Genomic DNA, 72,089 nt, shown 5'->3' on the forward strand with positions numbered 1-72,089 from the left:
GATGAGGCAGGATCTTTTCTTTCTGGTGGGCAGGTCCACGTCTGGTGGTGTGTTTTGAGGTGTCTGTAGACTTATTATGATTTTGGGCAGCCTCTCTGCTAATGGGTGGGGTTGTGTTCCTGTCTTGCTAGTTGATTGGCATAGGATGTCCAGCACTGTAGCTTGCTGGTCGTTGAGTGAAGCTGGGTGCTGGCATTGAGATGGAGTTCTCTGGGAGATTTTCGCCGTTTGATATTATGTGCAGCTGGGAGGCCTCTTGTGTACCAGTGTCCTGAAGTTGGCTGTCCCACCTCAGAGGCACAGCACTAACTCCTGGCTGCAGCACCAAGAGCCTTTCATCCACAGGGCTCCTTAATTTGGGATGATTCGTTGTCTATTCATGTATTCCACAGATGCAGGTACATCAAGTTGATTGTGGAGCTTTAATCCGCTGCTTCTGTGGCTGCTGGTAAAGATTTCCCTTTCTCTTCTTTGTTCTCACAGCTCCCAGGGGCTCAGCTTTGGATTCGGACCCGCCTCTGCGTGTAGGTCGCCGGAGGGCGTCTGTTCTTTGCTCAGACAGGACGGGGTTAAAGGAGCCGCTGATGCGGGGGCTCTGGCTCACTCAGGCCGAGGGGAGGGAGGGGCACGGAGGTGGGGCCTGCGGCGGCAGAGGCCGGCGTGACGTTGCGCCAGCCTGAGGCGCGCCGCGTGACGTTGCACCAGCCTGAGGTGCGCCGTGCGTTCTCCCGGGGAAGTTGTCCCTGGATCACGGGACCCTGGCAGTGGCGGACTGCACAGGCTCCCCGGAAGGGGGTGTGGAGAGTGACCTGTGCTCGCACACAGGCTTCTTGGTGGCGGCAGCAGCGGCCTTAGCGTCTCATGCCCGTCTCTGGGGTCTGCGCTTTTAGCCGCGGCTCGCGCCCGTCTCTGGAGCTCCTTCAAGCAGCACTCTTAATCCCCTCTCCTCGCGCACCAGGAAATAAAGAGGGAAGAAAAAGTCTCTTGCCTCTTCGGCAGGTCCAGACTTTTCCCCGGACTCCCTCCCGGCCAGCCGCGGCGCACTAACGGCCTGCAGGCTGTGTTCACGCCGCCAACGCCAGTCCTCTCCCAGCGCTCCGACCGAAGCCCAAGCCTCAGCTCCCAGCCCCGCCCGCCCCGGCGGGTGAGCAGACAAGCCTCTCGGCTGGTGAGTGCCGGTCGGCCCTGATTCTCTGCGCGGGAATCTCTCCGCTTTGCCCTCCGCACCCCTGTTGCTGTGCTCTCCTCCGCGGCGCCAAAGCTCCCCCGCTCCGCCACCCGCAGTCTCCGCCCGCGAAGGGGCTTCCTAGTGTGTGGACACTTTTCCTCCTTCACAGCTCCCTCCCGCTGGTGCAGGTACTGTCCCTATTCTTTTGTCTCTGTTTATTCTTTTGCCCTACCCAGGTACGTGGGGGGTTTCTTGCCTTTTGGGAGGTCTGAGGTCTTCTGCCAGCGTTCAGTAGGTGTTCTGTAGGAGTTGTTCCACGCGTAGATGTATTTCTGGTGTATCTGTGGGGAGGAAGGTGATCTCCGCGTCTCACTCTTCCGCCATCTTCCCGGAAGTCCAATTTTTTTTTTTTGAAAGACCAGTGCATAAACTAGGGAAGGACCAAGATTTGAAATCTGCATACAAAAGCATCTGCAAAACAATGATATCGAATACATTACTGCGGGTTGTGTGGGAAAGTTTTAAAAAGTATATACATTTTTAATGCCCTTCCTGCTAGTAGAGTGTATATTATTTCAAATACAATCTTGTGGGGCTGATACTCTACTTTGCCTGATTTCATTAGACACATGAAATGGATCATGAAATAGAACCATTTAATATTATGACCTGATGATCTCTAAATCCTCATTACTGGAATTAGAGGATGACTTTAGCCTAAATATCAACCTTGGATACTGAAAAGGTGAATGGGAACAAGCTGCTAATTCAGGAGAGTGTTGGGATGTCAAGGAAAATGTGTCAAAGTGGCCTGATGAAGTGGCTCATGGAACCAGACGGGACTGGGCTTAAATAACAATTCATAAGTTACTCACTGTGACCTTGAACAAGCTTAATTTAATTCCCACGAGACAGTTTTCTCATCTGAAAAAAGGAAGTGACAGCATTTTAAGAGTTATGATGATTAAATGAAGTAAGAAGATCACATCAATTTCTTACTTAAAATTCTCCATTGCCTTTTACCACCAAATTCCTCACCAGGGCCCACAGAGCTCTGCACGATTTTGTTCCTGCCCACCCCCCCTTGCCTTGTCCAATACCATTCTCTGCTGGGTCACTGTGCTTCAGCAGTCCTAGTCTTCTGTTTTTTCCTTGAGTACTCAATTATTCCCATTTCAAGGCCTCTGTCCTTTTTTCCCCTCAGCCTGGAATGTTCTTTATATGACTGTTTCCTTTTAATTTGGATTCCAGTTCTGTTACCTTCTCAAAAAGGCCTTCCCTGACTAACTTGTCTGCTCTTCTTTCCTCCTGACCTTAGTCACTATCATTTATTTCCTAGAAATTATCACTACCTGAAATGATTTTATTGGCTTCCTTGTGTATTGTCTCTCCTACTCGGGCAGGGGCCCTATCTGTCTTGTTCACTGAATCTGTCTTCAATCACTATGCCTAGAATGGATCTTGCCACATAGTGTATTTAAATACATATGAGTCAAATAAATCAATGACCGTGGGAGTGCTGGGACACATGGTTGTTAAATGAGTGCCCACTCTCTTGGCGCTCTTTATTTCCATTCCTAGACATATTCAAGTTGATAGTCTAGTCATTGGAGATGCTGAAGATGAATAAAGGAAATTTCTAATGATGATGGTTAGAAAGCCAGCTTGTAAAGGTCTATAACATATTTCCTGTAATGTGCTAGGAAATCATTGGAAGTTGGACCTACCAACATCTAGGTTTTATAATCTTGGGCAAAGGGATCTCTTGGGCCTTAGCTTTCTTTCTTTTTGATACTCGGGTGAAATAATCCCTAAGATTCTCTCCAGCATCCTATGATAGTAAAATAAGAATCCACCCTTTGCTGGTTATCCTGTAATCACTTCCTGTCTACCTCGCCCTTGATTTTTCACTCTTTTGTGCCTTGCGATCGGCCACTATGGACTGCATCACCTGCACTCCCTTCCTCGCTGACTTCTCTTTGAGCTCGGCCGGTGGAGGCATCAGCATGATATCAGAGGGAAGGAAGAAGGAGGTTGGGGTACCCCTTCCTTCCTCTCTGGCATCATGTCTCTGGCAGCGGTGTGGCACCTGCTTGCTGGAAGGCCCCTTCTCCAAAGCACATCCTACTCTGAGCTGCAGTAGCAGCTATTTCCTCCCGTTGCCCCATCAGGCATAGGGAGGTAAGGCTTCCTATTGTTTCTAGTTCCCGGGTGCCTCAATAGCTCTTATTCTTGCTCAGATCATTACTGAATAGTCTCTTGGTTAAAGTCTTCTTATTGAAATCATCTGAGTGAGATTTGCTTCCCTCCAAGACTGTGATTGATATACAATCCATTTGGAAATATATACAGAGAAGCAGATTCTAAGGACACCCATGGAAAACCATTTGTGGATTTAATAGACATCACTGTGAAGATTTCTTCTTTGGTTTGATCTGAATCCCTTATACTGCGGTTTAGGTCTCATTCCTTCTTGTTTTATCTCCAGTGGAGAGAAATATCATGTTACCGCCATTCACTAGGTAACAAAGTTCCGCAGACATGGTAACTCCTCAAGCAGAGTTGGTGAGACGGCATCTCTCTTCCCCGTAGCCCTGTTTTGCTCCTTTTTAATCAGAAAAGTTTTCTTTTTCTTTTTCTGGCATGACAGTGACACATTCTTTCAATAAACCCAGGAAATCCACTGTGTCTATTCATCCCATAGACACAAACCTCTCATCCCCCTTGTTGTGTCTGGCAAGTACTCAGACTAATTGCACACCCTCGCAGAGGCTGAGCCATCACATTTAGCCAATAAATGTAATAAAAGGATTATTATTTAACAGTTCAACTTCCATCAACTCACTTTTATCCTGCTTCCCTGAGTTGGTGAACAAAATTCATGAGAACAGTGTGGTCATGCTTACCAGCTTCTGTTTGCAACCTTCTTATCAAAATCTTTGCTTTTCTGTACTTCCCTCTCAACTTACAAGTTACTTTCATGCTCCAAGTTGATGCAAAGATAGATTATGGCAATAGTTTGTGGGTGGCTGTCAGAATTGACAGTGGTTTGTCTGGGAAATGCATAGCTAGTTTGAGAGCTGTGGTTAGAATTCCTGATAGAGTCAATTAAAAACAAAAATTACACCTCACAGGGAAAGGTCAAATCAAGTGTTTTAATTATGATGCTGTTATACTATATCTTACGCTTGGATGACCTGGGTTTGAAGAGTTGGAAAACTATGTAATATAACCAACTCTAAAAAGGGCACAAAAATAATGTGAACTTTTGGAGGGATGAATCAGAATCTTGCAGAGACGCAATGAGGTAGAGTGGAAAGGATGAAGTGTTAGGTGACTTGGGTTCTACTCTGGACAAAATCATTTAAGCCTTTGGGCCTAGCATCCTCACCTGTAAGAGGATGTACAATTGGAGGCTCTTTTTAGCTCTACTATTAATAATCACCACCCCATGAAGTACGTACTGGAATTACTATTAGCCCGATTTTATGGAGAGGAAATTGAGACTCAGAAAGATTGAAAACATTGCCCAAGGCCACACAGCTAGAAAGTGGCAGAGCCTGCAAAGTTATAGCTGACAATAACTCACTCCAAACTTTGGTGTCCTGACCTTGAAAGTATCTACTTACCTCTCAGGCACCTGGGAAAATTTGACTTTTACACCACTTTCTACATGAGGACAATCTTTCAGAGATCTTCAAGGACTTGTTCAAGGTCAAACATCTAGTACATTGTGGAACTAGGACATGAATTTGTGATTGTCTGACTTCAAAGCCCAAGCTCTCAGCCATTATGCTAGATCTCCACTTATGATAACAGCCACCACAGTCTCGAAGATGCATAGACGATGTAGTCAGAAAAGAATTCAGATTTATAACCAGTAAGCTACCTAATTTAGGATTATAGGAAGCAGAGCTCAGTGGCAGGGGCAGGTGGGACTCAGGTCTCATTCTAGCACCAGCACAAAGCATAAGGGAGATGCTTATTTAAAAATTTTAATCAGAGTTCTGCCATTGCTTGAGCATATATGCATCTACCAAACACCAAGTGTGCACCATATTAGAATTTATTATAATACAAACAAGTCCAAACACAATATATCTAATTAAGAAAATATGAACATCTACTATTTTTCTATGGTAACATTTTATTCCATTCTTTCAACTGGAATAGCCAACACTAGAGTCTCTTATTCACTTCAGATAGGCCCCCAGTTTGGACCAGTAGGCACCAACTGTGCAAAGTAACCTTTTCTAATTGCAGAGTGTTTGCAAAATGAAACTTCATGCCTTCTCGTGGTCTGTTTTTTATGGTTTGTCTCTCATCCTCCGTATTTCCTTCCTATTAGACAGTTCAGTCCTTGAGTTGTTCAATAAAAAAGATACAGTGTGTACATGTGTAGCATCACTGCATGCCCAACCAAGGACACAAATCATACAAGAGGAATGCTAGTTAACAGTCTTTGAAGGAGGCATCACAAAATCCTGATATAAGGCAATTGCTTGAGTGCAATCAACAGCAGCTGTTTACGTGACAGGCTTCAAAATTCAAGGCTTTATTTCTAAAACTGGCCTGAAAGAAAAGGCTTAACAGTTTGTTTTTTTCTTTAAAAAAACTTTTCATTTTTGTCCACAATTATTACTATAAATAAGAATAAATTAAAAGTCCTTAGATTATCTGAAATAAACTTTAGGAGATATGTATCAACCTAAGCCAACAGGCGTTTGTATGCATTTTAACCAGAAGACAACACCTCTGGGCTGCCTTCAAAAATCAGACCTCTTTTAAACATTACTGTATCAAAATATAAAATACAGTCAGAAGGAAGAATGATCACAATACTAGTTGGTACAGCCTCAGTTGTTAAGAGAAATAATAAACGAGTGTATGAGGAAAACATTCCAAATGCACACCCGTTTTTTACTTTTTAAACATCAATAAATAATTGTTACATACAACTAAAAACGTGGAGCAGAGAGCATTGAGATCCACATACATATTTTTCATCTTACATACATTCTCAAAAAGGAATTGCTTAACCTTTATAGATATTGCACTGTGACTCATTCATGTATAGTTCAAACTAGCATTTTTCAGAGCTATGTGTTTAAAAATAAATAATTAAATAAATACGTATATATATTAGGTGTAGGTAGCCTTTGGTCAATGTTCATTCACAAGGGGGTGTGGTGGAGTCGCATCATACACACATTTAATGAACAGGTGCCTGACTACACATGCTTGGCAAAAAAGAAACAGAGGGAAATGCAACTTAAGGGGAAATCTGTGGGGAAATCAGGCCACTCTTCCACTAGATGTGCACATGCCCTGGGGAGAGTGTGACCTGGGAGATAACGAATCTGCTTGTCCCTCAGTCAAGCAACTGCCATGAACCTCTTCTAGTGGGAGCATCTTGCTGCACCAGTGTGATCCTAATGTTCTTGGGTACATGAGAGTCATACCATATGGTCCCTAAATGCAAGCCAACTCCGTCTTGTCTTCAACAGAAGAAACAGCAAACTGTTCCAATGCTGGAAGAAAACTTAGCTAAGTTTTTAAGGGGTAGAATATGGTCTCCAACATGGCTCCTTCCTGAGAACTTTGCAGAAATAACTTTGGCTCTGCCAGATTTTTGATGAGACTCTACTGCAATTATTTAAAAGGAGTAGGGGGCTTCCCTGGTGGCGCAGTGGTTGAGAGTCCGCCTGCCGACGCGGAGGACACGGGTTTGTGACCCGGTCCGGGAAGATCTCACATGCCGCGGAGCGGCTGAGCCCGTGAGCCATGGCCGCTGAGCCTGCACATCCGGAGCCTGTGCTCCGCAACGGGAGAGGCCCGCGCACTGCAAAAAAAAAAAAAAAAAAAAGGAGTAGGAATTCGGATCATCAGGATGAATGTGACCTAAAGTTGATTGAATTAGTGTTGAGGACATTGGTTGAAGTTTAGGGATTGCGTGGCATCGGAGCCTTCTCTACCCTGCTCATTTATTGCAAGTTCCCTTTAAGAGGGTAGACATGTCTTCCAATTTAGGGACAAAAGTGCAGTAAAAATTCAGCCTGAGGAACCTAGTGTTCCAGGTGGACTGTCTGCTTTTTGTTGGGTCACCAAAAATATCATACAATTCCAAAATCATTTTGGAAGACTTCTTCTAGAACAGGGATAAGTTCAAATACTGGGAATCTGGGAGAGAAGTTTTTAAGAAAATGTAACTGAGAAAAACTCCAGCATGGATTTTTCTTTCAAAACACATCATGGGGTACATAGGAACCTAATGTAATCAAGTCTGTGTGTGTGCACACATGAGTTGTAGTTCCCAGGGAAGCCTCTATTAATTACACCGTAGAACTGTTCTTGCCTTGGACAGACAAAAGCAGAATAAATAAATTCATATTTTATTATTTTTGCAAAGGATCTGGGTTAAATAGCATCACCAAAAACGGGCACCACCCTTTTGAGCCATGTGCATCAAAGCGCAGACATGCAGACAACACGCATACCTTTCCACTGCCATTTGCGGCCGAATGGCAATGCCAGCTGGACAGTGGGGCAGAGCTGAGAATGTCTCCCTTCACACCTGGAGAGCTACAGTTCCTGACCCTCAAAAACTAAACCCAGTTCCAAATCACTTCAAATAAAAGTTTGGTGACGGCTTCAGCAAGCAAGGAGGCAGGGTTGGCAACTCTACACATAAAGGCTTCTCCAGGAAGCGTGAGCGGCACCGCAACAAGAAGCTATTTGAGTAAGGAGACCGTACACAGCTGACACAAGGATGGATTGAAACAATGGCAATAGTGGGCTTATTTTTTTGTTTTTCTGGGCTCAAGAACTCCTCCTATATCCCCACACACCAGGCAGGGTCTTTGTTTTGGAGGAACTAGTTAAAATCTATACATAATGGCAAATAGAAAGGCTGCATCTTAGACCCCAGGTCTGAGTGTCGTGGTTATGTGGGTCAGGAGCCTTTGCACAGAAGCTCTGACCAGAGTTTGAGTAAGATCCAATCCTCGCCTGCCCCCAGAATCTCATTCTACAGATTGGGGTGCCAGGGCCACTTCAAGACCAAAACCCTCACTAGGACAAAGGGCACCTTGGAAAATTCTCGAATTGGTCAGCATCGTTAGCTGCTGGTAACAACACAGGGAAATGATGGATGACCTCAGCTCTTGGAAGAAGAGTGTGGGCTCAGCTATGTGCTACTGTGGCTTGATGTGTCACATAAATGAGCGGTTTCCAGTGACTGTGGATGGTGCCAAGGCTAAGTCATAGACTATTTCTCTACTGTGTGTCCTTACAGGCCACAGGATAATGACACAACCTCCAATGACATCTTCAAACTGGTAGGGACTTCTGCTGTCAGCATGACTTGTAGAAATGAATGCATAAATGAAAACAAGATTCATGCTTTTCTTTCTTCTCCTCCATCTTTCCTCATCTACCAGTCTGAGAGTTGCTCAATCTGTGGAGACAGGAAATCAGGTTAGCACTCTTAAGGAGAGCTGTTCAGCCATAGGATGGGCCACATTCCCATCTGGAAATGGATTATGCAGAGACACGAGGTGCCAAACCTATGAGGTCATGGGGATACCTTTATAGGTTTTCCATTTTTGTCATACTGGTACACCAGCATCTTTATACAGTGTGAGTTGGCCGGCGAGATCCAAGGGCTACTTGTTATGGAAAAGTTATGGTTGGTGTAGAACTGTATTGGTTGCTTCTGGCACTTGAAGAAGGCCTTGAGGGTAGCGGCCGCCATTTTGCGGAACCGCTTGCTGATGAAGCAATAGAGGAAGAAGTTGATCGCCGTGTTCAGAAGGGCCAGCATGTTGGCAATGTCGGACATAACGTGCATCAGCCAGCGGTTCTGGATGGGTGCCCCATACAGGTGGTAGAGGATCATGATGATACGTGGGGCCCAGAGTGTGGCAAAGATGGAGGTAATGGTAAACAAGATGGCAGTGGTTTTCCCTGTGGAGTAGCCACGGAGGCGAAAATTGCTCTTCCGCCTGAGCTTGTATACAATGATTGAGTTCAATATGAAGAAGATGGAACAGGGCACCAAGTACACAGTGAAGCAGTGAATCCAGATAAGGACATGGTGCACGGAGGTGCTGATGTAGTCTTCAGTCCAGATGTTGGGCCACCAGTAGTAGGGGATGCTGGTCAGGAAGCAGGTGACATAAACACTTACAATGACTTTCCGGGTGCGGGCTGGGTAGGAGACCATGTGGTACTTGAGCGGGTGGCAGACCGCAATATACCGGTCAATGGTTAATGGCACAGTAATCCAAATTGAGGTGTGGATGGATGAGAATTCCAGCACTTCTATGATCTTGTCGGGAACCTGAGGCATCTGCATGTTCAAGATGAAATCTTCCAACAGGAAGTCCACGAACACAATGAAAAAGAGGACCAAGATGTCAGCAGCAGCAAGTGCCAAGAGATAGTTGTAGGAGGACTTCTGTCTCCTGGCCACCAGCTGAGAGAGGATGATCACGGTTAGGATATTTGCTGTGGAGAGAAGAGAATCTGGCTTACATCTGAAGCAAGATGACTTTATTGCCTACTAGGGGCCCCTAGGCATAGTGTATCAGGCACTCCCACGGAAATCAAAGGGACTGAACCCATGCTCTTGAGGGACAATCTCTGCACTGCAATTGCACCTCATACAAACATCTGGATACGATTCTGACAAAGTTTCCTGTTCACATGGTACTTAATTTGTCCCTCACACAGTCATGACAGTGGTGCTGCCGTTGTCCTCACTTCAGAAATGAGACTGGGTCTCAGAGAACTTAAGGAACTCACTTAGAGCCACAGAGTTAGTCATTCATGGTGACAGGGACCAAACCCAGATCCTCTAATCCCCAATCCTCTGCTCTTTCTTTTGTCTGACTGCATGGAGAATATGGGGCTGGGATGGCATTTCCTGTTTCCCGTGCTCAAGTAGGACATTGGACTATACAACCTCTTAAGAACCTTTAGAACTTGGATTTTAAGACCTTTCTTTTTTAAGTGGGTTCAGAATTGAAGGAATGGAGAAGATCATGACCTTTAGATTAATTCAAAAATAAATTATATTTATTTTTAGAGTCAGTACACATGGTACATAATTAAAGTTAATAGAAAAGTAAAATTTCCTTCCACTCTTATTCTGCAACCACCCAAATACCCCTCCCTCAGGGCAATCATAGTTAATAAATAATCTGTGCTTATGCATGTCTGTATAATATGTGTGTATATAGGTTTTGCAAATATAGTAGCAATAGATTATTTTTCTGGGGGTCAGAATTGTTTTGGAATGCATCCACATAATTCTGGTCAGTTTTAAAAAAACAAATGTCTCTCTGAATAAGATACATCTGGAAAGTCATTAGGAACTCACTCTAAAATGATATCCCAATGGATAACATCTGGAAGTCATTCTACACATTTATTCTCATTAAGTCACAACCAAACCTGAAATTTGAACATTATTAATCTTAGTTTGCAAACAAGGGTCTGAGAGAATTTATGTCCCCTGTCTGAAGTGCAGTGGCAGAGCTGGAATCCAGGGCTCTCTTTCTTACATGTGCCTTTAAAATTATTTCACAATAGTTCACATGTGAAAATGTCTTTAATATGCACACTCTGGTGTATTCATCACTCGGGTTAAACAAATTTTAACACTTTGCCACATATGCTTTAGTTCTTTTTAAATAAAGAAACGACACTATAGATGCAGTTGAAGTCTTCTTTGAAATTGTTCCAGCCCATCATTTCCCTTCCGCCTTTCCCCGCCAGAGGCAACCACAGTGCTGCGGTCTTCAGGGCCACGTTTGCATACTCTTAACATTCTTTTATACAGAACCTGCCACTCTACATGCTGCTTTTTTTCACAAAACAAGTTGCTTTTGAGACCTCTTTTTTTTGATACATGTAGATCTATTTCACTCATCTTAACAACTATAGAGCAATTCTATTAATAACCTTATTGCAATTTATTCATATATACACAGACATATTTATACATATACACACGTGTCTATATATGTATATATACACATATTAATGTAGACATATACATCTAGCTGTCTATATGTGTATATATATACACATATACTATATATAGACATCTATGTGTCTTTGTATATGTATATATGTGTGTATGTATATATATATATATATATATATATACACACATTTAACTTGGTTTCAGGATTTTGCTGTTATAAACTGCTATAGTTAATACCTTGATATGACTCTCCATGAGAAGTAGCTATGTGTCAGAGTTTCTCTCAGGTAGTATATACATATGTAGAAGGGTGTTTATTATGCTTTAGAATATGTGCATCTTCATCTTTACCAGATATTGCTGAATTGCTCTGTAAAGTGGTTTTACTAATCTGCACTCCCAACAGTAGAGTATGAGAGTTCCAGTTGCTCCATAACCTCTCATTACTTGGCACTGTCAGTTTTTTTGTTTGTTTGTTTAAGTCTGTGCTGTCCTTGTTCTTGCTCAAAGCACTTTGAAATAACATTTTGAAGTGGTGGAGAGTTAAGGTACCAATTATATTAATTATCCAGTATTCATTCCCAGTGGTTTAGAGCATTCAATACCCATGCTTTAAACCACTCGGCAATATCAGTACTTCTAAGCGGGAGTGAGGGCACCATGTGAGTATGTTACACCCTGGACAATAACGAAAAATTATGAGTAAATTTTACTTTAAGTCAATATCTAAGAAAAGAGGTCCATTAAAGCAAAATTCTTTATATTCTTAATCCTGGAATTTCAAAAGTTTACTTATGCATCCAACAGTGTTTTTCCATAATTACTATGAGCTATGCCCTGGAAGGAGATGTTGAACAAAATAGACATGGTCCGTCTTAACTTCATGGAGCTTAGAGTTTACTATGCAAGAAAAGCTTCAACCGAAGAATCACAGAAGAAAATGTGTAACTGGAAGCTCTAGTAAGTGCTATTAGTGATCAGAAGAATTTTTACTGAGGAAGTGATATCCAAGCTGAAATTTGGAGACCCAGTAGGAGGTAAATAGGCAAAAAAGGTGGTTGGAGAAAGTGTTTCAGGCAAAGGAAACAGCATGTGCAAAGGCCCTGAGGTGGGGAAAGCATGAAGAGTTGAGTTTATTAAGGCAAGGAATACTCATATGGATTTCTACTTGCTTTGTATACATTTTTGCACTTCATAGCTCTCTTTTATTAAACAGCCTGTTGAAAAGTGTTCGAAAATGTCTTATTCCTGTAGACATCCTTTCAGAAAACATCTAGCATCTTCCTTCTGTGTACATGGGCCCAAGATGGATACAAATTAGTATTGTAGACATTCAGAGTCTCCACTCAGAGAGTGTAGAAACAGCATGCAAGGGGCTGAATATTAAAGAGACAAACAAGAATACACACAGTGATACATGAGCCACAGGTGCATAGATACAGAATGAAGGGCAAAGGCTTTGGAGGAGGTTATGGGTCAAAAGTTAGGGTACTCCGACCTGACAGTCAGAGTTTCATGGAACTCAAGCTGTAAAACCAGCCGCATAGCACAGGGAGATCAGCTTGGTGATTTGTGACCACCTGTGGGGGGCGGTATAGGGAGGGTGGGAGGGAGAGAGATGCAAGAGGGAAGAGATATGGGAACATATGTATATGTATAACTGATTCACTTTGTTGTAAAGCTGAAACTAACACACCATTGTAAAGCAATTATACTCCAATAAAGATGTTAAAAAAAAAAAACCCAAAAAACCAGGTCTGATGCTTTCCCATCAAGCCAAGAGCATCAGAGCAGTGATTTAGAATGTGGAGTTTGGGGCCAGGCTGCCTGGGGTTCAGTCCTGGCTCTATTATTTATTGACTCTTTGGCTTTGGGCAAATTTATTCAATCCCGCTGTGCCTTAGTTTCCTTTTTCATAAAATAGGTTTAATAGGGTTATTCTGAGGACTAAGTGAGATAATTTTTATAAAGTGGTTAGAACAGTATCTGGCATGTGGTAAGTTCTCAATGAATGTTAGTTCTTGACTGAGAATCCACTCATTCAACAATTATTAACGGAGCATTTACTGTGTGTCAGGCACTGTATGAGGTGCTGGAGATGCAGGAATTAACAAAATGGACAAGTTCCCTTTTATCATGGGGCTTATAGTAGAGTGGGTGAGAGAGACAACACATAAATACAAAAATGTACAACAGCATTTCAGATAGTGATGCTATACAGAATAAAACCAAGGGATGAGACAAGTCGTGGGGGGTGTTGTTTTTTAGATTGGACATTTGAGTTCAATTAAGGATGAGGAGAGGGGATCTGCCATAAAAAGATCCGTGAGAAAAGAACTCTAAGCAGGGGGAATGGCAAGTGCAAAGGCTCTGAGGTAGGAAAGAACTTGGTATTCATGGAACTGAAAGAAGGACTCTCATCTGTCCTATTATCATCCCTATTTTACAGGGGAGGAAACTGAGGCTTTGATATTTAGGTTATCTCTCCATAGCCACAAACTGAGTAAGTGGGAGAGCCTGAAGTTGACTCCAGCTCTCTCTGACTTTATGGCATATCAAGTTCCGCTTCGTTTCCAGCCGGAGGAAAGTGATTCCTGTTCTCTCAGTTGCCCTGGACTTAGAAAAGTGCCGTCATTTCTCAGAACCTCTTTTTTCCATTCATTAAACAATGTCCACACACTCTCTCACGTCCCTGCTCTGCTCCCCAGCTTATAAGGGGTGTAGGGATGAATAAATGCTGGGGCGTCCCCAGAAAAAAATGTTATACAGTCATCCTTTAGTATCTGCAGGGTATTGGTTCCAAGACCCTCCTGTGATACCAAAATCTGCAGATGCCCAAGTCCCTTAAATAAAATTGTAGAGTACAGATGGCTCTCTGTCTCCGTGGGTTCCGCATCCACGGATACAGAGGGCTGACTGTATATATTCTGCGGAGAGTCACTTTCCAACACCATCTCTTACTTCCTCATCGAACCCTGTTTGTAATGTGGTGCTAAAAATGTTCCATATCCAAACTCTTCAAAAATATTCCATCTCCATCTAATTAATGCTTTAAGTCAGGCAAGTCATCAACTCCAAATTAAATTTCCAGCTATTCATATTTGACATTTCCTTAAGTTTCTAGTAATTGCGTCTCTCGAGAAACTAACCCGCAGACATTGAGTTTCCCATTGCTTTCGTGCAGGTCGATTTGCTCCCAAGGCAATATCAAGAACACTTAGAACATCCTTGGGATGAGAGAGATGTGTGAGCCACAGAGACCCAGAGGGGAATGGAACAATGCCTGTGTATTGATTTTCTGAAAAAGAAATGAGAAGGTAGAATTTTCAACTCCCAAGGTCGGCATTTGCTATAATTCCCCACATTGAAAAATCCTTTCATTTCCACTGTGACAGTTTTTTCCCCAAAGAAAAGGAGTGGTGTTGACAGGGTCTGTGTGTATTTATAAAGGGTGAATAAGCGAAGAAACCCAAGTCATCACCACCTGAAATTCCATTTCATTGCATTTTTACTTTAAAAAATATTGCATTAGGGCTTCCCTGGTGGCGCAGTGGTTGAGAGTCCGCCTGCCGGTACAGGGGACATGGGTTCGTGCCCCGGTCCGGGAGGATCCCACATGCCGTGGAGCAGCTGGGCCCGTGAGCCATGGCCGCTGAGCCTGCGCGTCCGGAGCCTGTGCTCCGCAGCGGGAGAGACCGCAACAGTGAGAGGCCCGCGTACCGCAAAAAAAAAAAAAAAAAAAAAAAAAAGTCAGTGCTGCTAAAAAGCAAATCTTTTCTGTCAATGGTGTCGTTGGACAGGTGGGTAATATAAAGCCCATGTTTTGTGATTGCAAAGCTTCTTGGTTATATTCTTGGGGGAATTCATTTCCTATGCTTTGCAGCTTACCATGCTCAAACTTGAGAGGATTTAGGGGGCGCTAAAAGATCAACACAGGTTGGGCTGTCAGACCCCACCACTGGACGGTTGACTGGTGCAGAGGGAAAGGGTCAAGGTCTTCCAGAGGTATTTTCTGTGTCTATGAGGACTAAGAAGTTCCTGGAGATTCCTTGGAAGAGCCCTGACTGGGAGTTCTGAGTTTATATCTCTTAATTCTGCTACATTTCTTGGTTTTTGGTTGTTTTTTTTTGGTCTTTGAAAATTATTTTTTTTAATTACAAAAGTAAAATATACCTTTAAAAATTAAACATATCAGTGTATAATAATATTATTAGCTCACTTTTATTGAGCATTTACTTCTAAGCATCTTACACACATTTAATTTCATTTAATTTTTACAACCACCCTATGAGGTTGGAACAATTATCTGAGAGCATCGAGCCTTAGAGAGGTTATAAGTAACTTGTTTGTGGTCACAGAGCAAGCGAGTGGTGAGCCCAGACATTAAGCCAGGCTTTTTGTCTCCTGAGTTTGTACATGTAACTGTTACATTAGACACTGGAAAGTGAAAGTCTGTCCGAATCGCATTTTCTAGAGATATTATGGTATCTAGTCTCTTAGATGGTCCTCAGTGAACCATACCTCCTGGTGTTCATGCCTTTGTGTAGTCTCCTCCCCTTGAATTGGAGCTTGTCCTGTGATTCACTTTTTTTTAAAAATAAATTTATTTATTTACTTTTGGCTGCGTTGGGTCTCTGTTGCTGCGCATGGGCTTTCTCTAGTTACAGCAAGTGGGGGCTACTCTTCGTTGCGGTGCCCGGGCTTCTCATTGTGGTGACTTCTCTGGTGGCTTCTCTTGTTGCAGAGCACGGGCTCTAGGCATGCGGGCTTCAGTAGCTGTGGTATGCGGGCTTGGTAGTTGTGGTACACGGGCTTAGTTGCTCTGCGGCATGTGGGATCTTCCCCCATCCAAGGCTGGACCAGGGCTCAAACCCGTGTCCCCTACATTAGCAGGCAGGTTCTTAACCACTGCGTCACCAGGGAAGTCCCTGTGATTCACTTTCGACCAATAGACTACTGTGGGAGTGACACTGCATGAGCAGGTTGTACGTGGGCCTTTTGAATACCTGCTTTGGGACGCTCCATCTTGGAGCCCAGCTGTGAGAAGGCCAAGCCACATGGAGATGTCGTGTGTAGGGACTCTGGTTGAAAGCCCCAGGTGAGCTCGTAGCCGACAACCAACATCAACTGTCTGTCATGTGTCTGTCATGTGAGTGAGCGCTCTTGGATGTCCAGCTCCATGGAACCCCCAAATAACTGCAGTCCCAGTGCCCTGCGGCTGCCACTGTGAGAGACCCTGAGAAAGAGCCATCCGGCTGAGCCCAGTCAGCCTAAGAACCAGGACAAATAATCCTAAATGGCTGTATTAAGCCTCTAAGTGTTCGGGTGGTTTGCAATGCTGCAACCAGAACAGAGGTTTATTAACCATTTGGTGTTTTTATCTCTAGGATATTTATATGCCTATAATTATAAATATAATTAGTAATAAGATTATCACCACAAAATGAGATCATACACTAATACTGTTGTGCAAGTTGGTTTTTTATTATCTTTCTTCTCTCTCTTTTTTAAAAACTTTAAATAATTAATTTAGTTTTGGCTTCATTGGGTCTTCGTTGCGGTGTGCAGGCTTCTCATTGCGGTGGCTTCTCTTGTTGCAGAGCACGGGCTCTAGGCGTGTGGGCTTCCGTAGTTGTGGCTCGTGGGCTCTAGAGCGCAGGCTCAGTAGTTATGGCACACGGGCTTAGTTGCTCCGTGGCATGTGGGAAGCCCCAAGTTGGTTTTTTAATCAATTAGAAATAAATCGTGAATTTTTTCCTATGTCAATTATATTCATGAAATATTCACTTATGGCTGGACATTACTTATTTTATTTTTTATTTTATTATTTTGGCCACCACAGAGCTTCATTAAACATCTTTGCATATTTCTGTAGAATAAATTCTCAAAAGTAGAAATGCTGGCTTAAAGGGTAACACACATTTTTTCCCTTCCTCCCTCTCTCCTCCCTCTCTCCCTCCCTCCCTCTCTCCCTCCTTTCTTCTTAAAGGCAGCTAATAGAATTTGTAAGAAGGGAAAGAGCTCAAGGTGAAGCTACAAAAAGATTTAGTTTAGACACCAAGAAGCACTTTCTGACTACAGTGGTAGTTATGTGAACGAGAGCAGGCCACTGACACCACAGCTGTTTGGTCCACACAGGTCTTCTGAAAAGAACAAAGAGTTGTGTATCTGGGCTGATTAAATTCCTGGCGTTACCTTCTGCAAATCCTCTTTCTCTGCATCCTAAATTATATTTTCGTGAATTTCCAAAAAGAGAGCAATTCACCCCTTTCAGCCCCCATCCCCTGTGACTTAAATGCATCCCTCCCTCCTTCAAGGTGCCTATCTTTTGTACTAGAAGAGTCAGCCCTCATGTCCTACAGACACATGACGACCCCTGACACTGTGAGCCATTCCAGTGGTGCTATTTATATGGTTGCTGGAAGGTGCCTCAAGGACAGGTTTTTAGGAAAAGCCATTTCTAAGCCTCGCAGGCAAGAAGTCAGCACTGCCCTTGTTTAGATCATCTGGGGAGTGGGCACTGAATTGGGTGATGGGGCATTGCTCTTGAGGGCTGTCATCTCCCTTACTGTTACCTGCTCCACTACAGGTCTCGGAGGGATCTTGGACCAAGGGGAGATAAAGGGGAAAGGGGAAATAAGATGCTGGTGCTGGCTCTGGAACCCTGAACCAAGCCGCTGCTGCTGCCCCAGCTCCCCCGTGGTGGGCAGGGCACCAGGTCGCTGCGTCCAGAGGGGCCAGAAGGGGAGGGAGGCGTGGCCTCGACGCGGCAGCTGCACCCATCATGCACAGCATCAAGCGAGTGGTGGTAGGTGATGGGGCTCCTCTGCTACACAGCTGATGCCTTCCCCAAGGAGTCCACCCTGCGGCGTTCGACGATTACAGTGCCCGAAGTGCACCTGACTGGCGCACGGTGAGCCCGAACCTGTGGGACGCGGGTCCAGGAGCATGACCGTCTCGCACACTCTCCCACCCTCAGCCCAACGTCTTTGTCATCTATGTCTCCACTGCCAGAGAACGTGCGGCACAAGTGGCATCCAGAAGTGTGTCACCACTGCCCTGAGGTGTACATCCTCCTGCTGGGCACCAGGAAGGACCTGAAAGCTCAGCCTGACACCTGCGGCGCCTCAAGGGCAGGGCCAGGTGCTGGCCGAGCAGATCAACGTTGTGCGCTCCCTGGAGGGCTTGACCTGGCAGCAGGACGGCGCTCAGCTTGGAGGCTGCCCCTGCCCCACCCCGGACAACTGGCGCCTTGGTGCCCTGTCTGCCCCCAGCTGAGCCTGAAGGACAATTCTAGCACCCCTTGGGGGGGGGGTGCTCCCTGAATGCCTTTTTCTCTTTAAGGAGGCCCACAGCGAGGGGACCTTGGGTCCTGCCCCACTCTGCTTGGGAACACCAGGTATTCTCGAGAGCTCACCCAGGCCAAGGTTGGCTCCCTCCCCAAGAAGCCAACCCTTGCCCCTCCCCATTTCCCCACACAGACGTTGGTGCCTCTGTGCTGCGTCCTCTCAGGTTAGGAGCTCTCAGCTGTCCAGTCCCTAACAGCTCCCTCACTGCTCTTTGACTGGTTCCCCTCTAGATGCTCTCTTCCTTCCCCAAAGAAGGAGCCACGGAACCCAAGAACGGTGAATATGTCCTAACCTACTCCCACATGCCCAGGTCTTAGGCATTTGCTGACTGACTCAGCCCCCCATGCCCCCCGGGCCTTTCCTACCCCATCAGCATTATTAAAATCTCGTCTCCAGTGGGGGATGGGGGGAGATGATGCTGACGGGACTTGGTGTTCAGTCTTTTTGACCTCTGTGGATGGTGCCAGGAGGTCTTCAGGCAGTTGTGCCCTGAGGGCTTCTAGGAGAGGAGCAGGGAAGGGTTTCCCAAGGGCAGCTGTCCATCCATGTGGTCCCAACCCCAGGCACTGCCTGCTGGCCAGTGGCCAACCTTGTTTCCCATTGTTCCACTTGCTCCAGGGCAGAAGCCAGGGAATGTGGAACATACTTCCTGAAGTTGGCTATTAGGGGCACGAAACTGACTGTGGACTAGTGGGGTGGAGGTCAGGCAGTGGGGCCCCAGCTCATGTGAAGGCAATCCCTGAGGGATAGCTTCCAGGTTCCTGCAAGGGCTCTGAAGGGCCATTTGTTCTTTTTCCTCTTTGCAGGCTGAACTTCACCCCACATATCCAGGTACATAAGAACCTATCATAGGACTTCCCTGGTGGCGCAGTGGTTAAGAATCCTCCTGCCAATGCAGGGGACTCAGGTTTGAGCCCCGGCCCGGGAAGATCCCACATGCTGCGGAGCGACTAAGCCCGTGCACCACAACTACTGAGCCTGCGGTCTAGAGCCCGCGCTCCACAACAAGAGAAGCCACCACAATGAGAAGCCCGCGCACCGCAACGAAGAGTAGCCCCCGCTCGCTGCAACTAGAGAAGGTCCCCGCGCAGCAATGAAGACCCAACACAGCCAAAAAATAAATAAATAATTTAAAAAATTCTCACTTAAAAAGAAAAAAAAGAAAAAAGGAACCTATCGTAGCTGGAAGAGGTTGTGAAGTGTAGTGATTAATCTCCCTGAACCTCAATTCCTACATCTGTGAAATCGGCATCAATATAAATAGCACCCTCATAGGTTATTAGAAAAATAGAGGAAATAACGTGTAAAATACTTAGTACAGCCCCTGGCACATGGTGAGCACTCTGTAAATGTTAGTTTTGTTACTTTTCACACCTGGCCAGTTCAGTTCAGCAGACAATTATTGAGCTAGAGGCCAGACACTTTGCTGGAAGCAGAGCTGAATAGGAGAGAGTCTGAGCTCTCAAGGAATCCATGGAAGATTCTCGTTTACCTCCATGGATCATTCCAGGCACTATAGTCCTGTCACCTTATCTGGAAATTCTTTTTTTTTTTTGCGATACGCGGGCCTCTCACTGTTGTGGCCTCTCCCGTTGCGGAGCACAGGCTCCGGATGCACAGGCTCAGCGGCCATGGCTCACGGGCACAGCCGCTCCGTGGCACGTGGGATCTTCCCGGACCAGGGCACGAACCCGTGTCCCCTGCATCAGCAGGTGGACTCTCAACCACTGCGCCACCAGGGAAGCCCTGGAAATTCTTCATTCCCAATTCCTCTAGCTGCAGCTGTGTCCCACCAACAACCCCTCTCTATTTTTCTCTGCTTGGTGGAGAAAAACATCGGTCTTTATCTATGGAACTATACCCTTAAGAGCCATTACTATATGATAACTCACTTGTTTCTTGCATTCTCTGAAACAGCTTCTGTTCTTTTAAAATTTTAGTTCTTATTTGACAGCTCTTTAATTTTCTTTGTAGCTTTACTATCATGCCCTTCACTGTTATTTTTTTGTGGAGACCCTACTTGTCACCACATTTAGCACTTGAGTGGCTCCTTTTCAAAGCTAGGATCTGTGTTTCTTCCTTTCTTTGAATCTCCCTTTCTAGGATCTCCTGCCCAGGGTGACAGCATAGCCGGAGGCAGGGATGACAAAAATGTTTACTCTTCAATTGACTGGTAGGGGCTGCTGGGTGCCATGTTGAAACATTCCAAAACCACATCTGGGTTTAGCAGTGCTGCAATGAATTGGTGATGCCTGCCTTGGTAGAAGAAATGCTGTGGATTTGCCACAAGGAAGTCTTGGGACCTGGATACATGGTGCAGGTTTCCTTTTTCCCAGAACTTAATAAAGTAGTGTTTTCCAGTATAGACCAGGACTCGTTGAGACCTAGCAAGCCTGCCCTTGTGGTTGAGTAGTCAGCAAGAGCTAAGATGGCTACCCCAGGGCAGTCTGACTCAGGGCGATGGGGAGAAGTGAGTCCTCCTCCAGGCTACAGGCCAATCGGTTGGCCTTCTCTTGACAGTAAAATTGCTTCTGGCTTTTTGACTATGCACAGCTTCTTTGGGTAAGCATGACAACAACTAGATTCTCAACTGGGAAACCACATTCAAGTTGGCCAACAGACTCAAAAGTTTCCAAACCATACTTCTCAATGCCAAGCTTCATTTTCTTATGACTACCATACACTGAGCACCTACTGTGTGCTGGGTGGCTCTGTATAGATGAGATGATTTTATGAGATTTGCTGATGAACATTTTTACTTTCAAAGTTATACATTTAGTTTAAGTGGTACTAGAGGAATGTTATTTTTCCATTTAGGGTAGTGATAAAAGCCTGTTTATAAAATAACTTTATCCAAAAAGTGAACTGACTTAAAGAAATATTTAAGGAGATGACAGTGCAAGCAGAATGTAGGCTCTCATCTCCATTTTACAAATGAGGAGAAACTAATATTCAGAAAGGTTTAGCCACCTGTCCAAGACGGCACAGCTGGGAAGTCAAAGAAGCATTCTGAAAGCACTTGACGGTGCCATTCTGGGTCAACTTTTGTACTAAGTGATGGATGCGACTGTGTTTTTTCAGCTCTGGGGGTTTGTCACAGAGACAGATGGGGGCAGGGCTTGAGGTGGCTCTCCAGCAAACACAGAACAGAAGAGTTATCAGAAAGGACAGGCTCCTTAGAGAGGCATGAATTTTGAAGTCTGGAGGAGCTGGGTTACACCCCAGATCTGCACATTTCTTGCTAGCACTCTTGGGCAAGTAAACACAAGGAACAATCAATAAAATGGGAGTAACGATGCTGTCCGGTTCAGAGGGCTGTTGTGAGGGTTAGAGGGAATCTCACGCACACACAAAGCTCTTAGCACGGCGCCTGGCCCAGGGAGAGTGTGCAGTATAAGTGGTCACAGTTATTGTCTGCGAGTGTGATGACCAGTCCCGTGAAGGTGACAAACTGAGCCAGGCGACGGGCTGGTGCAGGCGAAGCAGCGCCCGCGATCTAGGTGGGGCTTCTCCTGGTGTAGTCCGGAGGATGGGAGAACTGGCTGTAGAAACGACCTCTAACTTGTTTCTCGCTCTCGGTCGGTGAAAGTGTCCTTCATGCTGCTGTACGTTACAGGTGACCGTTGTTAAGAGAGTAAACCCTCAGGGTTCTCATCACAAGGAAGACATTTTCGTTTCCTTTTCTGCTTTTTCTTGTATCTCTGTGAGATGACGGATGCCAACTAAACCTATTGCGGTGATCATTTCACACTATCTGTAAGTCAGATCATCATGTGTATATGTTAAGCCTACACAGTGACGTAAGTCAACCATATCTCAGTAAAACTGTGAAAGAAAAAAGAAAGCATCTTTAGCCTTTCCATTTTTGTTAGGAGGCCCCTCGGGTTAGACTGAGTTCTCACATAGACGCTTGTGTGCTCCTGGACAAGCCCCTTCCCTTCTCAGAGCCTCAGTTTCCAGATCTGCAAAGTGAGCCGGTGAATAGTAAAGAAATAATTTAAAAAATAGTATCATAGCTCCCGTTTGGTAAAGGTGGGCAGGGGTTAAACAGGCACACAAGACAAGGAGAGGCTCCCAGGGAGAGTGAATAGCACGTGCAAAGGCAGGAAAGAGGAAGGTCCTCAGGGCAGCTGTTTGCTGTTTGTCAGGCCCTGAACTCACTGCTTCATATACATGAAGCATATTTCATGTCTACAATATCAAACATTATCTAATATTATAATATCTAACATTAAATATCCAGTATGTAATCCTTGCTAATAAAGTAGGTACTATTTTCATCCCCTATTATAGATGAGAAAGACTGAGGCTCAGAGGGTGAAGAAGTTGACTGAGGTTGGATGCAAAAGTGTCAAATGCCTCTTCCAGTTCTTCCATTCACGCAGACCTGTAATACAAGGGCTGAGCACATGCAGTAATAACTGGTACATTTATTAACAACAATTCCCTTTATTAGGCACTTGCTATGTGTGACTCACTTGCTAAAGGTTTTACTGGCATCAAATTTAATCCTCACATGACATAAAGGGATAGATGCTATTAATATCCCCATTATAGAGGTGAGAACACTGAGGCCCAGTGGGTTAAGAGACTGGCCCAGATCAGACATCAAATGTATGCTGGACCCAGGATTCAAAAACAATTTATTAGACTCTAGAGCCCATTCAATGCACCTGCTCATCCAGATGCTTCCATCATTAGCTTGAGGGAACTATTAAGTAGAAATGGGTCAGTATTTTGTTTCTTTTTCTTTTTTAACAGTGTGTATCAGCTGGCATGTATGGTGGCATGAGGTAGCTGAGGGAAGAATTCCCTTCAGAGGAGTTGTAGGTCCTTCAAGAACACCCGCCACTCACAGTCCCTGGGAATAAGCGAGGGTAAAGAGACAGGGGGTTCATCTCTGCCTCTGAGGGTCTAATCACTTCCTCCAAGTCCAGGGCTTACCACCGAGACCCTCTCCATGGCGCCTCCCGTATGGAATGGTGCTCGCGCAGGCTAATTCTCCCTGGGATTCACCCCAGGTGCACGGTTTCCGCCCACATGGCCGTCCCCAGACTTGCAGCTGGTGGCTGCCATGTGCACAGAATGCTCATTTGTTTTGCTGTTTTGTGGACCCAGAGTGATGGTCACTGGGTGTCAGGGGACCAACAGGAAGTCAGAGGCTTCTGGGCTCTTCGTCTGGAGTTCACCGTGGTGTCAGAGGCTTTTGTGGCTCTGCTCGGGTTGTTGCTGTTTGATTAAATGTCTTGCACTAAGCACCATTCGTCTCCCACTGGCTGTCGGGGGTAGGTATTTTTAGCTGTGGGCAAATAGCTTATCAATTGTGCATGCAAAACGCAGCCAACACAAAGCCTTCATTCCTGTTGCCTGTCTTCTTCCACACAGGCAAGGACAACAGAAGAATTAAAGGAGGTTGGCACTCATTTGCTCATTCCACAAACATTTACCGAGCTGCCCACCGTGCACCAGGCACTGGGCCAGGCACTGTGGATGCAGCAATGTGCAAACGCACAGGTGGCGTGAGTCCACATGGAGCTTACGATCTATGTTGACAGAGTTGAGGTCTGCTCTGCTGCCTGCTAACTCTGAGGCTTTTGGTGGGTCACACATTTCTCTGGACCATTTTTCATTCAAAAAGCACGTGCTGGGCATATACTGTGTGCCATTCACAGCACTGAGGTTGCTGGTGTGGAGAGACAAGTCTCTCCCCACTAGCAAGCGAGGTAGAAAGGGAAAGAGGTTGCACGACCAAGCAGCGAGCATGACCCAGGTGGCCCAGGCATTTTCTCAGGCCCATGGGAGAAAATGGCAATGAGTTCTGACCTCGGGGCCTGGGAAAGTTGCACGGAAGCGTGAAGGAGGGGCTGGTGGGATCCAGGAGCCACATGGGCAAAGGAAGCAGGACGGTGGGCAACACAGTCAAGAACTAGGAACATAACAGATAAATTAAATAATTCTTCAGCTAAAGACCCAAGCTGTCTTCCTAGCCTGAAGGCTTCTCTTCCCAGGGGCCACTTCCGAGGGGCAGCTGGCTGCCCTGCAGCTAAGGCCACGTATAAACTGCAGCAGTCAGCTGTCACTTCGCGCCTCCAGCTGCTTTCTAGTATTAGGTCTGCATCAAGTGTCTCCAACTTAAAAGAAGGAAAAGCAATACCATGTGATGTCAGGAAAAAAAAAAAAAAACACTCACTATTATATACAAAGGTCCCAGAACATGTTGTTATGGTTAATCTACTTACCCAGGGTTCCATTGCTATAGACACCACCAGTGCTGACCACAACTATCACAACCATCACTTTGATGATTTGGGAGTCACTTTAGGGACTCCCAGTGTCATCCCAGAAGGGTAAGAGGCAAAGAGTACAGATTCCGGAGCCATGCTGCTAGGGTTCAAACCTGCCTGTGCCACTCTAGCTGTGTGACCTTGGACAATCTACTTAACCTCTCTATGCCTCAGTTTGCTCATCTATGGAAAGGATGATACGGCACTTATCATAGGCTTTTGTGAGGATTAAATGAATTAATATATGGAAAGTACCAAGCACAGTGCCTGGTACCATACAGGCTATATAATTTTACCATCATAACTATTAGGTTAGAAATCCAGACGAGCAGGAAGTGTGTTTTCTTTTCTTCTTCTTATTAATATATTGCCAACCTCTCACACAGTTCTGGGCATATGGTAGGTGCTCTAAATATCTGTTGAATGAATGAATGAATGACTACGAACATAGATTAACATGGCATTTTAGACATGCAGAAGGGCTTTGTCATAGTTTTGAATAGACTGGAAGACTGCTAAGTGTTTACTGCAGAAAATGAGTCAGGTGATGTGATCAAGGGTAACTGGAAATTAATTGGAAATTAATTTAGTGTTCACTGTGTGAGATCTTTTAGAGACTATCAGCTTCTCCAGAAGAGGTTTTGTGCCAGAATCTTCCATGTGAATCCAATTTCAGCTCAACATAAATTTAGTGATGCTCAACTATGTAGCCAAGCCTGGATCAGACTCTCAAGGAGTACAAGACCCTGCACTCAGGGTGCTGAGAACTTACTGAATAAGTCATCCCAAGGCAGCATGAGGAGTCATTCAAACTCCCTGCTACCTTCAATGGCTCTATGCCAGGGCTTATAAACTCAAATGGCACAAGGGACCAGGTAGGTGATATCAATGTGTGAGGTGAGCCTGCGGGGGCCTTTAGTGAGCGGCCCAGCTTATACCCCCTTTCAAGAGGGCAGCCACTGTTCAGTTCCCCCTGGTGGTTTCTCAGGAGGGAATGACAGCCAACTGTGGCCAGGTCATCCAATGTTTCAAGAGAGGCTTGCAGGCAACACACACACACACACACAGGGTGTGGCCCATGGGTTTGAGACCTCTGCTCTGTAGCAAAATCCAGTGTCTTTGTACAGCCGACCGGATACCCCCCACACCATCAGCGCCCTTCTGCATCCCATGCAAATGCTCTTCACTTTATGAGCTGTTGCCTAAATGTGCAGTGTTCTTTCTCGGCTTTGTAGCATCGTATGGGCTATTTCTTCTGCCTGGAAGGCCTTCCCTGCCTACAGCACTTTGCCTGGCAGACTTCTTATTTTTAAAGCCTTTCCTGATCTCAGTGCACTGAGGTAAGCACCTCACTGGGTAGAGTATTTAGAACATTTTGGTACTGATCTCCTTCAAAATCTTTATCACCCATTCTCTGGAAGGCAGAGACTGTATCTTTTTTCTCTGAACCTTGAGGGCCTATCACAGGGCAGTCAAAGAGTATGTACTCCGTCAGTGTTAGAGGAATAAAAGTGTGACAGATGGATGGATGGATGGGTGGATGAATGGGTTACCCAAGGCGCTCTCTGTGGAGTATTCATCTGCTGGCTGTCACTTCTGTGGTACTCCATTATATCCATGACGACTTGATCTTATCCCTTCCCTCTGTCTTCTCTCTAAACCCAGTCTCTCTAGGTAGCCTCTCGGGAACATTTTCCTGTTTCCTCTTATGATGGCTGATGGATCTGGACTCAAATTCCCCATTTACTTGTCCAGGCATGATTTAACTCAGTTTCCTCACCTGTGCAAGGGGGAAAATACCATTTCCCCAAAGGGCTTATTGAGAAGACTGAGTAACTTCATATATAAAAGCATTATTACTATGCCTAGCATTTAGTATGTACTCAAAAGTATTATTCATTTCTCTATTGGGTGTGATAGTTTCTTTCTTAGAGCACTGACTCTTTCCCTTGTTGGAAAGTGGGGAGCACCGATTCTGAAACCAGACTTCGTGGGCTTGAATCCCAAGTTTGTCATTTCCTAGCTTTGTGACCCTGGCTAAGTTACTTAAATAACTCTCTGCCTTAAAGTTCCTCATCTGTAAAATGGGGATAATGATACCTCTCTCTTAGCGTTCTTATGGGAATTAAATCAAGGGCTTAGAAGAGTATTTGGCACATAGTGAGTGCTCAGTAAGTGTTAATTTTGTCGCTCACCAACCCAACCCAAGAGACTCAGGGCTGAGGAGAATTTTGCATATTCACCAAGACTACTCAGGCCGACTTCCAGACCCTTCCTTCTATTATAGATATTGACTCCCTGCTGGATTCAGCCACCTTGCTACAGCCGTGGACGTCATAGTAAACCCGAGGAAATGGTTTCTTCCTTTCTGTGGCTCCTATCCTGGCAGAAGCCAGATAGATCACCAGAGGGAAGCTCCATGACAGCAGGAGGCATCGTGCTATGGGAGCACTTAGGAAGGGGTAACGAGTCTAGCCTAGAGGATCACGGAAGACTTCTTGGAGGAAGTGGCACGCGTGCAGTGACATGGAGGAATGGGAGCCAGTCGAATGACTGGGGAGCAAAGTGTGTCAACAAGAGGGAACAGAATGTGCGAAGGCCAAGAGGCGAGAGAAAGAGGGTGGCCGTTGCAGGAGCTCAGCTCCTAAGCTCAGCATGGAATGGAGGCCACAGACTGGGGGCTTAAGGGGCTGATTCCAGGCTGCAGATGTGTTTTTAAGACTTTTGAATCAGTTGCCATGTTTACAAATTGGAGTATTTCACGTCCAATTGAGGGTTTGAACTTCTTTTGAAAATCAAAAGGAGAGGCCACACTGGGCCCACATTTCCACTTGGGGCTACCCTGCAGCTCAACAAGTCCCCATGGGCCGCACTCATTTCTGCCATCTGCCTGCCCCTGCCCAGAGCCGGGGAGGGAGTTGGAGGGAGGCCTGGCGGGAGAAGAGGTAGAGAAGTAACAGCACTTGATTCTAATGATTCAAACTGGGTTTGAGTTGAATTTGTCCTGAGGTGATAGAGATTCATTGAAGGGCTTTAAGCATTAAAGGGTTTTACAAAGTAAGATGCTTGTTATTTAGACGTCCTTGAAGGTAGTTGAGGGGGGTGGTGGAGAACAGAGGGTCCTTTATATAACTCATTGAAACTTTCAAACATGGGTTGGTATTGTAGCTTCCTCCTATATAAAATTTGACAGGAGCAGCAGAAATGCCGAGAGGTACCATCTTCCTGCAAAACGTGTCCCCTTCCCCTCTTAGGCCGGCAGGGGAAAGTTCCATGGGATCTGGATGTCCAAGAACATTGGAAAATTCCCTGATGTACACCACCTGGCTGCACTTTCTCCAAGGCCAGCGTCCTGGTGGTTGTTGTGTTCCACGACGGGACCTGCATTCTCCCAGCAGATGCGGGGTTGAAGCGGCAGCACCTGTGCCAGAGGACATGGACGGACAGGGAGCAGGCCATGCCCAGAAGACAATGTCTAATTACCTGGGGGCCTCAGGAAGCAATTTTCTCTGGTTGGAGAAATTGATTTTTGTGCCACACGGCCGAATGACATGTAGGTCAAGGAGGTGTAATTATATGGAAATGGATTTATGTTTGGGAACTTCTAAGGACCCACCTCTGCACGCTGGGAGGTGGCAGAGAGAGAGCGTAGCTTCCATTCTGCCCAAGCTGGGTTCAGCAGCTGAAAGTCGGCTTGCTTCCTTGTGATTTTGAGGGGGTCTCTTTCTTTTCTAGCTTGGGGACACACACCTGAATGTCACAGAAGAAAAGGAGCAGTGCCCTTCCTAGTGCTGTGGTGATGAGCATGGGCACTGGATCCAGATGTGACTCCTACTGGCTGTGTGACCCCGGGGAAAGTTACCTAACATCTCTGTGCTTCCATGTGCTCAGCTGTGAAATGAAGCCTATTGTGAGGACTAAATAAGTCAATGCATAGAAAGTGCTTACAAAAGTCAGGGCTGCAGAGTTGACACCCCTGGAATTGTGGCCTCGGCTCCCTTCTCCATCCCATTTCACTCACGAGTGCTGCCTTCCCTCTGTCCCAGCGGAGAGGAACCAAAGGACTGCAGCTCCCCAAACAAGCCTCACTGTCTCCGGCTCTGGGTCTTTGCTTATGCAGTTGTCTCTTCCTAGAACACTCTTCATCCACTTTATCTGATTGACCCTTGTCCTTGACCCTTCAGGAGTCAGCTTGTCCAGCCCCCTGGATTGATGTCCCCCATGCTTTGCTGTAGCCCTGCTTATGACAAAACAATCTGCCTCCCTTTTTTTTCTGAGCAGAAATATCATTTCCAAGAGAGGACAGGGAAAGTGTCAGTAGAAAAGCAAGTGGTTTTTTTTTCTCCCTTTAGAAATAAGAGAAAATGTAAATAATAATAGCAGTAGTGGTAGTAACGGTGAGGATGAGGATGATGAGTGATTCTATACCTTTTTCTGCCATGAGGGAAGTGTTTTGTTTTGCTTAATAATATTACTATTTTAAAAAATTCAACCCAGCTCTCCAGGCTGTTTTTTGTTTGTTTGTTTTGTTTTTTTTTTTTGTCTGCATTGCACGGCTTGTGGGATCTTAGTTCCCCAACCAGGGATTGAAACTGGGCCCTCAGCAGTGAAAGCGTGGAGTCTTAACCACTGGACCGCCAGGGAATTCCTGGAAGTGTTTTTTTTTAACATCTTTATTGGAGTATAATTGCTTTATTTACAATAGCCAGGACATGGAAGCAACCTAAGTGTCCATCGACAGATGAATGGATAAAGAAGATGTGGCACATATATACAATGGAATATTACTCAGCCATAAAAAGAAATGAAATTGAGTTGTTTGTAGTGAGGTGGATGGACCTAGAGTCTGTCATACAGAGTGAAGTAAGTCAAAAGAGAAAAACAAATACCATATGCTAACACATATGTATGGAATCTAAAAAAAAAAAAAAGGTTCTGAAGAACCTAGCGGCAGGACAGGAACAGAGATGCAGACAGAAGTGGTCTTAATAATAAAAAGAATAGCTTCCACTTAGCAATCTATTATATGCTAAAAACTGTGATAAGCATTTTACACTTAATAGTCACTGCTGGGCTTCCCTGGTGGCGCAGTGGTTGGGAGTCCGCCTGCCGATGCAGGGGACGTGGGTTCGTGCCCCGGTCCGGGAAGATCCCACATGCCACGGAGCGGCTGGGCCCGTGAGCCATGGCCGCTGAGCCTGCGTGTCCGGAGCCTGTGCTCCGCAACGGGAGAGGCCACAACAGTGAGAGGCCCGCGTACCGCCAAAAAAAAAAAAAAAAAAAAGTCTCTGCTGCTCCCCTCACTTTAAAGGTGGGTATTATCAGATCTTTTCTATAAAGGAGGGAGTTCGGGACTGGGTTTAGAGACTTGCCCAAGTTTACACAGCTAGTAAGTCACAAAGCCAGGATTTGAACTCGGATCTGTCCAACTTCAAATTGTTAACTGCTACACTCTTTAAGAAGTCAGAAGGCCTTGGGACCATTGCTTCTAATGACACCCAAATCAGCTGCAGGACAGGCCCTGTGCTCATTGGCCTGCTGGTCTGCCTCTGACATGGGCCCCATCCTTGGGGGCTCCTGACTCCAGGGTGTCCCAGGGAAAAAGGCCTTTCCCTGCCTGCCCAGGGTTTTCCAGAATGAAGAGGGCACTCCTTGGTTGTACGGGGAAGGGATGGGCTACTTTCTTGGCAGAGGGAACTACAAGTACAAAATCAAGCCAATGTGAAACCATGTTGTGTTTGCAGAACTGTAAAGTGACAGGCTTGGCTGGCATGTGGACCGCAGGGAAATGAGGTTTGAGAATTCAAGTCTCCAGTGTGATAACCTCAGTGAAATTGCTTTGCAAACTCCCAGGGTTGTCGTGGGGACCAAAGGAGACGCTGCACGGAAGCGGCTTTGCAAACTGGAAAGACGTTAGGCAAATGTTAATTATCACAAGATATTTTGGAGAAGCCTCATTGGTATCGGGAAAGAGAGAGCAGAAAATTAAAATACCTGCTAACTTCTCTTGAATCCACATTCTCAAAAGAATTCATAAATGAAAAATTCTCATTTCATTGCTCTCATCTGTTTTTCAGGTTAGTAAATTGTAATAGATTTTGGACTCTAATAAAAATTCAGTCAATTTCCTGGTCATTATCAATTACACTAGCAGGTTTTGAGACTTGTAGGAATTTTTGTTCCCCACCCATAAGGCCACATCCAGCTAATTCTTTATCCAAATACTTCTTAGATGCACCCTGTCTCTTCTCTTTCCTCTGACACTGGGGTGGGGGACAGGTCTATGTCTCCTTCATTTTGGGACATATTCTTAGTCACTAGCACAGTGTCTGACAGACAGTAGGCACTTGATAAATATTTGTTTAGTGCAGCGTCCAAGTCTGAATGGCATCATATTATACGTGAGTTACTGCAGGGACTTCTTAGCTCCACCCTGGCCCCTGCCCCTCTGTTCCCGAAGCCATTTGTCTACATGTGCTCAAAACCTCATACATTTTCCTCAGTCTAATAAAATACTATTCGTAAAACTAACTTAACTAATGTTACATACTAATGCTACTAATGAAGAGTCCAAATCTACAGTTTAACCAAAACAGTAAGGTAGGAAACTAAACAAAGAGGTGAAACTATTCAAGAAAGCATAATTATTCTTATTTGCTGATTATATAATAGTATGCTTAGAGAACTCAAGACAAGTAGTCAAAACTTTATTGGAACCAGTAAGTGAGACCTCAAGAGTATCAAAGCCCAAACATAACAGCAATGGCTGATCAGAAGATGGAATGGGAAGCAGATTCCATTCACAGCGTTCTAAGCGCCCACAGGTGGGGAGGATGGCCTCCTTTGCGATGACTCTGGGTGGTACTTTGTCTCCTGGGTCCCGAAGCAGCCCTGCTTGTGCCTGAAATCTCCCTAAGTCTCTCACAGAACTGATGGAAAGCGCTATGGAAATCTCCATCCCTTGCTGCAGCTAACAAGGAGCGCACAGGCTCTGGCTCCCAGTGTCTGGGTCAGAAACCTGTCTTTGCCACGGCATTAACTGCGTGACCTCGAGCCACTTAACAACTTACCATGTGCCTCAGTTTCCTTACCTGTAAAATGGGGGTAATAATAGAATTTACTTTGTGGGCTTATCAGGATTCAATTAGTTAATTCATGGAAAGTGCTTGAAACAGTGCCCAGTAGGTAGCAGGCACTCGATTAGTGTCCATTATGATTCTACCATCAAGGCTTCAGCAGCCGTGCTCTCCAAGCTTCAGCCATGGATACTGCCGCAGGGGGCGGTGGAGGAGGACGTGTGCCTTATTCGGCTGAGGGTGTGGGGCTTTCACATCATCCTGAGTTTTTCTTCAGAACAGCAAGTTATTACATTTATAGGGTAATAGGTTGAACCATACAAAATGGACATTTTAAAAGGCAAAAAGTGGCCCAAAAGTGGCCTAATCATTTCAATTTACTTGTTTTGCCTACTGGACTGTGTATGTCTTGAAAGCCTGGGCAAAAGTTCATTCCTCTTTCTGGTCCCCAGTCCTTGGCAATGGTTCTGATGCTGAAGGAGGTGCTCAGCGCGTGTGTGTGATGAAGAAAAGACTTGTGGTCAGAACACACACAGCATGTCCATCCCAGAAGGGAGGAAGGGGAGTTCCAGAGAGCAGGGGCAAATATCTGCCCCGATAGCCACACCCCATCCCCAGCACTGCCCCTACCCCAGGATGGGAGTTGATGCTTTCCTCTCTGTCCCATGGTACACAGGCTCCCTTCTAGTATATCACACTTCAAGCTTCACATTGAGGTATCTGCTTTTTCATCTCTCCAACTAGACTGTGCTCTCCCTGAGAGCAGGGTCCCAGATCTATTTGTGGCACCTGTAGGAAGTGCTCAGTTCTCAAATGAATGAATACTGGAAAGTCCTAGCAGGGTTCAGTGGGGTGGCTCCCTTTGTGGGGACTCATTCCTATCTTCAACAGCTTTGTATATTTAGTGAAACAAGGAACCCTTGGTTTGAGGTCCAAGGATGTAGCTTTGGTTTTTCAGGCCCGCTTACTAGGAGTAACTTGGGAAAGCTATTTGACTCCTCCTAACTTCAGTTTCATAATGGATGAGAAAGCCCTTTGTAAATTTTAATTCACTTTGCATATTGGCCAACACTATATTGACATTAATAGCTATTACTGATGACTCTTTTTAAGCATTAGAATCAGAGCCTGGCACATAATAGGTGGTCAATAAACATTTACCCCATGGACTAGATTTGGAATTCTGAGCACTTGATTGAATTGAGTCCACTTCTGGCTGATAAAGGAGACCTTGGAAGGCTCTGGAAGACGGCAGAGTTTTCCAGGGAGTTGTTTCATCAAAATGTGCCACTTGAAAAGAAAAGAAGCAACTCAATTTCCTTTTTGTAGATTAGGTGTGGAGTGGAGAGGGAATTCACCTTCCTGTCCTTGCTTAAAAATAATTTCAAGTAATTAAACTCTCTGCTTGGGGAAAGGGCAATGCGGACGCCGGGAGAGTCCTCGATCACGAAGGAAGACATAGTCCCTCAAGATGCCTGCAAAGACCAGGCTGGAAGGGTGAACCGAGGCAGAGGTCTGTAGACACAGCATTTGTCTTCTCCAGTGCTCTGAATACCAATGTCCGCTGCAGGCCCAGCGGCAGCACAGGTACCAGCAGGGGTGCACAGGCTTGTCACAGCTCCGCTCTGCCGCTCAGTGGCTGAATTCTCTTGGGCAGCTCACTTTACTTCTCAGAGCCTCGCTTTCCCCATCTGCCAAGTGAGCTTAGAATTTCCAGGCTCACAGCCACTGCCGTGAGGATTAAATGAGGCATCGTGGAGAAAATGTTTGATCTAGTGTTTGTCTCAGAGTAAGTGCTCAATAAATGGTAGTGGTGGTGATGACGATGATGATGATGATGATGGTGATGATGATGGTTATAGTCAAGATGTTTTCTTCAGTCTCGTCAAGATTAGTAAGGAAATTACACTTAAGGAATTAAGAAGGCAGTCATCTGCTTATTCATCCATCCATCCATCCATCCATCCACCCATCCATCCACCCATCCACTACTTAACAAGCCTCTTACCACGTGCCATGCGCCAATGCCAGAGGGCATTGGAGTCAAAGAGATGACTTAGACTCTATGCCTACTGTTAAGGGCACATCGCTTGACTCAATATCTTTTTTTTTTTTTTTTCCCCAGTATGCGGGCCTCTCACTATTGTGGCCTCTCCCGCTGCGGAGCACAGGCTCCGGACGCGCAGGCTCAGCGGCCATGGCCCACGGGCCCAGCCGCTCCGCGGCATGTGGGATCTTCCCAGACCGGGGCACGAACCCGCGTCCCCTGCATCGGCAGGCGGACTCTCAACCACTGCACCACCAGGGAAGCCCTCAATATCTTTTTGATGCTCCCAGGCAGAGATAAGTTTGAGTCCCTACAGGAATTTAAATGCCTCACCCTCACTTCTGTTATAGAATGTGTCACATTGTATCATGATTATTGATTTGCCTTCCTACCTAACTAGAGTGTGAGTGCTTTAAGGGACCATTTCACCATCATCTTTGTCTTTTCCCACATCGTTATCCCCTATAACCTTCGGCACAAAGCAGGGCCTCATGAAATGGAGCCTGATCCTTTATGCAGCGTAAGAGTACCAGTGGGGATCAGATGAGAAATCCTTGTCAGTCTCTCCTTTTTTTTTTTTTGACGTGGACCACTTTTTAAAAGTCTGTATTTGTTACAATATTGCATTGCTTTTGGTTTATGTTTTGGTTTTTTGGCCCCAAGCACCTGCTATATGCCAGGCCCATGATGTATATCGTCTCATGTATTCTCAGCAAGGTGGGTAGCCTTATGTTATAGATACGGAAATAGAGGCTCAGAGAAATTAACTACACACACCTAGAAAGTCCAGTGGATCTCAAATCCAGGTCTTACCAGCTTCCTTTCTTGCAGTAAAGCATTTAGAGTGGTAGGAAAGTGGCTGTGAGGCCAAACGTGTGATGGTGTAAACGGATATGGCATGTGTGTGTGTATTGTACACATAGTTAAGTTTGAGGAAAGGCATTAACACAGAAAATTCCAAATCCCAGAGGGCAAGGCAGGAGACGTAAGTGAAAGAAGCAGGCCAGATAGAAGAAAATAATCTTTGTGCTGGGTATGAGTAGGGAGAGGAGGGGCTGAGGCGAACTGGACGGCACCAGCTCCATGCAAAGGGACCAGAGCTGCCTTGTTCTGGGCACTTGATGACAGTCGGGGAGAGCTCAGTTTTGCCAGACTTTAAAATTTCTCAAGAGTCATGAGAAATCGGAATTGTTATGAGCTTGTCTCTGAATGTTAATAGGGAAGGTGCTGCATTTTAAGAAAACCTTGAACAGGCTTCTCTCACATTCTGAAAGTTCTGAGACTGTGACCCCCAGTCCAGGCCTCTTTGGAAAGTGAATGAGGGGCTTGAGAAGGGTGTTCACCAGCAAGCATCTGACCAGCATTTAGTGCTGACAGTGATTAAGAAAAGAAAGCCCTCTCTTTTCTCAGAGCCCACCTCTTCTGGCCAGAAGGTCTATTCCGAGAAAATCCAAGAGGCGACCAGCCTTTTCTTCCCTCTTCCACGAGCTCCCTCTGCTCATTGTCAAGACGTCCTCAGTGTCTCCACCTCAGTCTTGGGGACATTACTCCCTTCCTCTTGCTGGACCCTGGTCCTCAGAACTGAATGCAGTCACAGTGACAATGTCCCTCTGCCACAACTGGCCACAGCTCGCTCCCGTTCATTTGCAAGTGACAGAGCTGAAGGTGACCCCATTCTTCTCACCCAGGCACTAGCTTCCTTTCTGATCAGGACTCTTGCAGCTGACAGCTGGGTCATCAGCGGGACTTGCCCATGGCCATGACCGAGACCATGGCCCTCCCAACGCGGGTACCCCCCATGGCCCCGGGGCGGGCACACGTCCCAGAACATCGTTAGTTGGCTCACTTCTTTTGGCTACTTCTGTTTTACTTGGAGACGGAGGAGATGGTGGAAAGGGCAGGAGTGGGATGTGAGGGCTGTGAACGTGACCCTTGACCTGCACTCCCACCGTGTGCCCTGTGCCGGCGCCCAAACCCTTCACATCCCTTCCCACGGCAGCCACCTCCTCAGCTGCTTGCTGTTCCCCTCGTACCACCTTCCGTCGATTCTTCTCACAGCAGCTAGACAGGCCTTTGAAAACCTCACATTAGGTCATGTCACCTGCTTAGTGTGTCTTGCAACACTTAGAGTAAAATCCAAGCTCCTCACCGGACCGAAGGGCCCGCAGCATCCAGCCGGTGACTCCCTCGTCCCCACCTCTCGCTCGTCACATCGCAGCCCCGAGGCAGCGTGCAGTCCCCACTCCTGGCTTTCACCCTCCTGGTCCCTCTGCCCGCACGCCCTTCCTTCCCCGCTGCCACTCCCGCCTTCTCGTCATTCCAATCTCCACTCAGACATCAGCTCTCTGGAGAGCCCTTGCCTGCCCCCTATCACTCTACCACGTCTTCTTATCCCCGTAGCGCGCATCACTAGCTAACATGACTCTGTGGACGCGTGGTTTACTTGCTGACTGCTCGTCCCTCTGCTTTTCCTCCAGTGACAACAAGGGTTCCTGGCGCGTGAAAGGGCCTCCACATGCATACGCTCAGTGGAGGCTCGAAGGAGGGCAAACTACCTGCTCCAGACCTTACAGCTAGCAAAGTGGAACTCAATTCCTAAACCAATGTTACTTCCCTGATCCCTCTGGCCAGGAGCAGTGGAGTTCTGGAAGGGTCCTGCGTGTGGAGGGCGGACATGTGTAGGAACCGCGTTCTGTGAAGGTCAAGAGCATGGGTCGTGTGATTCCTTTAAGGAACATCCATCCCCACCCTCCTCAAAAACTGGCCCCACTGGCTCGAGTTCCCTCTGCGGTCACTGCTCTGTTCTACCACCTTCCAGGGAAGCTGGTGCTTTTCTTTCAAGAGGCAGATGGTGGTTCTTGTCAGCGGTTCTGTGGAGCTGAACCGTGGGGTGAGGCGAGGAATGCTAAAAGCAAGGGCTGCAGCCAGGACGGAATCGCTGGCCATTCTATGACTTTGTGGAGTGTGGTATCTGTGTGCGTGTCTGTGTGTGTGTGTCTGTCTATATGTCTGTGTGTTTGCGTGTGCGTGTCTGCGCATCTCTGTGTATCTGTGTGTGTGTAGAGGCCCTCAGTTGAAGGGATGTGGCTGATAGTTTGCTCTGCACTTAGCTGAAAATGGTAAGAAATGTCTGTGGCAGAAAAGCAATTCCCTGAGCTCTATCGATGGCAAACAATGGGCAAGGAAAGAAGTCGCTGGTGGACCCGTCAGTCCTCACACTGCAGAGCGTGTGGTCCCAACTCAGGGTCAACGTGCGTGGTTTTTATGAAGCTCTGGCTTCCTGTTCCCCTTGGCTCTCATCTCACACCACGTTCTGCCCCCACCTCAGCCACCTTTTGGCCCCCAGACTTGGGTGACCCTTCTGTCCCGCTGTGCGGGCACCAGCTCCCCTCCTGCCACAGGTGGCTGCACAGCCCGCTCCCGTCGCCCTCATCCTTCCTTCCTTCCCTTCCTCCGCCTCAGTTTTCAGCTGTTCCCCTCGAGGGTCCCCATCCTTGGGCTCCCCATTTGGGCAGGACCCCATAAAGAGCTCTCCATGTGCCTCTCTCTCCTTCATGATCTTTTCACAGGTGACTGTTTACATTTATTCGGGTTTCTGATCATGCTGGTCTTCCCCATCTGTGTGTGTGTGTGTGTGTGTGTGTGTGTGTGTGTGTGTAGTTGTGTGCACATGCGCACAAAGGCAAGGCAGGGGTCTTCTTTGGTTTGCCATATGCCTAGTACAGTGCCTGGTACTTGGCACTGCCGGGCACATGGTCAGATGGATGGATGGACGGATGGGTGGATAAGTGAATCAATGAATTCAGATGCTCTCTGGATTGAATTTTGTGCTCTCTGGTCTCTCATCTCATCCTTCTTCATCATGGGGCAAAATGAAAACATACCTTTGGGTTAAAAGCCCTAGCTTCCCCTCAGTGTACTTCAGCTGGTCATGCCTTTCCTCAAGAGAAGCCCCAGTCATTCTGCTTCCACTTGATAGGAAGACCAAGCTCCTGGGTCGTCCGTACAGAGAAGTTCCCTCCCTTTGAAGCCCACCGGGGCCCAGGGTAGCCACTTCCTCCCCACACCCTGACCCTACCTTCCTTACGTTTCCCTTGGTGGGGGTAGAAATGGCAGGATTATCCCCCCTGCAATGGCCAAAGCTCACTTGATTTGGAATCTGGAAGGTTTGGGGTCAAGGTCACCCCTAATTAGCTCTGAAACCTTGGGGGAACTTCCTTGCCCTCTCTGGGCCTCAGTTTTTTCATCAAGAGCATTGTACTAGATCAGTGTTCCCCAGATTTTAGTAACTGGCCCACCAGTGTTGTGACTTTTGCCATGTTCTTATGTCCCCTGTACTGTTACTTACTTAACATCTTGTTTTAAAGTGGTTTGCCATTTTTTTCTTGAATTTATATTTTATATAATACTACTCTCCAATATAAATGTAATATGAACTACATATGCACTTTCAATTTTCTAGCAGCCTCATTTAAAACAATAAGAAACAGGTGACATAATTTTTTTTTTTTTTTTTTTTTTTGCGGTACGCGGGCCTCTCACTGTTGTGGCCTCTCCCGTTGCCCAGCCGCTCCGCGGCATGTAGGATCTTCCCAGACTGGGGCACGAACCCGTGTCCCCTGTATCGGCAGGCAGATTCTTAACCACTGCGCCACCAGGGAAGCCCCAGGTGACATTAATTTTATTTTTATTTATTTATTTTTTGTTGTGGTGTGTGGGCATCTCTCTAGTTGTGTCATGTGGGTTTTTCTCTCTCTAGTTGTGGCATGCAGGCTCCAGAGTGTGTGGGCTGTGTAATTTGCAGCACGCAGGCTCTCTAGTTGAGGTGCAAGGGCTCAGTAGTTGTGGTGCACGGGCTCAGTAGTTGTGGTTGCCCCGTGGCACGTGGGATCTTAGTTCCCCAACCAGGGATTGAACCCACGTCCCCTGCATTGGAAGGCAGATTCTTTACCGCTGGACCACCAGGGAAGTTCCGACATTAATTTTAACAATATATTTTATTTAACCATGTTCATCCAAAAATGTAACACTATAAATTACCCAGATATTTAACTTTTTCTCATACTAAATGTCCAAAGTCTGCTGTGTATTTTACACTTCCAGCAGATCTCTCTATGGATGCTTAATTTTCACTGGAAATCCTTGATCTCTGTTTAGATGTCATAAAATGTACAGTTGAAAGAGTAGACTCACATACTCAAGTTGTTCCAAGCACACAGTTATTTTCTAATAATTGAGTCAAGTATCAATTTTAATTGTAAATTAATTAAAACGAAATGAAATAAAAAACTGAGTTCTGCAGGTTGTACTGCAGGACTTCCCTGGTGGCGCAGTGGTTAAGAATCCGCCTGCCAATGCGGGGGACACAGGTTTGAGCCCTGGTCTGGGAAGATCCCACATGTCGCGGAGCAACTAAGCCCGTGCGCCACAACTACTGAGCCTGTGCTCTAGAGCCCACGAGCCACAACTACTGAAGCCCACGTGCCACAACTGCTGAAGGCCACACACCTAGAGCCTGTGCTCTGCAACAAGAGAAGCCACCGCAATGAGAAGCCCGCGCACCGCAACGAAGAGTAGCCCCCACTCGCCGCAACTAGAGAAGGCCCACGTGCAGCAACAAAGAACCAATGCAGCCGAAAATAAATAAATAGATAAAAAAATTTTTTTTAAATAAATAAATAAATGTCACGTGCTCAACAGCCACATGTGGCTGGTGGTGACTACAGTGGACAGCATGGACATATGACAATCGTGGATAACAAACCCGCCTCCCTGTTGTAAACAGAAGGTAGCCTTAAAAATAAATACAATGACAATACAAGAGTGACATTAAATTCTAGCTAGATACTGCTGCCTGCTGAGGTGCCGAGCCCTAGGTCTGCTCTGTGTCTGTTAAAAAGGGAGATTTAGCACATATGTAAAGGTGTTAAAAACACACTGGCACCTAGCTGAGACTCTCCTTTTGATGGAATCAAAAGGATTAAGAAAACTGAAAAGGAATTGAATGCTGCAGCCTTGTACCACCTAAAATAATCCTGCATAAAACATCAACGGACCACCCAAATCTAGATGATCACTCTGCACTCTGAAATTCTGTAGCCTTTTGCTCCTTTACTCTTATCACTTTGCTTCCTCTTCAGAGACCACTAGCATGTGATCTTGCAAAAAGTGAACTAAGCGAGACTTGGAAAAACTAAGTTCTGGTTCAGACTCTGTCATTGCCAGCTCTGTGACTCTGGGTGAGGTCTCAGTTTCCTCATTTTGTGAAACGGAAGTGTTTGGACTCACCAAATACCAGCAGCCATGGAGTGGCGGGCTCTGGGCCCTGGCTAGCCGCGAACTGTCTCATTTTGTCCACAGCATAAGCCCTGTGAGAAAGGCACTGTTCCACTCCTGCAGGCGGAAACGTGGAGGCTCAGACAGATTTGAGCAACCTGCCAGAGCCCCACCAATAGAAGCCACAAAGTTAGAACTTGGATCCAGGTGTGAGGACCACTGAGCCCACGCTGTCAGGTTCTCAGGGCAACTCCCATCCCCCCAAATGGTAGGTTTGTGTTTCAAAACATAATCAACATGAAATGTGCGGTATTTCTTGGAGCTTTTCCTTCCAGCTTATGCCACGTCCCTGGTTTCCTGAGTTGGCATGCTTTTCTGATTTACCCACATTTTCTTTGGGTCTCCATCTCTGTTATTTCTTGCTCCTCCTTTTAGCTTCTTGCTTTTATTCTCCACTCCCTGTTACCCCCTTGGTGTTTCTTGGTGCTTCTGGAAGATGTACCCACTCTGGAGTTTGTGAACTGCAGCCTGGTGGGCCGTATCAAGCCTGCAGACATGTCTGATTTGGCTCAGGTGATGCTGGCTCACATAGTGTTTTTAAAATTTGTGAGTTAGTTACCAACATTTAAACACTGGGACATTTCAAATAAAAATCTGGATTTCTAGAGTTTTGGGAACAATTTGGCAACACTGGACCATTGGCTGGAAAGCTGAGTGGTGGCAGCTCTTTCTAACTCCCCCAGGTCCCCCTCCTCCCTATTATCACCCCCACCCCTCAACCCAGCCTGACTGTCAGTTGTCAGCTGTCATTACACGTGTGCTGCCATTTTCTTATAATAAAGCTGGACAGCAGTACTGAATATTGCTCTGTCATTTTCTAGCTATGTGACCTTGGGTAAGTGTCTCAATGTTCTCATCTGGAAAATGGGCATAATATTTATCCATGCCTCAAAGGGTTGTCGTGAGAATTAAATAAGCTAATGTATGTGAAGTGTTTTGAAGAATCTCTAGCACATAATGAGTGCTACATAAGTGCTAGCAATTATTAAGAGGAAAGGGCAGTGTTTTTGGCATATGTCTCTATCATTGAGAGCCACGTATTTTCAGAAAAACAGCAAGGAAGCACAATTCTATGGATAAGTGAAGCAGTTCTTAAAACTGGCCCATTTTGTTCATTTATATTCTCTGCCCCATGCAGGTATCTGAATTCAAGACACCTGCCCTCCCCAACCCCTAGCATTGCAGGGCTGCTTCCCCTATAAACATCGTCCACGTATTTCAGATCTACATGGAGGTTCAGTGGCGGGATCTGTGTTCCCCTCCCTGCTCCACTTCTGTTCGCAATCCCGGCTGCAGCATACAGGGTGATTTTGCTGGTGGTGCTTGTCATTCCCTGCACTAGCTTTAGCTGAAGACCATTTCGTGTTCTGAACTGATATTATTTCTGGAGGTTTCACTGAACCACAGGCAGCCCTCTTAGGGGTACAAATTCCCTAGGCTTATGATGGCATTGATTGCTTAATCCACTGGATCATTCTCTCCTAGTTTGCCAGGACATGGAGCTTCATATCTGGTGGGTACACTTGGAGTGGAATTGTGCATTTATGGAAAAGACCTATGTACAAAGCAGTGTGTGGCTTCAGGGCTTGAACACATTGACATGTTAGGCAATAAAAACAATGTGAACTACTATTTGTTGAGCTTCTACAATGTGCGAGGGACTATGAGAAACCTTTGTGCACTTCCCTGGTGGTGCAGTGGTTAAGAATCTGCCTGCGAATGCAGCAGAAACGGGTTTGAGCCCTGGTCCAGGAAGATCCCACATGCCGCGGAGCAACTAAGCCCGTGCGCCACGACTACTGAGCCTGTGCTCTAGAGCCTGTGAGCCACAACTACTGAGTCCACGTGCCACAGCTACTGAAGCCCGCACGCCTAGACCCTGTGCTCCTCAATAAAAGAAGCCACTGCAGTGAGAAGCCCACACACGGCAACAAAGACCCAATGCAGCCAAAAATAAATAAATAAATAAAAATTAAAAAAACAAAAGAAGCCTTTGCATGTTTTATTTCAAATTGCCACAAAACAATGCAGGGCACAGAAGTTTAATAACATTTATTGAACTCTTAGTCAGAGACAAGGATTACAAAGCTACTGTTCTGAACCCCAACCCAAGGCCAGCCCAGGCAGCCTCCGGCATAGATACGTCATTGGTCTGTACTTATATCCCATCTACGGGCCATGTCTCCAACTGAGTAACACAAGCAGAGCCCAGCTTTCCTGGGCCATTGACAGACCCATCAAGAATGACTTGTCCAATGTCTCACAGTGACTTATTACCAGAACCAATCCTGGAATTCAGGATTCCTCATGTAGTAGTCTTTCTCCCACTGTTATAACAAGAATCCTAAGGCCAAATGAGCATTAAGAGGGGCCAGACAGGTTTCAGAGGAGAATTAGGTGCACCATGTAGGGAATGTTTCGAACTGGGGTACATGTGTGCTTTTGAGGGGGCAACCACTAAATTATGGTACAAATATACAATGGAATACTATGCAGCTTCATTAAAGAATGAAAAAAGCATTATATATACTGTTCTTGGTGATATATTAAGCAAAAAAACAGCAAGATATAGGATGGTGTGAATAATGTGCTCATTTTGGAGAGAGTAAAAAAAAGGGAGAGTTGAAATCCTCTATTCATATTTGCTTGTATATATACTTAAAAACTCTGAAAGAATAAATAGGAAACTAAGATACTAATGCAGTGGTTACTTGTGTGGTGGTGGTGATGATGGGGTGGATTTGGGAACTGGTGAGCAGGGGAAAGGAATGGGAGGGAGACTTTGCAATGTGTGCCTTTTTTATACTTTTAGGTTTTCAAATAATATGAATGTTATTACCTTTTTAATGTGTGTGTATGTCCACACACACACACACACACACACACACACACACACACACAGCTGCATAGGAAAAGCAGCCTATTACTCAGCTCTAGTCAATTGCTACTTTCTGGGAACATGAGCTTAATGTTTTCAGTTCTGATTTTTTAAGGGAACCTGGAAATCTATTTTTTTTTTAAATCCCAATTTTTAATTTCAAATTGTTCATTGTTAATATGTAGAAATACAATAGAATTTTTGCATATTAACAGTGTGCAAACATGCTGAACTCAGTTTGTTTGTAGGAACTTTTATTGTGGAGTCTTTGTGATTTTCTATGAAGGTAATTATATCATCTGTGAATAGAAACAATTTAATTTCTTCCTTCCTGTATACCTGGGTTTTTTTTCCTTTTTCTTGCCGTATTGCACTGGCTAAAACTTCCAGTATGATGCTGAATAGGAGTGATGAGAACATCCTTGCCTTGTTTCAGATCTTGAGGGGAAAGCATTCCAACTTTCATCATTAAATGTGATGCTAGCTGTAGATTATTTATAGATGTCCTTTATCAGGTTAAAGAAGTTCTCTCCCTGTTCCTAGTTTGATAAGGTTTCATCAAATGGATGGATGTTGAATTCTGTCAAATATTTTTCTGCATCTGTTAAAATGATTATATGGATTTTCCTTTTTAGTTAATATGGTGAATCACATTGTTACTATGGTGAATGATTTTTAAATGTTGAACTAGCCTTGCATTCCTGGGATAAACCCAATTTGGTCTTACATATTATCCTTTTTATATATTGCTGGATTAGATTTGCTAAGATTTTGTTGAGGATTTTTATGACTATGTTCATGAGGACTATTGGCTGGTAGTTTTCTTGTAATGTCTTTTTTTTTTTTTTTTTTTGCGGTACGCGGGCCTCTCACTGTTGTGGCCTCTCCCGTTGCGGAGCACAGGCTCCGGACGCGCAGGTTTAGTGGCCATGGCTCACGGGCCCAGCCGCTCTGCGTCATGTGGGATCTTCCCAGACCGGGGCACGAACCCACAACCCCTGCATCGGCAGGCGGACTCTCAATCACTGCGCCACCAGGGAAGCCCTCTTGTAATGTCTTTGTCTGGTTTTGATATTAGGGTAAAGCTGATGTCATAAAGCAAGTAGGGAATTTTCCCTTGATTTCCCTAATTTTTAAATGGTGAAAAAATGACTTATAGAGTGCTTCCTGTGTGCCAGGCATTGTGTTACGTGCTTAACTTATTTAATACTTACAGAAACTCTATGAAGTATGTACCATTATCATCATCATCCCCACTTTATAGGTGGGGAAACTGAGGCACAGAGGAGTTAAAGCCACTTGCCTAAAGTCACACAGCTTATAAGTAGTAAAGCCAAGACTCAAAACTCCAGAAGTCCAGCTCCAGACTTTGTACTCTTAATCTGTTTACTACATCTTCTCTAAAGATTTTACAGGCGAAAGAGAACACATCTGGAGGGCTCAGCCCAGCTTAGCAGCCACCATTCTTCCACCTGTGGTTAACAACAACAGTAACTAGCACATGTCAGAGCACTTACTACCTGCCAGGCTACAGACTCATCATCTCCTTTCATCTTGCACCAGCCCTCAGAGGCAGGCAGGCAGTTGTAGAAATGCTCCCTTCTGCTGGGTGGCATGCAGTTTCAGGCTTCATCTTCTTCACTTTGTCTCCCTTAACATCCACTGTGCCTTTCAGAAGGTAAAATTTTAAAAATGTCTTTCAAATCTCAGTTTGATTTTCCACTACTCCTTCCTTATCAGGGGGGCTCAGCCGTCCTCCCTCCCACTCTCTTCCCCCAGGCATTCAGGCTCATCTTTCCCTCTTGCACTGCCTTTTGCTTTGCACTGTCTTGTCCCAGCTGTGGCCCAATCAATGTCCCCAACTCTGCTTTGTTGGCTTATTGTATGTGTTTTGAAAAGTTGGAAACATTTTGCTTATTTAAAATGGAGGAGGAAAGAGATGGAGTTTTAGGAACAGCTGGGACACCAATTTTCTCCAGTGAGCCCACAGCACGGAGAACTGAAGTTAGTTAAAAGAACTAGTAGTAATGAAGGCAGTAATGAAGGCACTGGATGCAATGGAAAGGTGTTTGCACGCTGGCTGGACTGTGTGACTGTAGATGAGACGCTCCACTTCTCTGAATCTCAGTTTGCTCTTCTGTAAAATGCGTTCAGGGCACATACAGGTCACAGGGATGTGGTGGGGATTCACTGCAATAATATAAGCATTTAATACAGGAAAAGATCCAGCGTGGTCCACAGTCCAGGCCCTGTGCTAAGCCATTTTAACATAGGTTATCTTATTTAATATACACTGCCTGTGCACTACCGTTACCACCATTTTATAGGCAGGGAAGATTGTGGTACAGAGAATAAGAATTCTTAAGTGGCAGAACTTTGCCTATACTTCACATTAGAACCCTCTGGATCCCACACCAGACCAGTTAAGTTGGACTGTCTGGGGTAATTCCTAGAGGCAGGGGATTGGACCACATGGCCTTTCCCAAGCTCTTCCTTTCAATCTAGAGGCTGAAAGTGCTAAGAAACAGCCCAGCTTTCCCCTAGTTACTAGTTCCCCTGTTGCCAAACAGCCATTCCCCATCGCTCTTTCACTCTCCAACCACCATGGCGAGAATTTGGAATTGGGGTGAGTCCACTGCCAGGAAAAGTGACTCAATTAAAATCTCAGTTTTCAACAATATTACCAAGCCCTGTGGTCTGTTACTTCACACCCAGCATAGCTGAGCCTTCCAGTCGGAGGCCAGGTAGCAAGGGTTTGCGAATTGCTGGGGCTAGGGGCAGGGCAGGGAATACTGTAGTGAGCTCAGACAGAGAAGCACTGCACTGAGCTGAGTGCTCTTCTCAGCATGCTTCCCAGTCCCTTCTCTGGCTCAGGCAGGGCTGAGCAACTCCCCTCCTCCTTATAACCAAGGCAGCTTTATGATAACCACAACTACAGCAGCACAGCAGCAATCAATGTGTGGTGTGTCAGGCACTGAGCTGTGCGCTTCACTTGCACCCTTGCCTCCATCCACATCTTTACTTCTCACCACAATTTCAGGGGTAGGTACTCTCATAATGCCCATTTTACAGATGTGGAAACCGAGGCACAGAGACATGAAAGGTTCATAGATTAATACCCAGCTCTGCTTCATTCTACAGTCTGCATTCTTAGTCACTAGGACATACTTGTCTGCCCTTACGGTTTTGAGAGAATGACTTAAGGATTTCACTCTTGAACCACCTTGCAAGCCATTAACAAAACCCATGATCTTCCTGCAAGCCTGGCTTCTCCAATCGATTTTCTCCAGAATGTTTCGTCCTTCTGCATCCATCACAAGCTCCATGTATGAGCTCCTTGACCTCAGAGGCTGCATCTCAGGGGTCTCTGAGTCCCTTTTTTACACCTCCTTAGCCCTTGGCACACAGTAGGTGGTCATAACTCTGAATGTATGAACACATCAATGCCCTTCAAGTTCTGATCACAATCCCCCACTCTTTTAAGTCTCTAAGTCCTGAGCTCAGCCTTGAAGAGCATGTGCCTGGTATATAATAGGTGCCGATGTCAATGGGTCAGGAAGGTCCTAGCTGGCATAGGAGTTAAGCCGTAAAGGTGTGTGGTACCTTGACTCCCACCTTGAGGTGTTTGAAGGTCTGAGCTTTCCTTCATTCTCCCCATCCTCATTTCCCTGCTCTGGACCCTTAGAGTCTCTCCTCGTCTTTACGGTTCTGTCCCTTAAGGGGTTTTCAGAAAAGCCTGAGAGAGTAGTTACTCTTGAGTCCAAAGAGGAGATGGAGGGGTGAAGGGTAGGAGTCAGAAAGGGGCCCTGTCACTTCTCTGGTTCAGCAAATAACCAACCTTCTCAAAAACACTCCCCAAAGGAGAGCTCTGGAGAGGCTCAGGGGGGCCAACATGGGGAGGTGGGAACTGGGCCGAAATCAATTCCAGCTCTAGGTAATTACAGGACACATCACCACCCCAGCAGGGCGAACTAGGCTAGCCTCTCTGCAAGGGCAGCCAGAGCAATGTTAGTGATAAAATTCCCATCACTCACTGGGGGAGAGGCTCAGCCTTAGCAAACTTATGGTTTCTCGAACCTGCCAAATTTGGGAGGGAGGATTTATTTAAACAACCTTAGCAGGGTCCGTGACTACCAAGATGAATGTTTTGGAAAGGAAATCTCACAAGGCTCTCAGAAATCCAGCTCCCAAGTTCCCAGGATCCCAGGATGCTAAAGACAGTGGGGTTGATGAAGCTACGATTCTAGGCTTTACATAGATTGGATTTTTTTTTTTTCCTTTCTTTCTGTCGCTCTCTCCCATCTGCATGGAAGTGACCTTTAGGAATCTTTCTGCCACAGAGACTGTCTCAGGGACTAGCTGGAAGAAAGGTCCCTCTCAAGCTGGAGCCTCAGGAAGCCCGCCCCCGCCTCAGGCGACCATGGCAAGCACCAACTCCCCCCTCCCCCCTCAGTAAGCCCCTTCCCAACAGCTCAGCTCTCTTCAGGAACTCAGGACAAGTCTCAGCTATACTTTGGACAGGAGGCTAGGATGTGGGACCCGCCAGAGATGTGCAGCAGCTCTGAGCTGCCTAGGGTGGGTGGACCAGGAGGCAAAGCCCAGGGGTGAGGCATGTCCTCAAGGAGACTGTGACCCCCTGAGGTGGCGGCCTCGGCAGCCCGCGTGTACCTCTGCACCCTTGCCCTGTCCAGGGCATGGCTCCGGAGCCGCCCCGACTCTTTCTAGCCGGTCTGGAGACGCGTTCCTCAGGGTGGCAGCGGGGGCTCATCCCTCGCTCCATCCCAGCGCCCCCCGGGGGCCAGAGAGTGCCCAGGATCAGGGGTTCCAGCTTCATCTCGGGTCAGGCGGCGACACGCCGCGGGGCAGAGGGGCAGAGGTGCCCCTAGTCTGGGGGCGACGGGAGAGGGGAGGCCCCCGAGAAACCATCTGTCCGGACTTGCAGTCGAGTCACACGCACAGCCCCCTCTGGACCCCCTCACGGGCGCCGACCGCTTCAGTCGCGCACACAAATACACACAGACACGCTCGAATCCCGCGCACTCACACCGACCCCACTCACACCCTGCCCATCGCCTGCCGCGTACACTCGTGAGACGCACACACGCACGGTCCCCGCCAGGCCACCGCAACTTCCTTTCCCCCAGCCTGGAAATGTCCGCAGTTGCCCTTAAGGCGTAAACTTTTTCAGAGGGGGCGTCAGGGATCGCTCCGAGAAGGTGGCTAGGCCTGGGGGTCCCGGGCAGGGTCACCCCGCATTCGGGGCTCCCGTCTTCCCTCCCTGTCCCCCACGCCCCTCACCTGGTAAACCGAGGCACAACAAGAGGCTGTAGTAGACCACGGGCACGAAGCCCAAGCCGCAGGCCCAGCCGGGGGACCAGGACAGCGAGCTGTTGGCTACGAGGTGGGCGTGCGTGTGCTCCATGAGCGCGCCCCTCGCTCGCCTCAGCTCTGCGCCCGGCCTGCCAGCCCTGCTCTGGGCGCCGGCTCGGTGGTGGCTGCCGCTGAGGCAGCAGCTGGAGCAGCAGCGCCTCTCCCTGCAGGACTTGCTTCTACCCTCGGCCGTGGTCCCCTCTGCTCCCTCCGCACCTGCTCGCCTGGAGTCCCGGCTCAGCCCTCCCGCAGGGCGCAGGGCGCAGGGACTCGGGAGGGGTTCCCGGAGCCCGGTTGTGCACCTCCCACCTCCGACCCTCTAGGCTCCCGCCTCGGAGCCGGGGGGCTGGGACGCCGCTCCCCGCAGCCAATCAGCAATGCCTGGACGCGGTGGAGGTGGAGGGGGGAGATGCTCGGGAGGAGGGGGTCCCAGCTGCCTCTCTCGGCTTCGGATTCTGGATTAGAGATGGAGTTAGACCTGGGAACACCAGAGGAAGTCTGGGTGGGAACAGACTACCCTCATCTCCCCACCGCATGGGAGGGGCGTGGTGTGGGTGGGACCTGCTTCTCCCGCAAAGGCTCCGTACTCCTCCAGCGTGTCCTCAGTTTGCCTTTCTCAACCTTCCCCCCAGCCACTTCTTTTCCCCCCAAGCGCCCGCGCGCCACCCCCTGCCAGGGCTTCGAGTCCATCTCCATATTGAGGATTCTCCACCCAGGGCAGGAGGTGGGAAGAGGAGGCTGTAGGAGCGAAGATGCTCTAGGGTTGTCCGTTCTCCTGGACCAGAGGAGCTGAGCTTAGAACTACCATATGACCCAGCAATCCCACTACTGGGCATATACCCTGAGAAAGCTGTAATTCAAAAAATCATGTACCCCAATGTTCATTGCAGCACTATTTACAATAGCCAGGACATGGAAGCAACCTAAGTGTCCACGCACAGATAAATAGATAAAGAAGATGTGGCACATATATACAATGGAGTATTACTCAGCCATAAAAAGAAACGAAATTGAGTTATTTGTGGTGAAGTGGACGGACCAGAGTCTGTCATACAGAGTGAAGTAGGTCAGAAAGAGAAAAACAAATACCATATGCTAACGCACATATATGGAATCTAAAAAAAAAAAAAAAAGGTTCTGATGAACCTAGGGGCAGGAGGAATAAAGATGCAGACGTAGAGAATGGACTTGAGGACACAGGGAGGGGGAGGGGTAAGCTGGGACGAAGTGAGAGAGTGGCATGGACATATATACACTACCAAATATAAAATAGATAGCTAGTGGGAAGCAGCTGAATAGCACAGGGAGATCAGTGTGGTGCTTTGTGTCCACCTAGAGAGGTGGGGTAGGGAGGGTGGGAGGGAGATACAAGAGGGAGGGGATATGGGGATATATGTATATGTACAGCTGATTCAGTTTGTTATACAGCAGAAACAAACACAACATTGTAAAGCAATTATACTCAATAAAGATGTTAAGAAAAAAAAAGAAAACAAACAGAAAAAAAAAAAAAGGAAGTGTGCGTTCATCTGAGTGTGTGTGTTGGCTCTGGGGGAGGCCAGAGGTGGACTGTCCCTGAGCTGAGTGCCTTTGAATGGAACATGGGCAGGGTTGCAGAAGCCCTCCACATGGAGCCCTCCTGCCAGGGATGGGATGTTGCAGCCACTCAGACACACTCATCCACACTCACACAGACACGATACTCAGTCATGGGGACACAATCACACTCTCAGGGGGCATGTGGAAGCCCTCTCATCCCACATCCAGACACGTGAAAACACAGAGGCATCCTTGTCAACGTGCACAATGACCACACTCATGCGACACACCAAACACACACTCAGACTCACGTGGGAGCTACCTGGGGGTGGTCTAGTGTTTGAGGGTTGAGTGAAGGATAAGAGAGGTAAAGCAGGTGGGATCTAGGCAATCTTGGAGAGTTGGGGTGAATGGGCACCCCCTTCTCCTCAGGGTAGACAGGGGGAGAGTTCCCCATGCAGCTATTCTGTGGGCCACAAGAGAATTCGGAAGGGAGATACACCTGGGGCTCAAGGCAGTGCATGTGAGAGAGTTAAAGATTCTGCAGAAATCCCAAGGAGAGGTGGGGCTGAGCAGCTGTCATCCCAGGAGCATGTGATGGGCTCAGAAAAGACTATGACCCCACTCTGTGCCCCGACAGCACCCCCCTCAATAACATTTATTGCAGGGGGAAGGGGACTGGGTGGGCTTTCCCCAGCCTCTCCAGGTCTCCCAAGATGGAGGGGACCTTTGCCCCTTCTGCCCAACAAGGGGCCTGTGTCCAGTTCCCATCACTGCTAGGATTCTTAGATCATTACATATCGTTGTTAGATTATTACACAGTCATGTGGGCCCAGTGAGGCCAGGTCTGATATCTCAAGCCAAGTTAGATATCAAAAGTTTGCTGTGCACTCTCCCATTTAAATGTGACTGCCCCAAACAAAAACAAAACAAAGAACCCCAGTGCATTGATAAATAAAGCAGTGTCATCATAGAGGCTTGACAAATAATTGTTCAAGAACCTATAGATTAGATGTGTCTACAGGCAACTAGACTGAGATGCGAAACTGGGGTTGGGGAGGGGCAGGTGTATGTGATTTGACAAAGCTCCCCGTCTATTCAGAGATCTCCTTACCTTGCGAACCATGGATAATACCTCAGGGCTTTTGCACTGGCTCTTTCCTCAGCGTGAAGTGCTCTTTCTCCATAAAGCTGAATTAACCTGCTTCTGCAGGTCTTTGCTTATACGTCTCCTTCTCATTGAAGCTTTCCCTGACAATACTATTTAAAATGGAAATTTTCACGCAACCCCTGTCCAAAACGCTCACTTCCTCTGCCCCTTCCCTGCTTGATTTTTTTCCATACGCTTAGCACCACGGACATACAATATACAATTTAATTATTTAGTTTGTTTCTTGTCTGTGCTTCTACACAGAGCTTGCATTTTGCAGATTCTCAACAAACATGGAAAGAATAGAGGGTCCCAGCACAACTGACCTAGGGCGTGCCGGGCAGGGGAAAATGAGTTTATCTTTGTCTTTGTGGAGTGTCAGCACATTGGATGCTGATAGGGTTGGGGTAGGGCACAATCCTAGGTTTAGCATGTCGTTATCATATATGGCTGCTACTTTAAAAATAATTTGTGTGGTTTGATTCTGGGACTCTAGTTAGAGACTCTTTATAAAACTAGAGACTTGACTGGGCAGAGGGACTGGGCTGCATGGGGAATCTTAACACGTCTTGTTTCTGAGCCTCCCTTTCCCCATCTGTAAAATGGGGATGAAGGAAACCAGGTATGCCTCATTCTAGGGATGCGGAGCAGGGAGAAATGGTATGGAGTAGCAGAGACGGTGCAGACTGCAGTTCTGGAGAGCAGGGAATTGGACTGGGTTCTCTGCTGCTCTATTGAGAGCCTTGGCAGCCTGTCAATGTCCAGGTTTCCTGGGAAATGGATGGGTGGGAAGAGAAGAACTTTAAGGTCCAAAGTCAGGCGTTGGGTGTTCTTGGTCCTGGGGGAGGGACATGATGAGTCAACAACAAAGTCTGTTTAATTTTGCTCAAGCGCTGACCCACTTGACTGGCTCTGTAAGACAATGGAGTATGTGAGCTGACAACTGTGGTTGGTGAAATTCATATACTTATTCATTTTCAACAGACTTTCACTGGACATTTGACATGTGTTGACCAGGACTGGCTACATAATTGCAGGGCCTGTTGCAAAAATGAAACTGTGGGGCCCTTGTTCAAAAATTAAGCATTTCAGAGTGGTAACAGCAGAGCATTAAACCAAACATGGAGCCCTTCTAAGCGAGGGGCCTGTGTGACAGCACGCGCATGAACCTGGCCCTGCTTAGGGTACAGAGGTGGGTAATAAGAGTTAACATTGATTGGGGACTTATGAAACAGGTATGTCTTCACTCATTTTATCCTCATGATAACACTGGAAGGAAGGTACAGTTATTAGCCCCATTTCACAGGTGAGAAAAACAAGGCACAGAGAAGTTTAGTAATTTGCCAAGGCCACCTGGCTGGGATTAGGTTGCAGGTGGTCTGGCTTCAGAGCCTGTGCTGTAACCACTGGGAGGAGCTTAGTTTAGTGGAGAGACATGTATCCAACAGAAAACTATTACACAATGTAAGGTGGGCTCCATGTGACACTAGGGCTGGGACTTCATCTGTCTTGTCCTCTGCTGTATCCCAGTGCTAAGAACAGTGCCAGGTAGGTGTCCAGCGATAAATCTTAAATGAATGAGTAAATAAATATAATAGATAGATATGGAGAATGTTAGGGACGGGGGTTGCAAACTCAAATACCTATGAGCCTGGGCAGGTAATAAACATGAGTGAGGCAGAACCATTGTTCATTCTTCAGTTCCATAAGGAAATAGGCTATTTCCCATTTTTCTGGTGACACCTAGCCTTTTTGGTCGAGCTTTCATTTCTCCGCCCTTTGACAGAGACAGTGGTATAAAGTAATAATTCTTTAAGAAAAACAGTAGCACAAATATAATATAAATTGTAACTAACACTTTATTCAGTGTTGGGAAGGCAAAAGGGAGAAGTGGGGACTATAACAAACTAGAATTGTCTGCCAGCCACTGTACTGAGTTCAGGGTATACAGTTGTTCTAAAAAGTTGGTCTCTGCTTTCCTGGATCTTAAGTGCAAAAGACAGGCATGAATTAATCCATCTGATACCATAAACAGACAGACAGACAGACAGACACACACACACACACACACATAATTATAAACTTAGATAAATGCTTTACAGAAAAAGTCATAGGAATGAGAAACCACATACTAGTGATATCCGATGTGGTTTGGCAATCAGGGAAGGCTTCTTTGAGGAAGCAATATTTAGACCTGAAAAAAGATGTGAAAGATGAATAATAGTTAACTAAGGAAGGGATGCGGGGCTGGGAGTGAGGAGAGCATCTCAGGGAGAAAAAAGAGCAAGTGAAAAGGTCCTGGGGTGGGAGTGAGAAGGACTCTTTGAAGAACCAGAAGACCAGGGAGACTGGGGTGCAGTGAGCTGGAGAGTACATGGAGCCGGTTGCGGTTGGAGAGTGGGAAGGGCCTTGTGGCCTGTGGTGAGGAGTTTGGTCTTTACCTCTGGTTTTCAGGAGGGGAGTGCCAGGTTTAGATTTGCATTTTAAAACATTTGCTTTGTCAGAGAGGTGGAGGACTGATGGAAGGGAGACAAGAATGGGGGTGGGAAGACAAGTCATGAGGCTGTCAAGTTGGACATGTGAGAACTGATGTTGTGTTGAACTCTGGTGGTGATGGTGATGGAGTGGACTGCCTCCCAGCAGTTATAGGAAAGCGAGCGTGGGTGGGGGGAGGAGGAAGGGGAGGGGGAGGGGGACACACCTGGACAGAGAGGGAGAGACAGAGAGGAAAAGAAAAAGAGAGACAGTGAGGGAGAGACAAAGAAGTGGAGAGAGACACAGGGAGGCAAGGAATAGACGAATAGACAGAAAGACAGACAGACTGATAGGGAGAGAGACACACATAGTGATTATGACTGAAATTATTCAGGATGGAAGGGCTGGTGAAAGGGCGCTTAGAGCACCCTAGGCCCACGGTGCAGACCTGCCCAGTCCCCCACCTCCCATAAGAGTGTAACTTGTCCGCTGGTCCCTCCTCCCTTTTACAGACTTCTCACCCTCGAAGCCTTTCCTAGTCTGCACACCCCCTGTAGCTCCCTGCACAGATCCCCCCTCCTCTACAACACCACACCCTTCTGCTGCTCAGGCGTTACCTGTTACCTGCAGTTCCTGGATTCAGATGGCCTCATGGGCAAGGTCAATTTCCTTCCCTTTTGAATTCTTAATGTAGGAATTCACTGAGGGGTGTGTAGTGGGTCCTTGAACATAGACCTGGGCGTGAATCCCAGATCAGCTCACTACTGTGTATTCATCAGGAATCTTTTTATTGAAATCAATATAACAAAGCTCAAACCAGCTTAAACTTTAAAAAGGAATGTATCAACTCATAACTGAAAAATATAGAAGTTTGCTGAACTTTAGGACTTGCTGGATCCAGGAGCAAAAAGTACTTGTCCCTTTCCACCAATGGGCCCTGCTTTGCTTTGGATTAGCTACATTCTTATACAGGCTCTTACAACATCATAAAAAGATGGACTCCAGCATCCCTGGATGTATCCTAACAGCTTAGTAACCTGAGCTAAAATAGAAGTTTCGCTCTTGTCGGACCAGCCCTTCTCATGTGCCCATCTCAATCCAACGCACGAGTTGAGTTGGATTTCTGAAGACAGACCCAAACGCACTGGTTGGCCGGGTGGGGCTCACGGGTCCAGCGATGGAGCCAGAAGAAGGGGTCAGTTCTTCCCAAACCACATGGACTGTGAGATAAGGTAGACCATGTATCCAAAGGAAACTTGGAATTCTGTAACAGGAGAAATGGGGATAAATGCTGGGCAGGTACAACCAGCACATCTGCAGGCTGAATTCAGCCCATGGGATGCCAGTTTGCTAGTCCTCTGTCATAGCGAAGTCATAGGTTTTGTTCCATTTTAAAATGATTTATTTAATTTAAAAACCAGACCTTATATTTTAGAGCCGTTTTAGGTCACAGCAAAATTGAGCGTAAGGCAGGGAGATTTCCCATATCTCCTCTGCCCTCACACATGTAGATCCTCCCACATCATCGACATCCCGCACCAGAGTGGCACATTTGTCAGAGTGGCACATTTGTTACAACTGATGAACATGACACACTATTATCACTCAAAATTCATATTTTACATTAGCCTTCACTCTTGGTGGTGCACATTCTATGGGTCTGGACAAATATATAAGGACATTAGCCATCATTGTAGCATCATAAAGAATATTTTCACTGCCCTAAAAATTCTCTGTGCTTCACCTATTCCTCTCTCCCTTTCCCTAACCCCCCCTTTTATTTTTATGTCAAAAGTATCTTGTGTATGAACCATAAACAAACACTGAACTCTATAGTTAGTGACATGCATACTGAAATTCTGGAGTTAAGTGTGTCACTGTGAGTAGCATGCAACAAAAAATGAAATGGATTGGTGACTAGAGGGAAGGGAGGATAGATAAGTGTTAAAGCAGGAGATATTAATAGTAGAGTCTAGGTCATGGGTATATGAGTTTTCACTCTCTTTCACTTTTTACGTATCCTTGAAAATTCTAATAGTAAAATATAGGAAAAAATATCTTGTGTAAGTTCTCTTGGCCAAGCAGGTTATTACAAGCTATTGTTGAAACCAACCCCTCCTGGTGGTGGTGCAGCTCTTTAGACATCCAGCCTTCAGAGATGTTGCGGGAGACCCTTCCGTCCCTGCTATTACGCTGTCAGAATGGTACCTGGCATTTTCCCCTGATGCTCCGGGTTCTCTGCTGCCGTTGGCCAGCTCTGCTAGAGCTCTTACCAGTTTGTCTGCAGCCTCTTGTTTGCTTTCCTTGCGTTTTGGGGCTGTGTTGGTTTTACTCCGTAGGCATGGCTTGTGGTTGAGGCCGTCTTGGTGAGCTGCTGAGGATTCATTCCAGCACTGTGTGTAACAGCCATGGGCTAAGTTCTTTGAGAGGTGCGTCGATTCTCATAGAATTTGGATAAAGTCTTTTGTTGCTTGTCATTGACCTGTCAAGTGGTCAGGGGCTGCCACAGAGCAGGAAGAGAATATTTCCGCAATTGCGTGCTTCTCTCCCCCTACAGCCCAGTGGGGGGATAAAAGAGTCCAAGTCACAGCTGGGTAAATTTCATCAGCAGGCAAAGAATAGCTGTTGATGAGGTGAAGGAAATGGGCCTTTGAGAGGAAGGGAGGTGAGGGTTAGGAGAGAGAGAGAGAGAGAGAGAGAGTGTGTGTGTGTGTGTGTGTGCACATGTACATGCACGTGTATACACGCACAGGTATTTATATATGTGTGCATGTGTGCGCATGCCTGTGTGATGTACCTGCACGTGTATATGTGTGTGTATGTGTGCACACACGGGTGTATGTGTGTGTAGTTGTTAGATTGAGGGAGGGCACGTGTGTGTGTCTGTACGGGTGTGTGTGGGTGGTAGATTGAGGGAGGGTGTAATTGACCAGACTGTTGCAGCAGGAGGAGCACAGTCTTTTCTCTCCTTCAGAGAGACACGTGAGACTTCTGAATAGCCTTTAAGACTCACTTTGCTCCTGTCATCTTACCTGACAGAAGTGAGTTGGAGGAGAGGGAGAAAAGAGACAGGAGATGGAGGAAAGAAACAAAACCAGTCTGTCTCACCGAATAACCTGTTTCCTATCAGGTGGGGAAACGTGTTTATTGGCAAAAAGTAAAACAAAGAAGTCATATCTGAGAGTGACACATGGTGATTACTTAAGCATTTAAGTAGTCTCTGGGCAGTGGTTATTTCACATTTAGGGGCTGTGCAGAATCTTATTCCCCTTCTTAACACATCCTGATTTCCTTTTAGAGCGTGAGCCTCCCCGCTGGATGTGCTCTCAGGAGAGTGAATTCAGGAGGCTGCCAACACTTTACGGAAGCAGAAGAGGCCAGATCCTTTGAGCCAGGACAGCCAGGGGCACACAGGTATCCTCAATTTGGTCAATTAGACTCCGTCCTCCGGGGCTTAGAATCTTGAATGAGTAGAACATGGGCAGGAGAGCTAGATTTCATTCATCTCCGTGGGGACGGCCCAAGAGGACTCACCTGCTCTGGGTCCATTTCTGTGATTCATGTTTCCTGGTCACTCCCAGATCTATGGCTTCCAGCTTCCTTGTGAGCCCTCTAATATCTCCTCACGCCCATGTTCGTGGCAGTATTATTCACAGTCGCCAAGATGTGGCTACAACCTAACGTCCATCAATGGATGAATGGACAAAGAAAATGTGGTGTATACATACAACGGAACATTATTCATCTTTAAAAAGGAAGTAAATCCTGCCATTTGTGGCAACATGGATGAATCTGGAGGACATTAGGCTGAGTGAAATAAGCCAGGTGCAGAGAGACAGGTACTGCATGATTCCCCTTCCATGGAGTATCTAAAAGAACAAACTTATAGAAGCAGAGTAGAATGGTGGTTGCCAGGGGCTGGGGGTGGATGGGAATGGAGAGTTGCTACTCAAGGGGCATGAAGGTGAATAAATTCTAGAGATATTATCTTTAACCTCGTGCCTGTAGTTAACAATATTGTATTATACACTTAAAACTTTGTTAAAAGGGTAGATCTTATGTTAAATGTTCTCACCACAATTTTTTTTAAAAAATCCCCCAAACATAAAGATGGTCTAGATAAGGCTCTGTAGAGATGTGAGGAGTACTTCTCAAAAAAGCCCCTAAAACCCTCCCTTTCATTTAAAGGACACGCACTGATCAGCCAAGCATTTTTTTTTTTAGAATTCGAAGATTTTATTTTATAATTTTTATTGGAGTTGATTTACAAAGCTGTGTTAGTTTCAGGTGTACAGCAAAGTGAATCAGTTATACATATACATATATCCGCTTTTTTGTTTTTTAGATTCTTTGTTCTCATTACAGTAACACTTCATAATTGATAGGACTTTACTTTTAACAAAGTACAGGCATACCTTGTTTTATTGTGCTTTGCAGATACTGCATTTTTAACAGATTGAAGGTTTGTGTCAACCCTGCATTGAGCAAGTCTATCGGCGCCATTTTTCCGATAACATTTGCTCACTTCGTGTCTCTGTGTCACACTGTGGTAATTCTCGAAATATTTCAAACCCTCCACTACCAAAAAGATTACGACTAGCTGAAGGCTCAGGTGTTGGTTGGCATTTTTTACCTGAAGTATTTTTTAATTAAGGTATGTGCATTATTTTAGACATAATGCTGTTGCACACTTAATAGACTGCAGTTTCGTGTAAACATAACTTTTATGTGCGCTGGGAAACAAAAACCTTCATGCGACTCACTTTATTGCAATATCTGCTTTATTGCTATGGTCTGGAGCTGAACCCGCAATATCTCCCAGGTTTGCCTGTGTGGTCGCATAAACCAGCCTGTGTGAATCCTCATCACTACTGTGTGAAGGGGCCAGGGCTTAATTAGCTCGTTTTGCACATGAGAAATCCGTGGCTCAGAGAGAGGAAGCAATGTGCCCATGATGACCTGGTGCTTGAGAGCTGTGGGACCCACAGAGAGAATTCTGTCCAATTCCCCCACTTTACAGTTGAGAGAATGGAGGTCCAGAGAAATCAAGTGAGGTGTCCATGACCACACACAGTATTAGTGTCAGAGCTGGAACACAAATGCAGCTTTTAAAACTCAAAGCTGAATCCATTCTTGGCACGATGGAGAGCTGGCTTCAAAAGAGACAATAACAGTAGAGTTACCATCATGTCTATGTATTGTATGAGTAAAAAGTTACCAAATGTCATTTTCATTTGATTTGCAGAGTTACAGAGGCAAAGAATTCTCACACACCATATAACACCTAGAACATTCCAGGTACTCAGGTTGTCAAACTAGAAGAGAGGGTTTGAATATCCTTTCCAGCCATCTATCATGGGAACATTCCCCTATTCCTTGAGCTTTTTTTCCTCCAATCACTGCACTATAACTGCCAAAAATTCAATTTTCTTTAAGAGCCTTAGAAATAGTCCTAAGAGGGAGGCACAGGGTATTGAGAGCAGTGAGAGTGAAGGTATTTACCAGAATCTTTCCCGCAGGGATAAAACATTGAAATGTACAGAAAGCATGACTCATCAATGTACAGATAAGGCCAGTTCCACCACGCAGCAATGGGCACAGAAGCAGAGCAGCTAGAAAGGCCAGTAGGTAGGTCATCTAATGGCTGGACCAGGCTAGGTGGGGGCAGAGGAAAGAGCTGTCCTGCTCGGGAAAGTTTCAGAGTGTCCTGAATACCTGAAATGTCTGGTTCTAGTATTGCTCTGCCTTTCTCTATAGCTGTGCTGTGGGAGGAGAAGCTGCAGCAGACTTGAAGAGAGAATTGAATGATCTGCCCAGGCTTTCCCAGGTGAGGGTTACCCAGACACCTGGCTGCTAATTTCTAAAGCCGGCAGGTCCCTGAGCTTCCTTAAGAGATACATAGGCTTTCCCAAATTGATAACTTCTGATTCTGGAAATAAACACCATGATCTATCAGTGTTGTAAGATTTCAAACTTTGGAGCCTGAAGGAATTGTGTTGAAGAGGCTTATGTGACCTTGGCTGAATCATTTCTCCTCTCTGTGTTCCAGTTTCCAGGTAAACCAGAGATAAATAAGGCTTCTGCCTCATAGGTTTAAGATAAAAGAAATAACCTAGTATTTCCTGAAATTTAGCAATTTGAGTACCATGTGCATGATTTTTGCTGCTTGTACTATTATTTTACATAGTATTTTTCTTTAAGTTGATTCACTTAGAAATACTTCTATTTAAAAATTAGATATTTAAAATTAATTTTTAAATTAGTTTTTATCACATATAGTCAAACTAGCCTCTCTTGCTCATAAAGAAGGAAATCGTTTAAGAAATCAAAGGGGAAAAAAACTAATGTCATTAGCATTCTAGCTAGTGTTGTAGCCTGCCAAGGCTCTGAGTCTAAGGCTTAACTCATTCTTTGTTGAAAGGGGAGATTGTTAAGTGTTAGAGAGGCATTAAAGGTATGCTAGCACCCACTTGAGACTTTCCCTTGCTGCAATTGGAATGATGGGAAAGGAATGAACTCTCTCTCCTTGTGATTCAATGTCATTTAATATTGGGTATAGGAACCTCTAAAATTATCTTCCCCATAGTCTCTTGTCTTAGTTTGTAAGGCTGCTATAATAGAATACCACAAGTGTGGGTAGCTTATAAACCACAGAAATTTATTTCTCACAGTTCTGGAGGCTGGGAAGTCTAAGATCATGGTGCCAGCAGATTTGGTGTACTGGCTGGTGAGGGCTTACTTCCTGGTTCACAGCCAGAGCCTTCTCATTGTGTCTTTATATGATGGGATAGGGCTAGGAGGCGCTGTGGGGCCTCTTTTATAAGGGCACTAATTCCATTCATGAGGCTTCTACCCTCATGACCTAATCAACCCCAAAGCTCCCACCTTCTAACACCATCATTTTTGGGGGTTAGGATTTCAACACATGGATTTGAAGTGTGGGCACAACGGTCAGACCATAGCATTTTTGTGACTATATTTGGGGAAACATTGTGATGATGTTTGTCTTACGTAGTGCTTGGCCCATAGACTATACTTAACACATGTTTATTCTCTTTCCCTTGTCCTTTTGTCATTGCTACTTTTTAAGTGACTGTCAGAGGGTCAAACATGGTGGCAACACATCCAATGATGAATACACTTTTTTTAAATCAGTTGCCAGGGCTGATTTGGTTTGTAGAAGGTGAAACTTTGTTCTCAGTTTAAAATGCAGGTCAGAACCCATCTGCTATAGCGTATTTTCTGGTCTAAATACAGCATTAGAGGTCAAAATGTGTTGTAGCAGGAAAGGGAAAGAAATAACAATTTTGAGGACTTCCTATGTTTTTGGTTCTTTGCACACATTGCACAATCATTTCTCACAATTCTTCAAAATAGGATGCATTGCCCCCACCTCTCTATTAGATAATACTATAGATATCAATTATGGAAATCTTGTTATGTGGTAATGTATTGGCTATATTTTCTTATCTTCTGTATTCTTGATGTTCTGACATCTAGGGCCTTGATGCTAGAGATATGGCCCCTTCCAGGGCTAGCTAATTCCTAGAAACAGCAAACAACTCTTTCTGAGTGTGCTTTTGATATACAAACCAACCAATACAGATCCCATACCCCCCAATCATTTCCTTTATCAAACTCTCACATACCAAACCAATGTTCCCCCTGCCCTAAATCACTCCAGGGCCAGGTACTAGACAACTAGGGACTGCCCCTATACTCCAGAGCCCATCAAAATTATTCAATCATCTGTTTCTAAAGTTACTCAGTATACCTACCCTGCCTCACCCTTTCTTTCCTGCTAGTACCCCAATAAAGGCTCTGGGCCATACTCTGCCATATCCCACCTCTGACTCCTGACTGACCATGGTGCTTCCCTGTGTGGCCCTGCCTCCTGTTTCTAGGGATCTGTGAGTATAAACTTCTTCCCTCATGACAGTCATTTCCATGTCTGCGTGCCTAACCATACCTCATTAAAACAAACCCTGGGTGTGAATTTTAGAATAGATGGCAATCTGGTAAGAAATTGCTTTATTTAAAAACCTCCTCCAATGCTTTCCTTTCTCAAGTAAACTCCGAAATAAGAGTGATGAGGCTTCCCAGGGTCCAGCCCTTGTCTACCTCTCGCACTTCACTTCCCTTTGCTCAGTCCAGATGCAGTGGCCTTTTAATACTTTCGTCCATGATTGTGCCAAACACAGTTTTGCTTCTGGGCCTTTGTACTTGCTGTTGCCCCTGCTCCACCATTATTCAACTTTCTGTTCAAACTTCCCTCTCTGTCAAAAGCAGCTCTAGTTTGATCACTGCTTGATATTATTTTTTATTTTAATTATACGCGTATCATGTCTTACCTCACACTCCAGTGTGAGCTCCACGAGAACGAGGATCTAGTCTGTCTTGTCACCACCAGAACGTGACGGTCATCCAGGAGGTTCTCAGTAACTACTCACTGAATATATGACTCATATAATTTCATCTCCACCACTCTAACAGGTAGGTAAAGCTATCTTCCCCATTTTACAGTCGAGGAAACAGCCGGAGAGAGCTTATAAGTAAATTATCTGAGGTTACACAGCCAGTAGGTGGCGGACCCAAGATTTGAATCCAGATAGTCTGACTCCAGAACAATTATACTGAGGGCCTAAGGGTCGAGCATTGTGCGTAAGGTCACCTAGATCCGAAGGATTCCAGGCCAGCTCTGGCCGACGCCAAATTTCCTACTGTAGCTACCTGATCATGTTTTTGTTTGTTTGTTTTTGTTTTTTTAGAATAAGATAGTTTGAGACTTCAGAGGCCCTGATTGCCCAAATACTCAAGGTCCGTTTGTGCCCAGGTTGGCTGGTGGAGAGGTGACTGAACCGTAACCATCAGCAACATCTCATGGATTTGGGGCAACAAAAGTGCATAATATTCTGATACCCATTCCAATATGTAGGGGTTTTCCCCCCACACCAAGCAATTCTCCAACACCAGCTGGGTGTCCTACAATTCAACTCAATTCTGACACTATCTACTTGGAGATAATGTCAGGTCCCACAGGTTACAGGCTCAGTCCCACAAGGATGTCCCTCGTGCACACTCTGTCCTACTCCACATGTCTATCGCTAGTCAAGGTTGTCACCTGTGCTTCTGACCAACTGGCTATAGATGGGAGGTTCCAACAACCCCCTCCTCGGGTTCAATTGATTTGCTAGGGTGACTCACAAAACTCAGAGAAGCACTTTGTTTACTAGATTACTAGTTTATTATAAAAGGATAGAATTCAGGAACAGCCAGGTAGAAGAGATGCGCAGGGCAAGGTATGGGGAGAGGGGGAATGGAGCTCAGCACCTCCACATGTTCACCAACCTGGAAGCACTCTGAACCCCCTCCCTCTGGGTATTTACGGAGGCTTCATTACATAGGCATGATTGGTTAAATCATTGGCTGTTGGCTAGTGATTCAGTCTCCAGTTCTCTCCCTGGATGTCAGCAGGGTGGGACTGAAAGTTCCAATCCTTCAATCACAGGGTTCGTTTTTCTGGTAACCAGCCCTCATCTAGATGCGGTCCAAAACTCACCTCATTTACATAACAGAAGACACCTTAATCACTCCTAACACTTAGGAAATTCTAAGGGTTTCAGGAGCTCTGTGCCAGAAACAGGACAGAGACAAATACATATTTCTTATTAAAAATCACAATATCACAGTGCACAAGCAAATCTAATAATTAATGAGGGAATCCCATAGCCATCCTTGGAGAGTGTATCCCCAGAGACTGACTGCATCTCTGGAGACTGAGGGTCACCCATCTGGCAGCGCTCACCTTCTCCTGTTCTCCACTGCCAGCTCTAGACCATGCTGCCTTCTTCTCACAGTCCCACAGCCTCAGTTCAGAAATGTGTTCCCCACATTCCTTGACCAAACATGAAGAGCTCTTCACAACCAGTGCTTAGTTCATCCTTCCACTTCTCTGTCCCAATCTCAGACCCAAACAGCCTTTGTCATGTAGCCACACCAATTTCTTTGAAACCAAAAGAAACCTAGTTAGATTTGAATCCCAGCACCCTGATTCACGCACACAATATTTGTTGATTCAATGAATTTCCTTTCATTCTAACAACACTTTGAGATAGATGCAAGTATCATCTCCATTTTAAGGATGAGGAAACAGAGGCTCAAAGATAATATTTTATAAGTACTTGCCCAAGATCACAGGGCTGGTAAGAGATAAAACTGGATTTGAATGTAGATGGTCTGACTCAGGAGTCTGCACTCTTAGCCATCTCCTCAATGTCCCAAGAGGTTAAGTATGTATGCTTGTAATCTACAAATGTTGGTTTTCTCTCTTCCGCTTTATTACATATCTGTAAAATGGAGTTAATAATAGTATTTACTTTATGAGTTTGTTGTAAGGGTGAAACATGTAATATTTCAAAGGAAATATCAAATCTAAAAAGCTTAGTACAGTATTTGAAACGTAGTAAGTGTACAATGAATCTTATTCTTAGTAGTGCAGGTATCATTATGGCTGATTTTATCGGGATGAATTTGGCCGAAAATAACAGAAAATCTGATTCAAATGGATGAAACAAAAAGGAGATTAATTTTCTCCCATGAAAACCAGTCCTAAGACAGAGCTATCCAGGGCTGTTAAATCAGTGCTTGGTTGAGTGATATCGTCAGGGCCCAGGTATCTTTATCGTCTGCTCTGCTGTCTTTGATGTTTCAACTTTCCTCTCCAGTTTGTTCTTCTCATGCTTGCAAGGTGGTGGCAGCTATTCTGTGCATATCACACCAAAGAGGGGCCATTTCTTCCCCTGTGCACCTTTATTTTTTTCAGTGAAGGAAAGCTTTTTTAAAAGCTCCCTTAGTCTTTGAGACTTTTCAGGTCTTCATGGCCAGAGTTGTATTGCCATCCCACACTTCAACCAGTCACTAGAATTGCAAAAGCATGAGCGGTAGGGCTTCATACTCTTAGGGAACTGTTGACCCAAACCACCCATTTTGGCCAGGTCCACTTGCCTGAGTGGTCTCACAACAGGTGGTTCCTATAAGGAACATGGTGCAGCTGCTGACAAGTAACCTGGAGAATTCGGGAGGGGCCAAAAGAGGGAGGAGATGATCAACATCTCAGAGTCCTTCTTGCTGGAATCCATCTTGGTTGAGAGATGTGCGCACCACCAGGAAGAACCCTGAGTCAGACAATGGGCCAAACAAGATGATCGGCCCGAGACAACCTGGAAGCTAACCCAACCCCATCACCATAAAACCCAAGACTGCAAGCCATGCGGCAAAGCAGTTCTTCTGGGTTCCCTTACCCTGCTGCTCTTCACCTGGGCGCCCCTTCCCAATAAAGTTTTTTTTTTTTTTGCGTTACGCGGGCCTCTCACTGCTGTGGCCCCTCCCGCTGCGGAGCACAGGCTCCGGACGCGCAGGCTCAGTGGCCATGGCTCACGGGCCCAAACGCTCTGCGGCATGTGGGGTCCCCCCGGACCGGGGCATGAACCCGTGTCCCCTGCATCAGCAGGCGGACTCCCAACCACTGCGCCACCAGGGAAGCCCCCCAGTAAAGTTTTTGCTTTGTCAGCATGTGTGACTCCTCGGACAATCATTTCCGAGTGTTAGACAAGAGCCCACTCTCAGGTTCTGAAAGGGATCCCCCTTTCTGCAACAGCTGATGACTCTGATGGGACCCATTCTTTGCTACAACTGACATCCCGACCACTCAGGGTTCTTGGGGACCAGCTCACCCACTGATGGACCAGACCCAACAGCTGCTACCGGGACCCTTTTGTCCCTGGTCTCCTCCTGACATGGACGACTGATCAGAGTGCCCCAACCGGGTAAGGAACAAGAGAGTTTGTTGCCCTCTTCCCCTACCCTCTCCCTTTCCTCTTTTCAACCCCTCCTATCTGTCCCCTCCTTTCTTCTGTCCTGGACACAGGAGTCTGGTTGAAGGGCCTCAGCCTGATCTGAGGGCCAGAGACTGATCACCTCCGATGGGCAGAGAACTCAAATTATCTGGTATCTGGTTTCTGGTTTTTGGTAGGGCTGAGTTCCCGTCCTCCCTTCCTGTAAGCCCAGGGAAAAGTCCTGTCATGCCTGGGCTTCTGCGGGTGGCAGGAGACGTCCGTAAGGCCACCCCTTTTGTCTCTCCTCCTTCCCTTCTTCTTTCAACCTGGCCTTCTTCCCTCCGTTTGAAATCATTGAAGACCCGAGATATTTCCGTTTACTCTGTCAATACTCTGATCTGAAGTTCTGTGTCTCTGTAGGAGGTTTTCTGAGAAACCGCAGCCTTGTATTTAAGGGAATCTCTGGTTAGGACAGCTGTGAGTGTGTGTGTTTAATACTTTGTGTTCTGTGCTGTGATTTGTGATGGCCATTCTGCCTCGTAAAATGGGAAATTCTGGTTCTGTTCTACTGTGAAGCCCTCTTGGGCAAATTCTGCCTGACTGGAAAGATTTTAGCTATGAGCCTATGACTAAGAAAAGATGATATTTTATTATAACATTGTGTGGCCACAATATTCTTTAGACTCCAGAGAAAGTTGGTTTAGGTAAAACTCTTGAAAATTCCCAAACTGGTTCTTTTTGCATGTACAGTTAGTAAAAGCAAGCTTGATAAAACATCTTTTCAGAATTCTGACCTTGAGGGAATAAGTCCTTCTAGAAGAATTTGCTTTTCTCACCCTGTGCCTTGAGACCAGGGCACTCAGGATCACTTACCTAGATCATCCCTAATTCCTGAGACTGAGGAAAAAAAGATAGGGGAAAAAAAGCCTTTAAAATTTTTACTTATTCCAACTGTTATTTATAAACTAGTGAGTTTTATATTTTAACACCCAATTCATGACTAAGTTTAGAAAATGAAGCTATGAGATCTCTAGTTGTGTTTTTCTATATGCCTGTGTGCATTATATATATGTCCTTACCTTTGGATGGTATTATCAGATTAATTTGTCAATGAGTTCTACTTAATTGGCTTAAAGGAAATTAAGCGCTTATATAAATTCTTAAAAATACGGAAGGTAACTGGCCAGAATTAATTTCAGGTTCACGTGAACTGGGAAATATTCAGTATTAAATTAATATATGGTATTAAACTTAGTTTAAGTTTGTAAATTTAATTAATATAAACATGTCTTTAGAGTCATCGACATTAAGTATAATACCTTTATTATACCTAAGTTTAATAAAAGTCAAATAAAACCTTATTATATCTGTTACAAATCTGTCAACAAGGAAAGTAACTAAAAAAAAACCTTTTAAGGAAAGTAAATATAAATGATATAAGAGCTTTTAGGTAAACTCTATAGGAATAATTCTGTTTTAGGAATGTCTACTTGAGGATGATCTCTCCAGATATTTGGCAACATTAAATTTTAGAGTTGTGTTAAATTAAGTTAAATGGTGGAAGTTTATTGAATAGCTGGGTCATTCCCAAATAAAATTATTAAACAGAGAAACTAAAGGTATTTTGGACTATTAATGAATATGTTTGGTGCCTCCCTGAGATGTTTTTAGAATTTATCACTGGCATTTATGTTTAAGGCTAATGTAAAAGACAGTTCATGGTTGCTTAAGGAAAGTAGGATGTATGTTTTCAGTAAAGAAGGTATGAGGAATGGAATTACATTTTATTAAGGAAAAAGAAAGTGATTCTATCTTGGAGCTGGTTGTTTTGGGATGGAAAAATGAGGGATGTGCTAGTATAGATACAGAAAGTGATGGAAGGTTTGTGGGAAGCGTACACTGAGTTTTGTGCGTGGTTGGGACTGGCTGAGTTTAGAATGAATTTAAATGAGTAAATGAATTTTAAAAGTAAGCTGGTGCCAAACTTGAATTTGGTTTTTCTCTCTTTTAAAAGAACAAGTTTTCTTAAAATGTTGAAGTGACTTTGATAACAGATTTTAAGTTTCTTTACCTTTTAAGTGAAGAGTTCTGTATTTACCTTTGAAATCTTTCATTGTCACTTTGGCTAAGTGAATAACTGTTGTTTCACAGTGACCTATGATCCTATCTGACCAAGCGTTTTAAATCCTTTTTGGTATTTTTAATTTTGGACAAAACTTCCTAAATCAAATTCTAATGAAGTCCTTTTGACTGCTAGCTAACTTTGGGATGCTTCAAAGGGCCCCTGAAACATCCCAAAGAGAGATATTAAACTCTATTAGGTTCGCTTGGTATGTTAAACTACATGGGAAGTATTGTCAAATGAGTAATAAATCTTCTTAGGCTCTATTGTATGGTAAATGTTATTAATAGAGATATCCTAGAAATTATATGGGGTTCCTAAGAATCTGATATGTCCTGGTAAAATGTTATCAGTCATAATTATAGTTATTATCTGAAAGTGTATGTCACAGCAGTAATCAAGTTTCTTTGTCAGTTGCGTTGTAATCAGATTTTAAACGTGCCTTCTTAGGTCTTTTGTCATTTTAGATAGCTATGGTTTTACTCTGATGCTTTTGCAAAAAAAGTTTCCTCTTCAAGAAGATTTATAGAAAGAACTTTTGGATAAATACAAGTTTCTGACTTTCAGACCATAATGCTGAACTGGGTGAGAAATTAAAGAGTCCTAAATGAAAGCTTGATAGCTCATAAAAAGTTAACAGGAGGATTGTTTACTGAGTGAACTGGTGAATATGGTTATACTGGTCTTGATTTGTGTCTTCCAGATATAGGGAAGCCTTCCCCTCAAGTTACTTATGACTTAACAACAACTTGGTAAATCACACCTCTGTGAGCAAAATCACGGCATTTCTCTTTTCTCTCTCCCCGATCCCTCCAGAGATTGGAAATTCTTAGGTTCCCAGCAGCTTTATAAGGTAAATTAAATTAGGAAGGCCACCTCCTAACAGGTGCAGGAATCTGAAGGTATTTTGTGGACCTCAAAAGGGAGGAATTCACCTAAATCTGTAAGGCAGAATCTGTGAGAAGCCCTTGGCATGGTTTTCCTGGCCCTAGGGGACCTTCTATCCATTAATCAGACTTAATTTGCAGATGAATCAGTCTTGATTTGACAAAAGTGAGGGTAATATTAGAGAGAAAGAGGTGTATCAATGGATATCAAATTCTAATTCTGTTGATTGAGGTCTGTATTCACTAAGATTCACTTCCCAGATAGTTCCTTGCTGTTAGGTTATATTGTTGTAAAGTTTAATTGAATTATTAAATGGGCACTCTAAGTTTGTTTCTGAAGCTTAACTCAGTAATCTGTTTTTGAATGAAGATCAAATGCTTCATGATTTGCAAACAGGAGATTAACACCAGGCTATGGTCATTTAAATTTAAAGGCTCCCTTACGTTGGGAACAATCAAACCATACTTGTGATAACCAGCCTAGTAACACTAGGAAATTGGGCTGGGTGCTTTATGGACAATGCCAATATAAAATTTACCTTATAGATAAGGATTGGTACAGAACAGACTAAGTCAGACAACCTGAGATACACTGGGCTGCACCTAATGGAAGTTCTTGACTTAAATTCTTGCTTACGACCTCACTAATACTGCTAGCTGTACTATTTTTTACAGTGCCTGTTTTATAAACTTGTTGTCTCTTGCATTATCAAACGTGTGACTGAGCCTCTGATAAAATGATGGTATGTTCCTGTGAGATCAAGGATTGTAATAGTGTAACTCCAGCTATGGGAAAAAGCAGCAAGAGGGACTATTTTCCATAAGAGACTAGTAAGACAGGTGGTCTAGAGACCTTTGGCTACTGTTAATAAGGCCTAGGCCAGTAACAGCACATTGAGGGGCCTACTAGCGAAATCTTTGCCAGACCTGGGAATGAGCATTCCTAGCACCGTGGAACAAAATGGTCATGAAATACCTGTCAAACCATGGTCGAATTTATGACCATGATGGGACCCTGCCAGCTGAAAGTTTATGACCATGATGGGACCGTGCCAGCTGAAAGTTGGCACTTGTCAACTGCCTCTGCAAGGATTAAGTCTATGGTTACTGTGGTCACTGACCTTCAACACACCCTGAAAGGAATTCAGGGTGGAGATCAGGAATGAGGTGCTCTGTGCTCTGGGAAAAACTGGCAGAACAGGCCTTCAGATAGTTAGATACTTTCAGGAGAAGATTTTATGAGCCCAAATTCTTGCATCTTCTCATATCTAGAAAAGCACTGACATCATTAACAGTGACATCTGCTTTGGCCATTAAGGAGAGAAATGCAATTGAAAGTCAAAATGGGGTAGCTGCGGTTCAGACATCCAAGGTAATATTAGGTGGCATTATGGACATGATTTCAAAGTCCTTGTATTGCTGAGAACTTGAGTTTTCTGAGCTGCATCAGACATGGGATCCACCAGCCATTCTCAAAACAATATCTGCTGGCCTCTGGTAGCTGCAACCTTATGGTTTCAAGATATCCTCCTGTAACTATTAAATTTCTTAGACAATGAAATTGCTTTAGATCAGATAGTAACAAAAAGAGGAGACATACGTGTAGTGGCCAATAGCTCCTGTTATGTATATGTTAATACTACATCAGAAGTTAAAACCTACTTAGGTAAAATTAGACAACTGGCTACCTGGCTATAAGTCTCCCCAAGATGCGAGGTTCAGACTGGGTTTCAAGCTTATTCTTCTGAATTCCTTGGGGAATGAGATGTATTTTTGTCTATTAAAATTCCAGTTGTCACTCTTCCAACTACTTCTAATTGGGTCGGTTACACCAAAATGACAGACCAAGGAATTGAGATCTTAATCATAAAAGACTCAGATCCAGGACTTGGAATTCAGGAATATTTCCAATTTGGTGTCTATTCCCCAGATCGAGGCAGGACTCTGCCCCATTTCGGCAAAAAGTGGCCAGAGTGGTTGTCGCTCCATTCCCGGAGAGACTGAGGAGTTTCAAAGAAAAGGGGGAATTGAAACTGAGCAGGACCCTGTAGAGCTCCCAGGTACAAATCCTTTCTGTGTCCCATTTTTCAGCCTCCTTGACCTTCCTTGAGTTCAAAAGAGCAGATTCAAACAGTTGCTAATCAGGGAAGGTAGGGAATGCAGAAGCAGGGGAGGAGCAGTAAGTGGTGGTGCTGCCCTGGGGCAGGGCCCTGTTTCCTCCTCAGGAGTATGCATAACAATATCTTTGAGCTCTTCTGTAGAACTGGGGGTCCCACCCAGGTGGAGGATGGTAACTTCAGGCTGAGTGCAAGATTCCTGGAGCACCGCCCTGTTACCTCACCACTAACCAATCAGAAGAAAGTCACACCCCCTGCAGCCCTCACCCCAAGTTTTGCCTTCCTTTTCTGGGCTCGGCAATGAACATTCTGTTAGGCCTCCTGTTTGGTCCCTGTCTGCTTACAAGGTTTATATCTAATAGGGTCCAACAGTTTCAGGCTAAATTGTTGTTACTATGAGGGTGGAAGCCAGTTTCAGACACGGAATACCTTGATTTAGAACAGGTGGAGAGGGACTTTTCTGGTGGCGCAGTGGTTGGGAGTCTGCCTGCCAATGCAGGGGACACGGGTTTGAGCCCTGGTCCGGGAAGATCCCATATGCCGCAGAGCAACTAAGCTCGTGTGCCACAACTACTGAGCCTGTGCTCTAGAGCCCACGAGCCACCAAAAAAAAAAAAAAAAAAGATACAAGGATAGAACAGCTGGAGAGAGACTTCTACTCTACTAGGCAGGACGGCACCCATTCCCAGCAGGAAGTAGTTACAGAAGAAACAGACCTCCACCCCAATTCCCAAGAAGTATCTTGAGTATGAAGTCTCTCAGGGGGCAGGTTGTTAGGGAACGGTTGACTGAAACCAGCTGCCTTGGCCAGGCCCGCTTGCCTGAGTTGTCTCACAACAGGAAGTTCCTACAAGGAACGTGATTCTAAGAAGTGAAGCCTGGTTTGTGGTATTAAAAGCCCCACACTTTTAGTGCCCACGTGATAGTGTCTCTATTTCCTATACAATGGGTTGTTTCCTCATATGAAAATGGGCATAACAAGACATTCCTTTGCCCACTTCGTATGGTTTAGGGGAGAATCAAATAAGATTGGGTCTGAGAAACCCCAATGAAAACTCTGAACTACAAGTGATCGCTTTTGTTAATATGGATAACAGTTGGTAGTAGACACAAGAAACATAGTCCAGCACCCTCAGTTTATGGTCACTGATGCTGAATTACCACCATCTACCAGCTCCATTAAGGAGTCTGAATCCTTAGTCCATCCTTCCCTCCCCACACCCGCAGGCTGAAGTATTTCTATGCCTCATTCTATTTCATATGCCCTGGTGCCCTAGCTCTTCTTCCAAGTTGACAGCTAGATAATATGATAAATTAATTGGTTCTAAGGTGCTAATGGAAAAATGACAGGTGCTGGAAGCACTGCCATCTCCATCCTCCTCTCCCTCCCTTCCTCCATGGCTTTCCCCTTATCTTCCCCTCACCCCACAAGATGTCCACTTTGGTAATAGCTTCTGGGAAAATGC

General features: G+C 45.5%; 1 protein-coding gene and 1 pseudogene across 1 annotated transcript; one reads left to right on the forward strand and one right to left on the reverse strand.

The window, feature by feature from the left end:
* Nucleotides 1-8,418: 8,418 nt before the first annotated feature.
* On the reverse strand, nt 8,419-48,827 carry GPR139 (G protein-coupled receptor 139). Its single transcript, XM_004285713.2, has 2 exons — nt 48,428-48,827; nt 8,419-9,676 (listed from the first exon to the last, which is right to left on the reverse strand). Exons 1-2 carry the CDS (start codon nt 48,549-48,551, stop codon nt 8,742-8,744), a joined length of 1,059 nt encoding a protein of 352 aa, XP_004285761.1. The 5' UTR covers nt 48,552-48,827; the 3' UTR covers nt 8,419-8,741.
* Nucleotides 17,944-18,825, forward strand: LOC105748881 (rho-related GTP-binding protein RhoG-like; annotated as a pseudogene).
* Nucleotides 48,828-72,089: the final 23,262 nt, after the last annotated feature.

Source organism: Orcinus orca, chromosome 16, assembly GCF_937001465.1.
Source record: "Orcinus orca chromosome 16, mOrcOrc1.1, whole genome shotgun sequence".
Classification (NCBI taxonomy): Eukaryota; Metazoa; Chordata; class Mammalia; order Artiodactyla; family Delphinidae; genus Orcinus; species Orcinus orca.

Coding starts and splice junctions, on each gene's coding strand:
- GPR139 (XM_004285713.2), bottom strand. CDS start 48,551: ATGGAGCACACGCACGCCCACCTCGTAGCCAACAGCTCGCTGTCCTGG. Junction 9,677..48,427: donor GTTGTGCCTCGGTTTACCAG/GTGAGGGGCGTG, acceptor TTCTCTCCACAG/CAAATATCCTAACCGTGATC.